A 72,089-nucleotide genomic window follows, 5' to 3' on the forward strand; every position below is an offset into this window, starting at 1 on the left:
CCTTCTAGGGTTCTTGTTGCTGACTGATTGACTGATTAAAACTTTAATTGCCACCGATTTAGGAGGCCCCTTATTCCCCGCTCCTGGCACGCAGGCCTGAGGAATGGGGGCTGGAACCTCAGTGATTAAGGACTGCGAATATATATTGGTTGTGCGCCTGCCAGGCGGGCGGCTTTTTGCTGGTCAGCGGGGAGTCGCTTCGCAGCAGGGTTACCCAGGCTTCTCTACTTTTCATGTTGTCCCTGCGCACGGAGACGTAGGGCATTCCCAAAGTATATGGTCGAGGGTCCCCCTCGCTTCGCAGGCTTTACATTTATCATCTTTTTCTCTCATCTATCTGGGTGTGAAACAACCAGACAGGGTTTAGGAAATTTCCGGCTTGTAATCGCCGCCGGGCCTCTTTATTATGTAAGCTAGGATCCGGTGGCGGCATCAGACGTCTTCCTAATCTATAATTTTCGATTATTTCTTTATAGGTTTGCAAACGTGCGTCCATCGCTTGACAGTCGGGGCAGCTCCGCGTTTGCCCGGAAGTAGAGATCTTGGGATAAATCATAGGCCGCCTTGTTGCCAGGGACGGACGTGTGTGCTGGGACCCAAATTAGGGTGATTTTGCGATCGATTTTAGCTACAGCTGTTAGAATTCGGGCGGCTTCTTGCGAGACCGTGCCTTGTCCGATATTCCAGAGAGCGGTTTTACTGTCGCTAAAGACCAATCTAGCCTTCGTTCCGACGCAAGCGAGCGCTATTTGCGACCTCTTCAGCGGTGTCTGTTTCTGCTTCGGATGGTGGCGGAGACGACTGGTGCGCCGTTACCATCGACTACCGCGGCGACTGTAGCCCCTGAACGGCTGCTTTCAGCGTCTACGTAGGCAATTTCCTTTACTCTGAATTCTTTTGCTCTTTTAACCAGTGCTTCTGATCTCTTCTTACGTCTCTCCTTGTGGTATTCTGGGTGCATGTTGCGGAGGAGATGACGGACAATGATATTCTCGCGACATTGTGGCGGTAGGGCAACGTTGTCGGCTGTGCCCCTATCTATATTTCGACCAACCTGTTCTAAGATGGTTCGACCCGTGCTCGACCTACTTAATCTCTTATGTTGGGCGATTCTCACCGCTTCAGCAAGTTTCGTCCAGCTATTATGCACTCCCATTTCTATCAGGCATTCCGTAGAAGAGGAGATGGGTAGACCCAGCGCCCTCTTGACGCAACGCCTGATGAGTGCGTCTATCTTACCTTTTTCATTAATCCTGATGTATAGGAATGATGTGGCATAGCATATTCGGCTTATTATGTACGCTTGCATCAGTCTCAAGACGCTTCTCTCTTTGAGGCCTCTGCCTTTGAATGCAATCCTAAATATCCCTGTTACTTGAGTCGCGTAGGTAGTTAGGTTTTTTTTATCGTTCCGTCGTTATACCCGTCCTCTTGAATAAAAAGTCCGAGGATTCTGATTTGCTGGACTTTTGGTACGGTTTTGCCATCGACCTTAATTTCTACGTTAAAGTCGCCTTTGCACATCATTCATTTTGGGTTATATATGAAAAGTTTGGATTTTTGCGGAGAGCACGCAAGGCCCCTTGCGGCCGCGTAGGACACAATGGTGTCCGCCGCCGCCTGTAGGCGTTGCTCTATGCTGCCATTGTTCATCCAGAGATTAACGTCGTCCGCGTAAATGCTGAACTTTAGATCTTTTATGACTTTAGGAGCGGTGGGAAGGCCTCTCATCACCACGTTAAAAAGGAAGGGGGAGAGCACCGAGCCTTGCGGCGTTCCTTTAATTCCCAGGTGGACAGTGCGGGATTCTAGGTCCTAAAACTACTTTCACTGTCCTGTTTGTCAGGGAATTCATTACGTAATTATATGTCCTCTCGCCGACTCCTAATTCCTGCAGTCCCGCGATAATTGCCTGGTGTTTTACGTTGTCAGATGCTTTTGTTAGATCTAGTGCTAGAATTACCTTCGCGTCTCTGGATTTCGAGTCAATTACGTCATGTTGTAATCGTAGCATTACGTCCTCTGTGCACAGGCCCGGTCGGAACCTGACCATCTCGTGTGACCACAGATGGTCAGGTTCATGAAATTAGTTAGCCTTGTTTGAATTACGCATTCTATAAGCTTTCCAATGCACGAGGTTAGAAAAATAGGTCTGAGGTTTTCCAATTTCGGTGGCTTGCCAGGTTTTGGAATAAGCACAACGTTTGCAGTTTTACACTGCTGGGGAATACAACAGCTACTCCATACTTCTTGCATGTAGTTGGTGAGTGCCGTTATGGAAGCGTCGTCTAGGTTTCGTAGCATTTTATTTGTTATTCTATCGGGGCCGGGAGCTGATCGCGTCTTTAAGCTCAGTATTTTGGCTCTGACTTCCGCTTCTGAGATGGCCGCGTCGAGGGCCTCGTTCAGAGGGCCCGCGTATTGCGTCAGAGGGAGGGATTATGTATTTCTGACATATGTGTCTACAAGTTTAGGTATTATAGTTCCGCGTCATTCCCTTCGAAGGCGTCTCTTGCCTTTGCTATTGTTGTGTTACCTTTGCTATTGTTGTGTTTGATTTTGTTTTCGAGCTGTCGGGATCAAGAAGATATCGTAGCAGGCTTCACGTCCTTAAAAGGCCCATGTTGCCCTCCATTTCATCGCACCTGTTACACCAGTTTTGTTCGCAGACTTTAATTGCAAAATCCTCAATTTCCTTATTGTGCCTGGCTATTTTTCACCTTAGGTTTCGGATCCATCCCTGACACCAGAGGCGTCTTTCCATACCTTTTTTTTGCTTCCCACATGTGTAGGAGTTTCCTGTCGACTGTTTTCGGTGCATCATCCCCATCTAGGGTAATGGTAGCGGATTTAACGTGGTGCATGAGGGTTTCTACCCATCGTCGATGTTTTGAATATTTTCGTCCATGTTTGCGGATTCCCTAATTTGTCTGAATTTCTCCTATTCGATTGCGCTGATTATCTTTTCTCGTCTTACTTTGACTCCTCGTTTAAGCGTTATTTCGAGGACGTAACGATCGTTTCCAAAGTTGAGCTCTGTGTTCTTTCACCTAAGCTCCTCTATGTTCTTGATGAATGTTAAGTCTGGAGTTGTGTTTTTGCTCACACTGTTTCCCACCCTTGTCGGGCAGCCAGAGTCTGTCTGCAGGGTGAGGTTTAATTCTTGAAAATCTTCCCATAACTGCCGGCTTCGGATCTTGCCTATTATATCCCCACTCTTGGTGGCAGGCGTTGAAGTCTCCTACAATCAGCAGGTGGTTGGCTCCGGCTGCCTTCATTGCTTTGTAAAATAATGTCTTGAGCCTAACTTGGCGCTGCTCGGGAGAGCTATATATGTTTAGGACAAAAATACTGGGTTCCTTCTTTTTGCCAGTGATGATTTTAACGAAAAAGCGCCTCAATGTCGCGAGAACTAATTTCATGTCTGATCACCGCTAGGTTCCTTTTGACGAATGTAGTGACCCGGGATTTTTCTCCCCAGCCACTTGCAAACGCTTGATATTCTGATAATTTAATCACTCCTTTACCAGTTTCCTGTAGGGCTACGGCTAGAGGTTTTTCAACTGTTTGCTCGAGATGTTGTTGCACTAACGCTCGCTTGCGCCGGAATTCTCGGCAGTTCCAATGCCATACCGTCGAATTATTCTTTGGTTGCGTTTTGCCCATGTTGAAATTGGTCAAGTATCCCTTCTCTCACTGTTTGCCTTTCTGCCATAGCAGCAAGAGCCGCGTTTGTTTGTTTAGATTCTTACTGAATTCGGTTTAGGGCGCCTATGATGTTGGTCATGCCTGTCTTGAGCCGCTCGAGTCTCGCCCCGTATTTGGCGTCTAGTCTACGTTCTGTTGCCGCCAGCGGATCCATTTCTCCGCCTCTCCGGTTCTGCGGGGGAGGTGGTCTGCACTGTTCAGTGGTCATTGCCTCCTCCTCCGTGTCTGGCGCCGCGGATGGTGTTAGGACCTTTGGCGTCGCAGGTGGAGGTGTCAGTTTGGCTATTTGTTTTTCGGGGGGAGCCTGTGGAGGCGGGGGAGATCCGGAATTTTGCCGTGAGTTGGATTGGTGGAGGTCCTGGGTGAGTTTCCTAACTATCTCCCTCACTTCCTTGACTTCCTTTCTTAACTTTTCTATTTCGTTATCTTTTTCTTTGTTTTTCTCACCTTTAGCCTGGGGTACCCCACTGCTGAAACTCACGGTTTTACTGTCGCCGCTCGGGCTTCTTTTTTGGGTGGCCGACGGGTTCCTCGAGTCTCTGGAGTTGGTCGTGGCTCTGGATTTGGAGCCCGGCCTGGACTCGGATCCGGCCCCCTCCCTGATGCTGCGGGAGCTCGAACGGTGACGTCGGTTGGCGGCTTCCTGCAACTGCTTCAAATCCTCGCTGTGCGCCCGGAAGCCTCCTCCCCTGTCTTGAAAATATTCGCGTTGGTCACGGTGGTCTCTTCTGAATTTCGAGCGTCCTCTGTGGTCATTGTCAGGTGTGGTGTCGGGATATTGCTGCTGTTCGTTGTGCTGCTGCTGTTCGGCGGTTTTCTGATCCCATTGACGTTTTTTTGGTCTGATAGGGAGTCCTGTAGAGCTCTCTGCACTTCTTGTCGCCAAGCGGATAATCTTTACCGCACAGCTGACATTTTATTTTGCAGGTGTATCCCTGATTGGGGCTCTCTTCTCCGCATCCTCATCACTTGGCGTTATTGGGATCTGGGCAGACATCTTCGCCTCTCTAACGTGACGCATGAGGGCCTCCGTATATTTTTCTATGTTTGTATTCTTCCGTGCGGCAGCCTCCTCTCGCTTTTGCCTAAAAGTTCCCATCGCGTAACCCTCGGTTGACACACACGGTGCGTCTTTACTCCTTTTTTAAGGATCAAGGCCATAGTGAAATGGTCGCTGCCAAAATATTGCTTCGAATTTTGCCAGTTCAGATCTGTCACATTTTTGAGAAGGTCAAATCAGATGAAGTGTCTACGCAGACGCTGTTACCCACCCTGGATGTAAAACTAGGGTCCGTGTGCAAGGTGAGTCCTAGCTCTTGTGCGTCTTCCCATAACTGCCTGCCTTTGGGATCTTGTTTAGCGTTACCCCATTCCGGGTGCGCCGCATTGAAGTCACCGACTATTAGCAAGGGGTTACTCCCGGCTGTGATTATCGCTTTGCAAAAGGGCCCTGAATCTCACCTTTCTCTGCTGTGGAGTACAATACAAATTTAAGAGGAACACGCTTGGTTGTTCGTTTGGTCCCGTAAGAATTTCTAATATCACTGCCTCAATTTCTTTCGAGCTGATTTCGTGCATGATTGCAGCAATGTTCCTCATAACCAATGTTGTGACGCGAGATTTCTCACCTCTGTCACTTGAAAAAGATTGGTATCCCGAGAGTTTTGCTGCTTTACCCGTATCGTGCACAGCTATAGCTAATATTTTCTCATCTAATAGCGTCAAGTACTATTGCACTAACGCCCGCTTGCGTTAAAAGCCGCGACAGTTCCACTGCTAGAACAAAGACTCACTTGGTGCGCCTCTGGCCATTATGAAGGTGATGAAATTTTTTCTCAGCTTTTTGCTGCCATTCTCCGATTGCAACTAATTCTGCCTTTTGCAGTTGTGCTTCGCCCGTAAGGGTTTGGATCTGGCTTTGAATTTGATTTACTGCTTCCATAATTTGGGTCATGAAAGATTCGAATTTAGCTTTGATTTTGGCATCTAACCTTTTCTCTAGCGCCGCCAATGGATCAGCGTCTTCCCCTTTGCGTTTCATTGGGGGTGGTCTAGCCGATTCTACAATCATCTTTTCCTCCTCCGGTGCCGCAGGCGGCGTGGGAGTCGCAGCCTTAGGGGCCAGGGCAGCTGGTTTCGATACTAATTTAGGTTGCGCTCTATGAGGGGAGAGAAACCCAGTACGCGCTTGCCTTTTTGGTCTATGCAACACTTGAGTGAGCTCATTATTGATATGTGTAGGCTCCCCAACTTCTTTATTATATTTATAGATCTCCTCGTCCTTCTTATCATATGCCTGGGCAACCCCACTCCCAAAGCTTACATTTTTACGGTCCCTGCTCGGGTTTCGCTTCTTTGTGCACTGGTCCTCCGGGTCTCTGGAACTCGATCTGCAGCTGCGTCTGGATCCGAAACGCCTCCTGGAGCGGGAACACGACCGGCCGCGTTGCTGTCGCCCTTCGGTAATCTTCTCCAGCCTCGATAAGGAGTCGTTTCTGGCGCAAAAATTCTCGTTTCCACGCTTGACTTTGGAATGACCTCTGCAATTTTCCTCGACGGTCGCTTCGACTTGCTATTGCTGCTGCTGTTGCATGTAGGCCTTGCGTTCCCATTTCCTCTTCTTCACCTCGTATGAAACCCGGTAGAGTTCTCGACATTTTTTTGTCACCAAGCGGGTGTCCTTTCCCGCACCATTGACACTTCCACTCACAGATTTGGTCTTGTGGTGGTTGTTCCATGCCACAGACACGGCATTTCACATTTCCGGGGTCCTGGCAGACGCCTTCGCTGTGTCCGAGTCTGCCACAGGCGTTGCAAACTTCAAAATAATTCTTACGGTAAAGAACGCAGCGTTGCGCCACGGGCGTGAGTTTCACCCACCGCGGCACCACTTTGTCTTCAAACAGAATTAAAACTGTTCTCGAGTTTCTTCCCAGCCTTCGTACTCCCAGGACCGGAGGATTCCCTAAGATTTGCAGCCTTTTCAAAATATGTTCTTCCGAGAAGGACAAAGGGACTTCATGTATGACGCCTATCTCGCAGTCCTCCGGCATAGCGATGTATGTAGTCAGTTCGATTTTTTCCCCTTCAAACACGAGGAGCTTCAAGTCGGCGTACTTTCTTTTCCTTTCCGCGCTGACGGTGGCGACAAGAATGAAATGTTGCTTCACATTCAATGAGATGACATCTTCCCCGGGCGCGTCTGGGCTCAAGCCAGCCGCCTTAACTATTACGTCACCCAAATACGCGCTTCCGTATTTCATCATACGTACGAGACCGCTGCACGGCCTTATGACTATTTTCTCGGCACCGTCTGGAATATGGGCAAATTGCCTTTCAACCGACTTTACCGCCATCTTCCTGCCTGCGTGCTTCTTGGCGGCTCGCTGGCGTTCCACATTGCATACCTCGTCGTTCACTGGGGCGACCGCTTTCCCTTTCTTCTTACTAACGTACCATTGTCCCGGCACGTTCAATTATACTGGATCTATCTCCGTACCTTCTACGGTCTCTTTCAAGGATAAGGCAGTCTCCGAGCGGAGCCTCCGCCACCGGTGGCTTGTCACTGCCGTGCCTAAAGTCAGACTTAGCTCACCACGTAACTCGTCGAGCACATCAAAGTCCCAAAAATTGTAACAAGACGTGAAAGGCCCACCTTAGAAGAATTGATATCCTCGGCGTCCGCTCGTCCAATATTCACAATTCGTCGGATCCAACTTGTGGTCGAGCGGCCGTAGTCAATGGAGACCATCGAGCGCACCTCCGCTCAGCTCAAAGTCGGCGGAGTGAATTTTGATGACATGTTCGTGGGGGAGAACGCTATCGCTTTGTTTGCTTCACTTTTTTTTTACTCGACCCGGTGTACATGTTGAGATCGAAAGCGAGAGAGCTGCTTTTAATCCTCCATAACTTTGATGCTAGATATACAACGGCTAACGTTATTGTGAGACGATGATAATAGATCAAATAGTACGAGTATCACCGCCTTTTTTTCAAGCTTGGTTTGCACTCTTGCACTACTGAATAGCAAAATGCACTGCGCGAATAAGCATCGGCAAGGCCACCCGCAGAACGGGAACCATTAGCTTGGTACATTTAAAGCCCGAACCTAAGACACCCTTAATTTTTGGCAGGTTTTTTGTCTGCCTGTGGAATTCTGTGTATGAAACGCGTTATGTCTGCAGGAAGACGTGCCGTACTGCGACTGTTGCAAGTTCCGCAACACTCTTGGACACGAATGGGGCTTATCTGGTGTTCTAACCAGAGTTTCGCAGAAGCGTCCTTCCGCGAAATATTGATTGGATGACATGTTGCTATCTACGGTGACGCTACACGAAGTAATTCTTTTTTGTAAATTTCATACGCGTTTCAAGGCGCCTGGTTTATGTTTAACTTGCGCTCAGTGATCATTCTTCCGAAAAAATAAGATCTCATTAGTCGATGGCGCCACCTTACAATAAATGAGGACCAATGGACAAGAACGAGACCTTACCAGAATGGACAGTAAAATACGTGCGCAAAAAGACGAGACAAAGAGGAGAAGTGGACAACGACGGCGCAGTTAATACGTGCGCCGTCGTTGTCCACTTCTCCCCTTTGTCTCGTCTTTTTGCGCACGTATTTTACTGTCCATCATGGTTCACCAACTCGCCCAATCAGCCGTTCTTCTTACCAGAATGTAGGCTTCATTTGCACAGCATGTTTTGGCACACATGAGAATTCTCTGCCTTATACTTTTGCTGATTAGGCACACGAAAAGGGCTGTATAAGACAAATCAACAATCTTGTGGGCTACCGCAAGACATGGTAAGGGCATGCCTTCCTGGATATCACGGGCTGAAGACAGTGTTTGGTTCGTTTTTTTTTTTTTTGTTAAATCTTCTATCACCTCTGTGTTATATTCGGAGCACTAAATATAGTTACGTGGCTTCATTGTGACAGAGAATAAGTTTTTGGCCATATCATGTTTTATTGCGCATGCTGACAACGTCTTTGTTTCTTAGTATACGTAGGGTTGGCTACCTTCGCGGAGGCAACAGTGTGCATAACGCACAGATGCTGCTTATTCCTTGTTTTTGTTTTTAGAAGGCGTATAAACTTATATAGTATTTATTTGATGATCAAGCATTAATAGATGTCTTCATGGGCTCCATTTCTGAAGTATAAGGGAAGTCATGTGGTTGTTCTCTAACCTTAGTTCGTTTTCGTTTGTCCCACCACGCAATAAATGCCAGCTGCACGCCAGTAAGGACGCTTAGCGCCGCCAGCATTAAATACAGTTGGTCATACGATCCCTTTGCGTCACGGAAAAAGCCTGCAGAGAAACAAAAGAACTCCAAGTTAGTACTTCAGTCAAACAATGTTTTAGCTGCGTAGGGCCCCTCTTGAAATACTCACCAATTATACGTGGTCCGGACAACCACAACGGAACCGATAGCAGACCTCCTAGCCCGGCGCAGAAACTGAGACCGTTCGCACCCATGTAGTCGGAGATGATCACGGACTTGATGCACAGGATGTAGCCTTGTGCCATCCCCATCAGGGATGCTAGAGTGGCGAGGCCGATGAAAGTCGGTACATGTGTCATGGACAGAAGACAGGCAGAAGCAGCCAAAAAGCTCGCAACAACCATCGGACAGCGACTATGACGAATCTTATCGCAAGCAAAAGGCACGACGGCTCGACCAACCAACAGACCAACGGCATTGTATATCACGATCTCCTTGGCGATGTCCAGCTTGCATCCCTTGTCTCTAGCGTAGGCAACCACAGTGGCCGTAAAAGTGACAAATATGTAGTCCGATGCAATGCTATAGAATACTAGAGGGTAGAAACAAATGTTTTTAAAACTAGCAAGCGCATCGACCACTGCGTTCTTTGCTATCTTCTCTGAGTACAGGGAAGGCGAAGGCTTGACCGAATGCGCCAATTGCTGGAACGAATTGAAGGAAGGTCCACTTCTGGTGTTTTGAAAAATTTTGAATGGCAGGTAGAGAGGCTGAGGTGACTTGATAAGCATTACGAATGGCAACACGTGCAACATCAGACCACCTGTTATGAGCAGGCATCCTTCAAGCACGTAGGTGGCTGTCAAGTGCGATAGAAAAGGCATTCCAGCCATTCCCACCGTCGCCCTCAATGTCCACATGAAGGCGAACGCTGTGCCGCTGTACTTGTCGAAGTAAGTAAGGATGTACAAGGAAAGTCCAAGAAGGGCGGTTCCTATTCCTGCTCCTGAAATATAAAAGGAAGAACTGAGTATGGCAGGCATTTCGTAAGACTAAGATTTTTGGTTTTACAACTAAGCCCGTTATACGCAGTGGCACGGGCAGAGGCACATATTTTTATTTACTTTTGGCCTGCCTCACCATAGTATATGCAGCTGTATCCGTAGCAGTCCAAATTAATGTGTGTTTGTCTTTCAGCGCCGCCTTGTAATGGCGTATTTGATGCAGCCGAGGAAATCATTCAACGCTGCCACTGAGCAGGGGACAGTAACCAAAGTAACGGTTAGCGAAGCAAGAAGCAAAAGATGCGAAGAGGCCGAATATTTACTGGATTGCTGTTAAGACTGCTTAAGAGCTGAAAATTTGAAAACCTTCCTTGCTTTATTGCAGGGATGAACCTAATTCTGCGTGGGTGCCGTAATGGGCTACCATTTCTCTTACTGTTGCCGATTACATAGCGGCATGGTCTTTTGTTTATCACTTTGCCATTTCTGACAACCATTTCTCGCTACAAATTACGGCTAATGTGAGGATCCAGGCTCATCTATTGCGCCATGCCCCACGATATGTTGGGCTGTGGCGTTTTGCGCCAATCTCGCTAGATGGAGCAAAGCGTCTGTCTAACAAAAAAATAATAATATTAATATTCATAGGAGGGGGAAAGGTGCAGTATTTGCCATACTTGCTCTGTGGACACTGAACCGCGCCGTGAGGGTAGGGAGGAAGGTGGGAGCGAAAGTAAAAAGCGAGAAAGGAGAGCCGTAGAGGAATGCTGCGGAATAATTTCGACCACCTGGGGATCTTTAACGTGCGCAGAACAATAAATATGCTATGAGAAATTTGAGTAAACCGAGATGAGGAGGAAGGTGCAGCGATGGCGTAGAGGTAGAACATCCGCCTCGCATGCAAGAGGACCGGGGTTCAAATCCCGGTGCCGCGCAATTCTCCACCGGATGAAAAAAAAACAAAAAAAAAAATCCGCGTGTCGAAGGAATTGCATACACAGGTTTGGGGTGCGACCTGATGCCGGTGAACACCTCCGGCAACGCACTCCCTCACCAGAACAGGAGTTGGCCACCCTGGTGCAGTAATTGGCCGCAACCTCCTATGATAAGCTCCATTAAAACCCCGGCCCTCAGTCACCAGCGGCTGCGGAACAACTGACCACGGTGGCGGTTAGACCTGTGACGAAGCAGGAGGTGCTAAGAAAGCCAGGCTCCGCTGGACAGGCCGCCATTTTAAACTGACCCTGGCAACGTTTAATGCTAGAACCCTAGCTAGTTTAGCAGTGCTGTTAGAGGAACTAGAGGGCATGAAATGGGGTGTCATAGGGCTTAGTGAGGTTAGGAGGCTGAGTGAGGCATATACTGTACGGAAGGTTGGCATGTACTGTGTTATCGAGGTTTACCAGAGAGGCGACAACTAGGAGTAGGTTTCCTTGTCAATAAGTATATAGCGGGTAATATAGATGAATTCTATAGTATTATTGAGAGGGTTGCAGGCATCGTAATTAGGCTTAATAAGCGCTATAAACTGAAGGTTGTACAGGCCTATGCACCTACATGTAGTTATGATGACCAGGCAGTTGAAAGCTTCTATGAAGATGTAGAATCGGCAATGCGAAAAGTAAAGACGCAGTATACTGTACTAATGGGCGACTTCAATGCCAAGGTAGGGAAAAAGCAGGCAGGAGACAAGGCAGTAGGTGACTATGGCATTGGCTCTAGGAATAGCAGGGGGAGTTACTAGTTGAGTTTGCAGAACGCTATAACTTACGAATCATGAATACCTTCTTCAGCAAACGGAAGAACCGGAAATCGACATAAAAGTCCTAACGGAGAGACTAAAAATGAAATCGACTTCATAATGTGTTCTACCCCCGCCATTATGCAAGATGTAGAGGTAATCGGGAAAGTGCGATGCAGTGACCACAGGATGGTGAGGTCCCGAATTAGCCTAAATCTGAAGAAGGAACGCAACAGATTAGTAAGAAAGAAACCCATCAACGAATTAGCGGTGAGAGGGAGGGCAGAAGAGTTCAGGATCTCGCTACAGAATTAATATTCAGCTCTAACCGAGGATGGCGACATTACCCTAGAAGCAATGAACAATAATTTCAGAGATATCATTACTGAGTGCGCTGCAGAAGTAGGCGGTAGGATAGTTAGAGAGGATACCGATAAGCTATCCAAGGAGAGGAAAGATATGATTAAGAAACGCCAGTGTATGAAAGCTTCTAATCGAACAGACCAGATCGAATTGGCCGAGATATCAAAGCTAATCAATAAGCGCAAGGTGGCCGATATAAGGAAGTATAACATGGAGAAAATTGAGCATGCTGTAAAGAACGGGGGAAGCCTTAAAGCGGTAAAGAAGAAATTGGGCATAGGCAAAAACCAGATGTATGCGATAAGGGACAAGGCGGACAACGTCATCATTAATATGGACAAGATAGTCAAATTAGCCGAGGAGTTCTATACAGATCTCTACAGTACCCAAAGTAGTCAGGACCGTAATGAGATTGGCGGTAGGGAAAAACAGCCAGACGTTCCACCAGTGACGAAGGACGCGGTCAAGAAAGCACTAGAAACAATGAAAAGGGGGAAATCAGCTGGGGAGAATCAGATAACTACAGATTTGCTGAAGGACGGGGGGGGATATGGTGCTATGGCCACCCTGTATACGCAGTGCCTGGTGTCATCGACGGTACCAGAACCATGGAAGAATGCAAACATTATCCTCATTCACAAGAGAGGAGACTCTAAGGATCTTAAAAATTACAGACCAATCAGCTTACTGTATGTTACGTATAAGGTATTTACTAAGGTAATCGCTAATAGAATCAGGACAACCTTCGACTGAAATCAAGCAAAGGATCAAGCAGGGGTTCGGAAACGGTCCTCTACTATCGATCATATCCATACCATCAATCAGGTGATAGAAAAACGCTCGGAACATAACCAGCCCTTATACATAGCATTCATTGATTATGAAAAAGCATTTGACTCAGTTGAAACCTCGGCGGTGATGCAGGCATTGCGAAATCAGGGGGTAGACGAGCCGTACGTGAAAGTGCTGGAAGATATATATATATAGTGGCTGCACAGCAACCATAGTTCTGCAGAAAGAAAGTAACAAAATTCCCATAAAGAAAGGTGTTAGGCAAGGAGACACAATCTCCCCAGTACTATTCACAGCTTGTTTAGAGGAAGTATTCAGAGACTTGGAATGGGAGCAGTTAGGGATAAGGGTAGATGGACAATACCTCAGTAATTTGCAATTTGCTGATGACATTGCCTTGCTAAGCAACTCGGGGGATGAACTGCAAATAATAATTAATGACCTAGACAGGAAAAGTAGAAAGGTAGGCTTGAAAATCAATATGCAGAACACTAAGGTAATGTTCAACAGCCTTGGGAAGGAACAGCAGTTTACATTAGGTAGCGAACTACTGGTAGTAGTAGGCGAATATGTCTACTTAGGACAGGTAGTAACCGCAGATCCGGACCATGAAAAGGAAATAACAAGAAGAATAAGATTGGGGTGGAGCACATTTGGCAAGCACTCGCAGATTATGACTAGCAGCTAACCATTATCGCTCAAGAGGAAAGTATACAACAGATGCATCTTGCCTGTACTCACCTATGGGGCAAAAACGTGAAGGCTAACCAAGAGAGTACTACTTAAGTTGAGGACAACCCAGAGGGCTATGGAACGAAAAATGGTAGGGGTAACATTAAGAGATAGGAAACGGGCAGAGTGGGTCAGAGAAATAACCCAAGTTACCGACATTCTAGTGCAAATTAAGAAGAAGAAATGGGCATGGGCAGGACATGTAGTGCGAAGAGAGGATAACAAACTGGATTCCAAGGGAAGGAAAGCGTAGCAGGGGGCGGCAGAAAGTTAGGGGGGCGGATGAAATTAAGAAGTTCGCAGGGGTCAGGTGGATGCAGCTAGCACAGAACCGGGTTCAATGGAGAAATATGGGAGAGGCCTTCGCCCTGCAGTGGGTATAATCAGGCTGATGATGATGATGATGAGATGAGGAGGATGGTTTCATAGGGTCAGCTTTTGTGATTTAGGTGCTAAAGCAATGTCTTAGTTTATCTTAAACATGAATATGTAGGTCAGTACCAGCCATAAACAATGACATTGAACGCAAACTATTTTGCTGTACGCTATCTAATTAAAAGCAGTTGTAGCCTGACTTGGCAGCGAAGGTGACTTTAACCGTACATTGCTGCCCTTACCGTGGAGTACGCCAAACGTGACTGTCATCCAGATGATGCTTGGCGCAAAGGCAGAGGCTACGAGTCCAATAGAAGCCAGGAAGCCTCCTGCCAGAGTGATGTGGTACACGGACACCTTGTACTGGATCTGACTGACGACCAGTCCTGCAACGCAGTGGAAAATGTAAACGCTTTTTTTTCTGTTAGCTGACGGCGCATAGACAAGAAAGAGCCATGGACAGGGCATGTAATGCAATGGAAAGATGACTGATACAGGTTAACGTCACGGGAAGGTCACCGTATAGCGGAGGATAGCAGAATTAGATTACAGGGTTGACGCAACATGAGAGAGGTCTCTACGCTGCGCAGCACCTAGGCTGATTTTAATGAGGAGGATGATAGAAAGGTTCAGGACCTTAACCTACACCCAACGCATTATTATTTAAGCACTGAACACGCTTTACTCCAGCCATGTGTATATTCGCCACTATCGATTATTGCAGCTTTTCTTGCGGAGCGTGAACGGCCGCATGAGTGCGACAGTGATACAAGAAAATATTGAATATTTGAAGCCTATATCATTGGAGCAGAGATATATCAACGTTTCAGCGGGTGATTGTCATAAAAACACAATTTAAGTTAGGGCAAAAATGCGGGTACAACATTTTAGACCCCACATTCCTTCATTCAATCAGTTTCCGTGCACAGGAATTGCTGTTGATAATACGTTGTCTACTGTACACATAATCTGCAAATGGTAACTGCGGCTGTTGTCCTGGAAGGCAGGATCTTGTTTATTAGGAAGACAGCGCAGCTACATATCAGGGCCATTTATGCGATACAAAGGAAACATAGCCCTTGCCGCATAGTGCACTGTATATGATGCAGTAAATTTTCCTTTTAGCCATAATTGTTCACAGCAAAAAAAAAATGTCTTTAGTACCACAGTGAGTGAGCTCTACAATCTATTTGTGCAGTAACTTAATATTCAGAATTATTGAGTGATTTGTTTAATTGCAAACGTGCAGGCAGGTAGAAATGTTTTTGTTGTTGCTGAAATTCGAAAGGTAGAGGGTACATTTTTTTTATTCTGAATGGAAGCAGCACTTTGAACAAATTGATATGACGTCACTGAGATATATTTTGTCTTTTTACAACATCATTTGCGCAATACTCTTTCAGAATACAGAATGATAACGGTAACTACTCATGTATGGACTATGATGCACAATACAATTAAGCCGGAACCGCATGGAGCATTTTTCGCCTGCGAAAAACTCGACGAGCGTCGAACGGCCGCGTTGCCGCCGACGCTAGCACCCGCACGAGAAAAGGGGAGCGGCGCTCTATTGCTGCGTTTTTAGGGTTATGTTGTTCTTAGTAGCTTCGTTCGCATACGTCCTACAAGACTCGATGCTTTTCCACTTCGGTGATTAGGGCCTCGTTAAAGGTTGTCTTGTCCATTTTGGCCGAACACTATGCGCGAACTAACACGATGCGTGAATGCACGTGTCTCGTTGGACGCGCGCACCAGCTTTGCTGAGGAAACAACAAAGTTCTGCCAGAAAGGTTCCGCCAAGATGCGCGAGGAACACAGCCCCATCTGTTGGCAAACAAAAAACAAGCCAAAATTACACGTGCCTGCACGCTGATCGGTGGACGCCGGCCGTGACGTCAGTGGAGGCGCCATAGACAAAGAGATTGGTAAAGAGCGGACACTCCCATAGGGCCCAGCGGCACATTTGACTGTAGCGCACCAAGCGGCCGGCGGCAACCACTTCTGGTCTTGGTGAAAAGCACGCGATTTCAATGCTAGCATGCGCTCCACCCTGCTCTTTTCGCGCATTATTTTAGTTTTACATGCTCTGCTAGTGTTTGTATTTATTTTCAGCATGCATAACAACATGAAAAATAGATTCGCAGTGCTCTAAACTGGCCATCAACGCAGCTGCGCCACAGCCTTTGCAAAACAGTATTGCAGAAGAAATACCAAGTGCTTTGTGAAATGAACATTTATTTTGCCACACAAAAAACACATAAGAGATGCAACAGATGTAGACGGAGGCACTGACAAAACCAGGCACACATTTGGTGATGTGCACAGAAGAGGAAGATAAGAATACAGAAGACGAGAAACAACGCTTAAGTAGAGACGAAAAAGAGCATGATGTTGATTGCCGAATAATTGGCAAATGATATGTAACAAAACAGGCATTATGCATAGACTACAAAGTCACAGTCACGGCTACCTTAGAAAGGGTAACTTGTATTGGTCAGGGCAGAGAGCAGCCCTGACGCTTGGGGGAAGGCCACACCGTTCACTCGTCGCATCTGCCGTTCATCGACTTCTGTTCCGTGGGTTCATGCAGCGCTGTTGAAAAAGGAATGAACATGATGCAGAAGGTTGCAATGAAATGTAATGCCACTGCACTGCGCGCACATCTGTGCATATGGGTGCATACTGAAGCTTGGAGAGCAGTAGTTATGGTCCAGAACAGGAAAGCTGTCATTCGTAAAACTGGTACAAAAGCTACTCTTGCAACGTACAAGTCAGGAAACGCAGGCTAACCGAACCTATCTGAAAATTATTTTCCACAGCAGCCACTAAACTAACAATGTTCCTCAAAAGCACTGAACAGCTGAAGCAATGAAGCTTGCTGCATAATAAAGCATTTCTGACGAACTTTGGGCCGTTAAATACAACGCGACACCACGCAAAACTAGCCGTTCGCAAAACCACGTCAGGCTGGCCTCACGCCATGTCACTGTCACCGCCCCAGGTAGCACAAAGTGGGCTATGACGTGGGAGCCTGTGTTGGGCCCTTGGGGGCAGCCCATACGGGCCCCATGCGGGATTTGCAATACGTACCCAGAGAGGCCCCGCGTAGGCTGCCCAATTTTGCCGCAATTGGCCTCAATCTGTCCCCGTGTGGGCAGCCCAAATAGGACTGCCCGCATTCAGCCCAGATAGCCGAATGCGGGCAGCATACCGGAATCATTAAAGGGTCCTACATTTATGAAGGCAGTGCCGCCCCATTGATCACGGTTTTAATTTTTAAGTCGATTAATCCTTCCAATACCTGCATTGTACCGGCGCGGGCTTTGCTGAGGCCAGTTCGTTTCGGACTGGCCCAAGTGGTGACATCTTGGGTTGAATCTGGCATTTTCGGGGCTGCCCAAACTACAGCGATCTTCAAGTGTGAAACATTGAGCACTATTTCATTACCTTGCATTTGACACTCAGTAACAAAAAAAAAATATTCCCAACACTACAATAGTGTGGGCTGGCCCACATAACGCCTCAAATCTTGATCTGAATATTTATTTTAGTGGTGTGTGTAGAATAATAATGGCGCCGGAAACATTTTGAGGTAGGTCAGAACATACTGGTAAAGCGGAACAGTTACTGCTGCATATTTTCTGCCACTACTGCATAATTACCGTAGATTTTAGAGTGAGCTAGATAGTATTTATTCATGGCATGAATATGCATAAAATAGTTATGTAAAAAATCCAGAAGATGCAATTAGCGGCCGGTATGAGATGAATTACATGAATAAAATGGTGCCGGAAAGATAGGGTGAGGGCGTTTCAGAGCGGTAAGCCCGCATACGCCCAATTTGGGGCCCAATGCGGCTTTTCATGGGCAGCTTCTCTTCTCTTATTTTTAACGCATGGAGTACGAATATGTACGAAATCAACCCAAGAAATACAAATTTGGGCAGCATGGAGGCATGACCGCTTTTCAGCCCGGATGCAAACCATTCGGGACCTATTCAGTTTTTGAGTGGGCAGTCTCATTTAGGCTAGCCTTTCTACTATTCGCTTTAGGCCCACATTTGCATCGGATGTGCCCTGAAGTGCCCAAAAGGAGACCGATGCGGGCAGAAGGGGGAAGGAGCACTTTCCTGCCCCACTACAGGCCATGCGGAAATTGTCTATGTTTTTGGTGGGCAGCCCAATTTGGGGCAGCCCAGGAATTTTCTGCATGAAGCCTACATTCCGTTTGATCTTCCCTCGAGAACCCCTCAAGGGTTCTTTAGCCATTTAGCCCCACCGCGGCCCATGCGAGACCTGTTGCGCTTTTGAGTGGGCAGCCCCAATTAGATTAGCCCAGGCTTTTCTACACAAAGCCCAAATTTTCTTTCAATCGGCCCTAAAATTCCCCAAGCGGGACCGTTAAGGGCCAGATGTGGGAATATGTACTCAGCCCTTTCCACGCCTATTTGATGCTCAGATGACAAAAGCAGGGGCAAGCCCAATTTGGGCTTCCCCGCTTGATCCCTAAAGGGAGCCCTCATGGGTGTCATCGTGGTTGCCTAAGCCCAACTTGCCCGTACGGGCCCCAGGTGGGCCACACAATGTGTGCTACTTGGGGCGGCCGGCAAGTACGTCATGTTGGCTTGACCTTTATACGCGACTTTGTGAAGCGCAGACCACCGTGCTGAGCTAAAGTGCCTGAAATGCCGCTCAGTTTGACAAGGATGAATATTTCTCACCTTACGGTTGCCCTGTTAAACGCAACCCTAAGCAAAACGCCCTTCGGCAAATGGCGTCCGCCCTGGCGAACCACGTCAGGCCTGGCCGCACCGCCCGGCTAATACGCCATGTTGGCGCAACGGCGTGCCTTGGTGCCTTCACATGCCACTTTGTCCAGCGTGCTGAGATAAAGTGTTCGAAATGCAGCTCAGTTTCGCAGGAACACAACATATTAAACCTCGCCGCGGTTGGAAACTGCCGGAGCGTCACGAATTGCGCCTCAACAGACGGCGCGCCTGTTCACGAGCTGCGAAATTAATTGGCACCGGCCGGCGTGGTCATGGTAAACTGCTTCAAATGCAGCGTAGTTCAGCAAAAAACGTTGCTCACCTTGACGTCGTTCGAAACCGCAGTCGTTGCGCGTAGCAGCACACGAGAGATAAAAATATGCGGTCTCTGCCGCACAGGCGAGGCACGCGCAGATAACTAGCCCCTTCGACAACTTTGTTGTCTGCTCTGGCGGGCTACCGCTGCAGCCAGATCCGTCGCGCTGGTGCCGCGATCCATCAATCGGCGGCAGCGCAACAAGTGGCGCTTCATATCCTGGGGCCAGTTTTCGCCGAGTGTCCCCTCTTTACCAATCTCTTTCTCTATGGACGCGCTGCGCGAAGCGTTTTTTGTTTTTACTTCGTGTAGAACAACCCGGTGGAGCGATATCGTGCTGGGCACGCGTCAGACTGACGCGCGGGTCCCACCATCCGCGCATCAGTCGCGCCTTAAATCGCGCCATACGGTTCCAGCTTTAGAGGGGGTTCTTGTCTCGTTATGGCGTTTATAATTTCATTAGCTGGTAATAAACTCAGTGCACTTGAATGATTTTACATACATTTGCGCGTTCAGATCACTCCCTCTTCCTTTTTTGTTACTGATGCTAATCAATGTAGGAATATTACTTTATATCACAGACACGAAAGTTGTGCTCTGCGCTCTTTTGACATTCTTTGGTGGCCACAGCGAAAGTGTACTAGATACCACTATGCAGTGCACTGACTGCCAAGAAAAAAGACGACATTCTCTGGTTGCTATGAGGAAGCAAAATCGTGAAGGGCTTGCATTGAGAAAGTGTTGCATGAAATACCACACTTCGAGATGGGCGCCAAGTGTTAAAGTCATGATTTCTTTATATCCGGTCTGTATGTATCTCTAAAAATGTTTCTGCTGTTAGATTGCCATTGAGCAATCCATAATTTAATTCTCGGTTATTTAGAGCTGCTTATGGGCAATTTTATATTTTCAGAAAATTACTACTGCATGGTGTATCATATATGCCATTTTATTTGTATTGTGTATCATATATGGTACACAAAAATATTTTGCAAAATTGTTGCCAATGTATAATTTATCAAAACAAATGTTGATATAGACATTCGTTCCATCAAAAAAGCACACTGAAATTTTTGGCCAGAAAAAGAAAATTCACGGAGCACGAGGCTACGCAATGCTGTCGATACAACTCGTTCAGAAAAGGGCTAAAATTGCACTCTAGGAAGGTCCACAGATGCTGCCGACTGCGTTGTGTAGGGCGATATGTCGTTTAGGCTTTTAGAGGTGCCCTGCACGTTCCCGACAGTCGAGTCCTACCTAAAATGTCTGCTGTTGCCAAGCAGCCGATTGTTTCTAGCACCGGCTTCACAAGCACGACACCGAAGTAGGGGTTCTAGGCGTTCACCAATATCATAAACTCCCAGAGATCCTCCCCGCAGTTCGCAGGGGTGAGTCCAACTTAACTGTTCGGAGCGTCAACTAAACAGCTAACAGGGGACAGCAAATAGCTGCATGGGGCAGATATTATCGCTCTAACTATATAGCAGTTGTAACCACCACTGCTATAAAATAGGTTTTTCATTGTTATATTGAAGGTGGGAAGGTGTGCAGCACGCACAGAAGAAAGCTTGTCAACCAAAGACTGTGACATCACAACAACTGTCTGCTGTCACCTTTTGTTCGCTCAGAAGGGATCAAGACGAAAAAGGCGCATCTGTAAAGCTTAGGCTGATCACATTCGTAAGATTGTTAGAGGCGTACCGAAAGCGCGTCCTCCACAGCACTACGTCACGGAAATTTTAGTACTCTGCCGCCCGGAAGCACCCGCCTCGCATTTGAGAGGTACTAGGTTCAATCGCCGGTACCATCGGGTTGCCACGGTGTTTTCAACGGTACGATTTCCCCCAGCGTGGCTCTTGGCTCTTATGGGGCGAAATGCTTGGGAAAGAGGTCATCGACCAATCAGTTTGCTCCGATGGGTGAGTGTATCCTACCCCTATCGGATAATCAGTAACCATACGTTCGCCTCGTGCGGCTGAAAACCGCAATCGTGTCCTAGCGGTTTGGGCGCCCGTCCTGCCTTGGCAGTACGTTCCCCCGGTGCCCTACCGGTGGTCACAGCCGTACACCTACTGGTAAAATCGGGTCAAATGCATTCCTGCCCGGAGCCCGGCTTTCCCCGTGGTGTGCGCTTGGAATAGGCTTCACAAACCTCACTGAGCCCTCTCGGGAGCAAAAGCCAGTTTCGAACCCTGATGCCTGGCTAGGTTGTCCTTGATTAAAAGCTTCCTGCACGATAACTGTGCAGCGAGAGCGTGCCAGACGCAAAGGGGCACTGTGAAATAGATTGTACTCTGCCTACGTAAGTGAAACAACTTAGCAGTGCTTCATATATGGGAAAAATAAATGTATAGCCTGTCTCGCTAGTTGTCATTTTATCGGCATGTACCTTGCTTACAGGCCTTCGAAAAGCTTTTTAATGCACTGGCATTGCAAGCCCGGTGTTGAATAAAACTCCTTCCCTATGAAGCCTTGGATTGTAGGTGGCCAAGAGGGAGGGGAATAGATAAACCCGGCAGTAGGATTTATGTCGTTGGTTCCTTTTCGGAAGGTTCATGACATATATATATATATATATATATATATATATATATATATATATATATATATATATATATATATATATATATATATATATATATATAGGTTGCGAGAACATAACGTACTGGACTGCTAAAAGGGTATATAGCGAAGTATACGCTTCATTAAAGGAAACATTTTTTATTTGACTCGACGTTTCGATCGGAGACCGATCTTCTTGAGAAAGATCGGTCTCCGATCGAAACGTCGAGTCAAATAAAAAATGTTTCCTTTAATGAAGCGTATACTTCGCTATACATATATATATATATATATATACAGAGTAAAACTGGAGCATGAAATGAATTTACAAAAACAACACTCTGCGCTACTTTACTCTTCGACCTAATTGGTTAGAGCCTAAGCAGAACTGCCGCGTTACATGCTACGCATGGAGCCCCAGCTCAGACTGGACTCAACTCTCTTGGATCACGTCTCATTTTACATATTCACGAAACAAAGAAATAGGGGCGGTCATTTTCAGAGGCCAGCCCCACACATCAACTGTCCAATAGGAAATATGCTATATGGGAGGCTCGGGAGGCTTTCTTCCCACTTGTATACCGCACACCGCCGCCCCATCCACGCTGCCGCTGCTGGCTGAATCCTTTCCACAGTACATTGCCCGCGCCACCCGTGTTTACCACTACGAGAAACGACATGGAAAGGGAAAGATACACCAGCCGCCATTCTGCAGGCCTGGCGCCGGATTAAAGGGGAGCTTCTGGCTTGCCCGCTCTGAGTACAATACCCGAGTCAACTCCTGAATGCTTCTTCGGGCTCTCTTTTGTCGCATCTGCAGGCAGGCTAAAATTCCTTTCGCACTGCTCAAAGTCGCAGTGTAAAAAAAAAGGCCGAAGGGTCATTTGGGTGCTGGTTACCGGCCAGTACGAAGGGTACCATACATGCGAGCACCTGGCAGCACGTTCCGCTACGCATGACCTTTCTCTATAGATTACCTGTATAGCCTCTCGAGAAAGCAGATGACCCAGGTTCTCACTGAGTGTTTGTTCCCTGCACCGTTGTATCGGCAGCCTTATCTGGGGTTTTTGGACACCAATGTTCTAAAAACGTGTTAAGCAAAGGTGCATTTAGGCGGCCGCAAAAACGTTTTTGTTTTTCAAACTACGCACAGCGACTTTGCCTGTCAAGACATTTCTTCCTGATAAGGAGATGCTTGTGCCCTGGACGGTGAATTGCCGTCTCTGCAACGTGCCAGAGATAATTGATCATTGCGTTATTGTGTGACTTGATTTTAAGTTCTTTTGGGACGTACTACAAAGAACTCTTAAAAAGGACATTGAAATTGCACCATATACTATTAGATTTTGCCTCTAGACAAAAACTGTGTCGTGCCCTATGATATGTTTGTGTTTATGGTATTGTTCAGCCTTTGGAAGAGCCGTATGATAGATAGGCATGCCGAGTCACCGAGAGCGTCCAAATCCGTGTTTCGGTGCTTTGGTGCTTTGGTGAGGAGTGTATATGCTGCACGCGAAGAACCTCCAAACTGGTTGCCGTACCTAGATGCATGTGTGTGCCTCCCAGATTTTGATATTTTGATTATGGTGAATTGTCGGGCTAGGGATATGGCTTGCTCGTATTAAGCAGCCCGGTAACCAGACATGGACAAGTTTAAGTAAGTGGAGTTCTTCCTTTTTTAATGGAAGTTTTCCCATGCAATAAAAGAGAAAGAAAAGATCCGTGGCGTGGCATGCGACGAAGCGCTCGGCTGGGGATCTAAGAGATGGAGGTTTGATTCCCGATGGAGAGGAGGAGTGGCACACCTCTTAGGTGTTGCTAGGAAACGCTGGCAGAGGTTGGCAAGGTGGCTGCGCAGCTGGCTTTGGCTGTTACGTCACGCACATGCGCAGAATTAGGCTATCTGGAGTCACGCGAAGCTGCGGTCTGATACGGGTAGGGAAGCTTTCGCTTCAAAACAAGACATAAATTTCTATTCCTTAGCTGAGTCATGTCGAAAAAAGTAGCGCAGAGTTTGTGCTGTGAAAATAGGGGTTTTGTTTTTTGCAGCGTGGGAATTGGTTTCTTTGGAAACATGCCTTACCTGTGCAGCTGCCTGCAATCACCAACGCACTCGATGGCCAGGCCGCTTGCTCGTGATTGACCGCGTATGTTTCCATGAAGAGCACGTAGAAGTATCCATAACACGAGCTAGCCATTACCAGCAGAAACGCCGAGGCTGCTGCGGCAATGGGCACGCCCCAGCAAGTGTCCATTTCTACTTGTTGACGAGAGGGTGACGCCGCGGCAAGCTGTTCGTCAAGTCGTTTCATATCGGCTGATTGGCTGAATATAGAAGATTGGGAAAGTGAACAAGCAGAGCAATATATAAAAAGAAGTGCTGTTACGTTTTTTGGCGGACTGTTTTACTGACTACGTGGTGGAAAAAAGTTCGTTGCGATCTTACGTATTTATTTATTTATTTATTAATTTATTACAGGGTCCTGCAGCGCCCGGAAACATTACTGCGCAGGTAGGGGGCATGACAAATAATATCAATATAAAATATAAAATAAAATATAAACAAACATAAAATAAAAAAAATATCACAAAAGATATTGAAGTATGAGAAACATGCTCTGAAGGGGGCAACTTCGCGCCGCATATAGAGATGGACACACGCAACGAAAAAATTAGAAAGGAAACTAGAGCAAGAGAACTACGCGCCATGCCACATATCTGATAAGAAATCCGGAAATAAACTTTCCGTGCAGTGCTAAGTGGTGGCAGCTGGCAGCCTGTTTTAGTCATTGATCGTCAGTGGAATGAATTAGGTTTTATAGACATCTCTCCGGTATTTTATTTCTCAAATCTTCCAATGATCAAGTAGCCTAGAAAAAGTGAGGTTGAAGCAGGTACCGGTCTTTGTTAATGCTCAGCTTTCCAGAATAGGTGCCATACATGGTCTGTATTCTGAAACATTTTCTGCGGTGAGCTAAAGATTCCACACCGAGATGGTGTTTAAGAAACGTGACGCTAGATGAAAATTTATAATTGCTAGACGCAAACCTGGCCGCATTATTTTGGATGCCTTCAGGCATAATTATTTATTTATTTATTTCAGATACCTCAGGGGCCTTACGTGAGGCCTTTACATGAGGTGTGCGCAAACACAACCTGGTGTTAATGAAACAATGTCTCTGTGACTCTTGAAATGGTCCGGGATTGTATGAGTGATAGCACTTGTGGGAAGGGTGTTCCAGTCATGAGCTGTTTAGACAAAGAAGGAGTGAAGATGGGTGGCGGTGCAAAAAGGAGGTGGGTAAACGGACTTATGGCGGCTTGTGCGGACTGAAGAACGATAAACAGGATGAATAGGGCAGTTATAAGGAAAATTATGAAACTTTTTATACTACTAACATAGTCTTGCAAAAAGACGGCGTTGGTGGAGGTTAGGTAGGCACGCACGATGTTTTAGACGAGTAGCATTGGTGGATTACAAGTAATTTGAGTAGATAAATCGAACGCCGCGGTTTTGAGCAGATTAAATCGATTTAGTTAGGTTAAGTTGAGCAGATGCGTACTCTAACAGGCCGAATTAATGTTTTATAAGCTAGTACTTTAACCGCTGGAGAAGGCAAGCGTAAATTACGACGAATATAGCCGAAAGTTCTGTTAGGATTGGTAATTATGTGGGTAATGCGTGTGGACTAATTAAGGGTATCCGAGATATCAACCCCATGATACTTAATGCAGTTGCAGAATGAGACACTAGAATCGTTCGGAATATAATTTGGGCAGGGTAATTTTGCCGTCTGTGGAAATAAAAAAGCGCACTGTTTTTAGTGTTTAAGACCGTCAGCCATCTATGGCACCACTCTTCGAAACTTTGTAGATCAGACTGAAGAATATCGTTATCTGCACCGCTATAAATAGATAGGTAAATCATGCAATCGTTAGCGTTTGATGAAATATTATTAGGTTAAGCATTGATGTAAATCAAGAAAAGGAGAGGGCCAAGGGCTGTGCCTTTCAGCACACCAGAGAGTACGTTAGAGAAAGTAGAAGATGTATGATTGGCCTCTACAGATTGCTGACGGTTAGTGAGAAAATCCTGATACCAGTTGAAGACGAGCGGGTTGAGGCTTAGTTGCGAAAGTTTAGGTAGTAGCTGTTTGCGAGGGACTTCATGAAAAACCTTCTCAAAGTCGATGAGGAGGGCGTCAACCGGTATGTTAAGGACTACATTAATACTTATGTCGTGAATAAATAGTGCAAGTTGGGTGTCGCATGAAAGTTGGTTTTGAAATCCGTGCTGGTTAGGATGCAATAACTTGACACATGTAAGAAAAGTTGTGAAGTGCGAATAAATAATGTGTTACATGATTTTTGAACAGACGCTGGTTAGCGATATAGGCCGATAGTTAGTGGGACCTGTCTTAGGACCTGAGATATATCACATAGCAACATGGAATGTGAGATCTATGATGCAAGGTAAACTGGATGTCGTCAAACGAGAAATGGACAGATTGAACATTGATATCTTAGGTATCAGCGAGCTCAATTGGACCGGAATGGGAAAATTTAACTCCGGCGACCATTATGTCTTTTATTGTGGGCACGAATCCAAGAGAAGGAATGGGATCGCTCTCATAGTAAACAGAAGAATGGGGAACGCAGTGCTAGGGTACAACGCCAAAAGGACCCAATGATTTCACTTCGGATCCAATGTCAACCTTTTAACATAACAGTTATCCAAGTCTATGCACCGACCACTACTGCTGAAGAAGCTGACGTTGAGATATTTCATGCGGACCTAATATGCCTTTAGGCCACACCTCATCATTAGACGTCGTTTTTCTCATAGGAGACTGGAATGGTAAGGTAGGGAGTGAAGAAATATCCGGAATTATAGGCAAGTTCGGTCTTGGCGAGCCAAATGAAGCTGGGCAGAGGCTAGTAGAGTTTTGTAAAGAAAGCAACCTGACCATAGCGAATACTCATTTTCAACAGCACAAGAGGCGCCTGTACACATGGACTTCACCGGATGGTCTGTACAGGAATCAGATCGATTATATTCTTTGCCGGCAGAGATGGAGAAGCGCTATACAAGCAGTAAAAACAAGGCCTGGGGCCGAGTATGGCACCGATTATCAGCTTCTTGTTGCCGAAATTCAGCTTCGATTGAGGAAAACGCAGAAAACTAGAAGGCCTTTCAGGTATGATCTGGATCAAATTCCATTAGAATATGCTGTGGAAGTGAGGAATCGATTTCAAGAATTAGATCTAGAAGAGAGAGAGCCCGAAGAGATGTGGACTGATGTTCGTGATATAATACAGGAAGTTGCTAGTAAGGTTCAGTTAATTTCAGTCGTTCAGTCGTGTCCGACTCTTCGTGACCCTATGGACCATGTCACGCCACGCTTTCCGGTCTCTTACTATCTTCCTAACATCACATAACTTCATCTGCAGTGCCTCGAGGATGCCATCTAACCACCGCGTTCGCTGCCTATCCCTTCTCCGGCAACCCTCAACCTTTCCCAACATCAAATCTTTCTCCAGCGACTCCTCTCTTCTCATCAGATGACCAAAGTAGCTGAGCTTTAACTTTAGAATTTGACCCTCTAATGACCACTAGGGTTTATGGTCGACAATAACGACTGATTTGATCTTCTGGCAGTCCAAAGAAATCTCAAGAGTCTTCGCCAGCACCACAATTCAAACGCGTCAATTCTTCGGTGGTCAGCCTTTTTCACAGTCCAACTCTCGCATCCATACATCACAACTGGAAAGACCATAGCACGAGTTATACGGATCTTGGTTGGCAGACTAATGTCTGCTCTTTACTAGGCGGTCAAGGCTAACCATTGCTTTCTTTCCCAGAAGCAGGCGTCTCCTAATTTCATGGCTGCAGTCTCCTTCTGAGGTAATCTTGGAGCCCAAGAAGAGAAAATCTGTCACAGCTTCCACTTCTTGTCCATTGATGCTCCAGGACTTGATAGGGCAAGACGCCATGATCTTTGTCTTTTTAATGTTCAGTTTAAGCCCAAACTTCTCACTCTCTTCCTGTACGCGCATCAGAAGTCTCTCGAGTTCCACTTCACTTTCTGCCATTAAAGTGGTATCATCCGCATATCTAAGGTTGGTGATACGTTTTCCAGCAATCTTCACTCCAGCTGAAGACTCGTCTAGACCGGCCTTCCTCATGATGCACTCTGCATATAGGTTAAATAGGCAGGGTGACAGTACGCAGCGTTGCCTCACTCCTTTCTCAATCGGAAACCAACCAAACTAAGGTAGTCCAAAGCAAAAGAAATGCAAGAAAGCAAACTGGTTATCTGAAGAGGCTTTGCAAATAGCTGATGAAAGGAGGATGGCAAAAGTTATGGCGGAAAGAGAAAGATACAAGATTCTCAATGCGGATTTTCAGAAAATAGCAAGGAGAGATAAGAATGCCTTCGTGAACATACAGTGCCAAGCAGTTGAGGACAGCAGCCAATTAAGGAACACTAGAGCTCTGTTTAAGACAATCAAAGATAGTAAAGGAAGCTTCTGTTCTAAGCTGGGCGTGATAAAGGACAAACGAGGCAAGGACCTCACTGAAGCCTCAGAGATAAAGAAGAGGTGGCAGGAATGCACAGAAGAACTGTACAAGATGTACCCGAATGTGAAAATTGAACATAAGACGGTTGTGATTACTGATATCGAGCCGGGCATCCTGAAGAGTGAAGTTGAATGGGCCTTAGCCAGCCTTGCTAAGAACAAAGCTAGCGGAATTGATGGCATTCCAGCTGCGTTGCTTCAACACCTCAACCTTGACGCTGTTAAAATTCTGCATACATTATCTCAGAAGATTTGGACAACCCTGCAGTTGCCACAGGATTAGAGGAGGTCAGTTTACATCCCCATTCCAAAGAAAGGCAGTGCCAAAGATTGTTCCAACCACCGCACGATCGCGCTTATTTCGCATGCTAGCAAGGTGATGTTGAAAATCCTCCAAGATAGGCTACAGCAGTATGTGGATCGAGAGCTTCCGGACGTGCAAGCTGGGTTTCGCAAGGGCAGAGGAACTAGAGACCAAATTGCCAACCTTCGCTGGATCATGGAAAAAGCAAAAGAGTTCCAGAAACCCATCTACTTCTGCTGTATTGATTATGCGAAAGCGTTTTACTGCGTAGATCAGAGGAGATTGTGGCAAGCTCTCCAAGAGATGGGAGTTCCAAATCACCTCATCTGTCTCCTCAGGAAACTGCATGAAGGGCAAGAGGCCACAGTCAGAACTGGGCATGGTCTTTCTGATTGGTTTCCGATTGAGAAAGGAGTGAGGCAAGGCTGCATACTGTCGCCCTGCCTAATTAACCTTTATACAGAGTGCATCATGAGGAAGGCCGGTCTGGAAGAGGTTTCAGCTGGAGTGAAGATTGCTGGAAAACGTATCAACAACCTTATATATGCGGATGATACCACTTTAATGGCAGAAAGTGAAGTGGAACTCAAGAGACTTCTGATGCGCGTACAAGAAGAGAGTGACAAGTTTAGGCTTAAACTGAACATTAAAAAGACAAAGATCATGGCGTCTTGCCCTATCAAGTCCTGGAGCATGAATGGACAAGAAGTGGAAGCTGTCACAGACTTTCTCTTGTTGGGCTCCAAGATTACCTCGGAAGGCGACTGCAGCCATGAAATTATGAGAGGCCTGCTTCTGGGAAAGAGAGCAAAGGTTAGCCTTGACCGCCTAGTAAAGAGCAAAGACATTAGTCTGCCAACCAAGATCCTTATAACTCGTGCTATGGTCTTTCCAGTTGTGATGTATGGATGCGAGAGTTGGACTGTGAAAAAGGCTGACCGCCGCAGAATTGACGCGTTTGAATTGTGGTGCTGCGAAGACTCTTGAAAGTTCATTGGACTGCCAGAAGATCAAATCAGTAAACCCTGACTGCTCATTGGAGGGTCAAATTCTAAAGTTAAAGCTCAGCTACTTTGGTCATCTGATGAGAAGAGAGGAGTCGCTAGAGAAAGATTTGATGTTGGGAAAGGTTGAGGGTCGCCGGAGAAGGGGTACGCAGCGAATGAGATGGTTAGATGGCATCCTCGAGGCACTGCAGATGAAGTTATATGATGTTAGGAAGATAGCGAGAGACCGGAAAGCGTGGCGTGACATGGTCCATAGGGTCACGAAGAGTCGGACACGACTGAACGACTGAACTGAACTGAACTGTCTGAGGAACTTAGTAATCTTATCCACTTTCCAATCATGAGGAACGATGCTGATTACAATGACTGCTGAAATATTTGGGACATAATAACACTGGTGATTTTCTTTCTGCTTTTGAGGACTTTAGCACTGATGCCGTCGATGCCAGCTGATTACGTCAATTTTAAAGATTTGTTTGGTTTCAAGATTCTTTTGGATGCAAATGGGATATCTGGCATGATGTGATGATTAGATGTGGAAACAAGCGGGATTTTATCGTCTGACTCTCTTGGGAAAACGGGAGAAAAGGTTAGGTTGATTGGGTTGTGGGGTTTGACGTCCCAGGGCGACACAGGCTATGAGAGACGCCGTAGGAGAGGACTCCAAAAATTTCGACCACCTGGGGTTCTTTAACGTGCACTGACATCGCACAGCACACGGACGCCACTCCGTTTCACCTCCATCGAAACGCAACCGCCGAGGCCAGGATTCGATCCCGCTTCCTTGGACACAGGAGAAGAAAAGGTTAGATTGAGTATTTCCGCTACCTTGTCAATGGGGACAGGCTTGCTTTCCTTATCCAATAAGGATAAAGGCTTACCTTTCTTTTTGGCGTTAATGACATCCCAGAATTGCTTTTGATTTTTACGAAGTATACGTTAGGCAGGGTGAATTCATAAAAAGAACGTTTAGATTAAGTAACCTCTGATTTATATAGTTTGGATGTATCTCAGTCTTTCTGCTATGCTTATGGACTGTTAGTGTGTTTGGCTGCACGGAATTTTCGATTATTCTTATTTTTAAGACGCCTAAGCGTAAAATTAAACCAACGAGAGGAACTACGCTCGCTAATGCTTATGGTTGGTATAGATCATGTCAGGTAAGTAAGCAAACTGTGGATCCTATAGAGGGCTTGCATATTGAAGACTTGGTTTATGTAATTTACATAGAGGAGCTGCTTTATAGTTGATTGTACGTTGTTGAAATTACGCTTTAAAAATTAACCATTCTGCAGGCTTTTATGTGAAAAAATTCTTGAGGGCACTTTGGGCCACTAAATTGCGATGAGGCGAAAGCCACAATAGTGCGGTGGATCATAGCCCGCCACTAAGGCACTTCTATCTCCCTCTCTTCTTTCACTTCCACCTTCTTCCCTTCCGTTACGGTGTGGTACATGTCTCCACGGAGAATTTTGACAGATACGCGCCTTTTCTATCCTATAAATCAATTCGAAACGCCACTGACGCCTTCTGTATTAACATCTTGACATCTGGGTCTGCTTCTGCTTGCTGTGTGGTGCGGCTTTCAAAGAAGCGGCAAATGAAAGGCGCCGCACTGACGCCTGAATCGGACGCCCAGCGAAGACAGCTTCGTATATGCATGTTGTTGTTGTTAAGAACGTACTTTTTCCACCCATGTAGGACCCTCCTACTCTCTGCCCCCGGCACGAAGACCTATGGGACGGAGGCCGGGCCTCCGCGACTAAAGACAGGCGAAGCGACAGTGTTTCTTCGCGGCTTCAGCCGTCAGGCGGATAGCTTGCTGCTGGTTGGCCGGTGACACGCTCCGCAGTAACAGTTCCGAGACCTTCTACTATTTATGTTTTCCTTGGCGCTAGAGGAATCAAGGCGTTTCCAGATTATATGATCCAGAGTACCCCTTTCTTCGAAGGTTTTACATTTATCGTCCACCTTTTCCTCCAGTTGCGTATGGAAAAGCAAGACGGGACTTGGATAATTCCCAGCTTGCAGGCGCCGCCAAGCAACGGCCTCCTTGTTATTTAGCGTTCGGTCCGGTGGCGACAAGGACCTTCTGTTAAGTCTGCAGTGTTCTAAGATTTGCTTATACGTTTGCAACCTCTCGTCCATCCCATCGCAATCAGGCGGCTCTACGACTGCCCGGATGTAGAGAGCTCGGTCTAGCTCATGCGCTGCTTCTTTGCCGGGGACGGATTCGTGCACAGGGGTCCTTTTCCTTTCTCTAAAATTTTGGCTGCCTCCTTCGAGACTCTCCCTTTTCGAAAGTTCCAGACAGCTGTTATGCCCTACTTCCAAAGCCAGGCAAAAAAAACTGCGCTTCAAAACCTCCGCCCAGTTTCTTTAACATCATGCCTGGGAAAAACCATGGAGCTCAATCGGCTCGAGAGTCATCTTGAATCCATAGATTTCTTTCCCCCTCAACAAATTGGCTTCCGAAAAGGTGTGTCTACTCAGGACCTATTTTTTCTCCTCATGCACGAATTTGACCCTCCGCCCACTTCCCAGATCCAAGCCATAGTGGCCCTTGATGTGCGAAAAGCTTTTGATAACCTCGCCCACGATCCTCTATTAAACATCTTTGCCTCTACTGGCTGTGGTCCAAAGATGTATGGCTACCTCACAGCAATTCTCCGCGACCGTACGGCCAAGTTCCGTCTCCCCGATTCGATATCTGATCCTTTCCCCCTCACACGTGGTACTCGTCAGGGCGCTATTCTGCCACCCACCCTTTTTAACTTTGGAATGGCTCTCCTATCTCGTACTTTAGCGTCTATCCCAAACCTAAAACACACATTCTATGCAGACGACCTTACTCTTTGGTGCACTTCTGGGTCTCCTGGAGCAGTAGAGGAGACCCTACAGCAAGGTATCGATGCAGTCGTTAGTTACCTTGATAAAGCAGGGCTATCTCCCGCACCTGAAAAATCCGAATTGCTGCTCATTGCAAAAACTCGCTATCAACCCCAACATAACCAGCTGATCAATCTCACAATGGCAGGTCACCCCATCCCTCGTGTATCATCCTGCCGGATCCTCGGACTTCATATCCATGAGTCAACCAATCAGGCCAATGTATCTACAACCGTTAAAGTTTGCAGTCAGCTTACGCATCTAGTTCGCCGCATAGTCAATAAGCACGCCGGGCTACGCGAGGGTCAAGTCAGGCAGCTTGTCCACGCATTAGCACTTAGCAAAATTTTATATACGATTCCTTACCTTACACTAACTTGTCGCCAAAGACATCAGATTGAGGTTGCGCTTCACATATTGTACAAGGCCGCCCTTAACGTCCCTGTACATACGTCCACGGAGCGCCTATACTCTACGAGGCTGTTCTTGCCCCTGGCAGACCTCATACAACACCATCGCGACCGGCAAATGGCACGTCTTTCTAGCACCAAACAAGGACATTGGATACTACAGCAGGTTGCACTCAAACCTATAGACCTCCCTATAATTACCCTTCCTTTTTTGCTCCTGGATAACCTCAGAATAATCCCCATTCCAAAAAAACGTTGCACCCGACACTAACACAGGCAGACGTTCCGCTCGCGTTTCCAACCATGTTCACCCAACAGATTCCACGATCATCTACACAGATGCACCATGAACTAATGTCGGAGCGGCTGCTTACTCAATTCAGAGCTGTAGCGATGTAGTGACGCATACCCTCGGTCCTTACATAGATCCTCCTCCTACAGCGACTCTCGAGACCCTACCAATAGTTACCAGTATTCAAGACCTCGCACAAGCACCCCCTAACCCTTTAGGATATACCATATACACTGATTCAATACAAGCTATACGCGCCATTCACACGGGTCGCATTCCTGAAGAACTACACGATGATCTACACAGAGCTCTTACCAAACTACGTCCCCACACTGTAACACTGAGGTGGATTCCTGGTCACGCTGGAATACCAGGCAATGAGGTAGTGCATCGCCTCGCCCGCGAACTTCAACACCGGGAGCCTGGGATTCCCTGGCCTTATCCACCAACGTGGGACACTACTCTTCACTACAAAAAAGAAATCAACCTTCACTATGACAACATTAGAGAAACTCTCCGTACACTTCCTCTTCCTGATAAATCTCTCACTACCACGCAAATCCGCATTCTTAGACGCATACCACTAAATACGCAGCCTACTCCTGCCCGATCTTTTCTATGCAGACTCATACATTCCCCTGGATGCCCAAATTGCCCAGAACACTATGCAAACTTGGAGCATTGCATCTTTCCATGCCCTGTCGCCCTCCGATCTCCTCACTTTCCACACCCTCCTCCCCCAACGTGGCGGGCTTGGTTAGCCTCTGACCAGCTGCAAGATCAGTTGGCCTTGGTGACCCTGGCCTAGGACATTCTTAACGCTTAATGGAATGCGTTAAATAAAGTTGTTTCCTCCTCCTCCCCCTCCTCTCATTAGAACTACAGCTTCAGTCAGGTGAGCCGCTGAACTCCTGGAGCTTCAGACTCGGAAACTATTCAAAATTTCACCGATCTCTAAAAGTATGCACCCGATTCATGACAAGGAACGAAGACAGCATAAAGCAAAATTTATTCAAAGCAAACTAATCAAAAACGCGCCTGAGGAATCAGCCTATTGCGATGCTGCCTGCGGGCTAGAAGAGCCCGCGGTCATAACAGTGTCAGATGGGAACCACTCCCAGAAAGTAATTGGATCTATTAATACTCGTAACGCTTTATTGCTGAAAAGGCTGCGATAGTGCTAGCATGTACATGCGCTAAAGCCAGAACTATCATTTCAGATAATAAGGCGGCTGTTAGGAACTCCGGCAAAGGCCTAATTTTCAAGCAGGCGGCCAGTCTACTGAGAAAGCACCCGCTAAACCGGGAGGTTTCAGTCATCTGGGTTCCAGCTCACGAGAGTCTACCAGGCAATGAGGCTGCCCATCGCCTCGCTCGAGATGTATACACCCGAGCAGCCATAGAGACCCCGCTACCCGGAGACAAAGACCGCTTATCACCTACAAGGAGATATCTGAGACTCCCAGACTAAACAGAAGGATCTATCCACCACCAGATAGGTCCCTAATACCCTCAAAATGCAGGGCCTGGAGAAATATTCTGACCAATCGTTTCTTTCCTCATGTTACTCTGCATAATGAGTTGACGGGGGACCCAGAGGCTTGCAATCTCTGCAACCTACCTCTGAGTCAAAATCACATAATCTGGCAATGCCCCGATTCTCCGGGAGCTAAAGAAACTGATCCCCTTGATCAAATTACCTGGGAGTCCTACATCCACAGCCAAAATGTGGATGAATAAAAGATGTCGTACGCCGGGCGGTGGAGGCTTACTCTAAGACCTTCGCTGCGGCCATGGCGCAGGAGAGCTGGCAAGGAGACCTTCCCCTGGCTGAGCCCCTGCCCCGAGGTCCATGTCGGTGTAAATAAAGTCTTCTCACTCACTCACTCTCTCACTCTCATTTATAACTATGTTGACTTCCGTTCCAACGCAAGCGAGTGCTACCGCAACTTCTTCAGTCGTGTCTACATTTCGGCTTCTAACGGATGCGGCGGCGGTGGGTACGCTGCGGCCGTTGACGACCGCAGCCACCACCGCCCTGGCCTGCCACTAGCCGCATCCACGTAGGCGACCTCCCTCGGCTTCATTATTCCCACTTTCTTTGCGAGTGTCTCGGCCTTCTTTTGTCTCCTCTCCTTGTTGTACGTAGGGTGCATGTTTTTAGGTAGAGGGGGGAGGCACTATTATATATTCGCGGCGTATTATATATTCGCGGCGTTTTCTTGGCATGTCCACTTTGTCGCCTGGTCCTTTATCTGACTGCAGTACCACCTAGCCGAGGATGGCTCTGCCTGTGATGATTCTGCTCAATCTTTCTAGATACACCATGCGCACAGCCTCCGCTAGCTCCGTCCAATTGTTGTGCACTCCCATTTTGAGGAGGCGTTCAGTCGAGGTCCAGATGGGTAGTTCCAAAGCCCTCTTCCCACATCATCTGATGAGTGCGTCTATTCTCTGCTTTTCGTCTGATCTGATGTATAGGAATAGTATGGCGTAACATATTCGGCTAGTGATGTAAGCCTGCATTAGTTTCAGGAGGCTTCTAAGGCCCCGACCCTTGAGCGTGACTCTCCTGAACAGACCCTTGGCTTGCGTGGCGTACTCGTTCAGTTTTTTTTACCGCTGTATTGCTGTACACATCTGCTTGTAGAAACAGACCCAGGATCCTAATTTGTTCGACTTTCGGCACTGTTTGGCCGTCTACTGTTAAGTTGATGTTTATCTGGCGTTTGCACCTGAGCAACTCCGGGTTGTAGATAAACAGTTCCGATTTTTGCACGAGGGGCCCCTTTCGGCCGCGTAGGACACCACGGTGTCCGCCGCCGCCTACAAGCGCTCCTCGATGCTTGTGTCACTTTCCTGGGTGGCCCAGAGGTTGACGTCGTCCGCGTACATGCTGAATTTCAAGTTTTTTGCCTTCCCCTGTTCTGCCGAGAGATTTCGCATGGCAACATTAAAGAGTAACGGGGACAGCACCGAACCTTGCGTTGTACCCCTCCTTCCTAGTTTGAAGGTGGAGGTTTCAATGTCTTGAAACTTTATCTTTATCGTTGTACCCCACAGGAAGTCTTTTACGTAGTCGTATGTGTTTTTTTCGACCAGCAATTCTTGGAGGCCAGAAAGGACCGCCGCGTGTTTTACGTTATCGAATGCTTTTGTCAGGTCCAGACCTAGTAGTACCCTCGCATCCCTGGGTTCGCTTTTTATGATGTCGTGTCTCAAGCGGAGCGTGACGTCCTGTGTGCACAGGCCGGGTCGGAACCCAACAATTTCGTGCGGCCACAGGTCGTTAAGCTTCATGAAACGCGTTAGTCGCGTTTGGACAACATGTTTCATCAATTTCCCTATATATGAAGTTAGAGAGATTGCGTAAGTTCTCTAGTTTTGGGGGTTTGTCTGGTTTCGGTATCAAAATTACGTTTGCCGTCTTCCACTGCGTTGGGAGGTGGTCTCTGTCCCATACGACGCGCATGTATTTCGTGAGCGTGCGGATGGAGTTATCATCCAAATACCTGAGAATCGTGTTTGTGATTCCGTCTGGGCCTGGAGCCGATTTTCTTTTTGGGCCTAATATTTCGGCGCAAACCTCCGCCTTCGTGATAGGCGCGTCTAGGGCCTCGTTTGAGGGCCCTTCCTAATTCGGTAGGGGGAAGGTGTTTGTGTCGCCTACGTACATGTTAACTGGTTTCACCATGAGTTCCTCGGCCGTGCCCTCGAACGCGTGTCTGGATTTCGTCAGTCTTATGCCGGATTTGGTTTTCGAATTGTCAGGATTAAGTAGGTGTCTGAGTAGGCTCCACGTATTGGCAAGGCTCATGCTCCCTTCCATCTCATCGCACCTATTACATCAGTTTTGTTCGCAAAGTGTTACTTCGTAACCTTCAGTATCTTTTTATATCTTGCTATCCTTCGCCTAAGGTTCCTGTTCCATATTTGCGACCAGAGACGCCTCTCCATGCCGCAATTCACTTCCCACATATGAAGGATTTTGCTGTCAACCGTCACCGGCGCATTGTCCTCTCGTAGGGTAGGGGTTGCTTTCTCAACTTCTTTCTTAAGTGTCTCCGCCATTTGTCTATGTTTTGGATTTCGTCTCCCGATTCGCTGCTTTCCTTGATTTTCCCAAACCTGTCCCAATGAGGGATTTCGGGATTTTTGAAGCGACGCGTTTTGACTTCCTTGCTGAGGGTGAGAGCCAGAACAAAGTGGTCGCTGCCGAAAAGTTGAACTGTGTTTTTCCAGACCGCGTGCGGCCAGGAAATGCTAGCTCTCTTCCAAGACAAGAATGGCGCGGCCGGTGGCTGGGCCAACACAGTCATAAATGGCAAACAGGTGAGCGGTCCGGACAAGGTTGCCTCCTCCTGCCACTCCTTCTCACCTCCCCCTCGCTCGGCGGCTGACGCTGAGTTCCACAACCTTGTAGCTTCTCTCCGGGCACAAAACGAGATGCTACTAGCGAAAATTGAAGCCTTAGAGGCTAAGACAACTCTCCCTACCCCTAGTACCTCTACCGCGGAGGCTATGGAGAGTGAGACGGCAGCGGCACCGGAACCTTCCCTAGCCGAAATCGAATCCCGTCTCAATGCCAGATTTGATGCCCTGCTTGGGACAACGATGGAACGCCTCATCGCTCAAATCATGGAGGCTATCCCCTCTATGATCGCTCAAGACGTCGCGAATAACCCTCGTCGTTCTCGTAAAGCCGGTCCCCTGAAGGCTGTATCTGGTCACCTTTCCAAATTTTTCCGCCGAGGCACTGACATCGACGATGAAGACGACAGCTGCCCTCATCCAGCCGCTGAGCTTCTGGCCCTGGACACTGGCTCGGAGGGAGCCGCACTTGCACCTGTCACCTCTAAGTGTGAGCATGGCGGGACACCCTCGGTGTAGGCGCTCCCCCCTTCCAGGTCGGCTTTCCCCATTATGATTACTCAATATAACTGTCGGAGGCTTTGGTCCCGTTTGAAGTGGGCACACCCCCGGCTTCTCCTTTCAACTTTCGAGCATTTGCCAGCTGTGGTCGCCCTCCAAGAGGCAGGGAGAGGCGCCACGCTAACAAATTATACCACGTTGCAGCAGGACCTCTCGACTTGTTTATGAGCCCATATAAATTTTACAGCCAACCAGGTCGACTTAGACCTGTAACTTGAATACTCCGTATTGGTGACTCTCCTCCCGCTCCGCAGGCAGCACCCGCCGTTACGCATACCTAATGTGTACTGCATTCCAAAATTGCCGAACGTTTCATTCGCAGACCTTTTTAGCCACGCGCTGAGAGTTGCGGGTGGCGACTCCCTCCTGATTGTGGGCGATTGCAACGCTCCCAGTCGGGTGTGGGGCTACCGTCGGGATGGGAAGCGGAGACGAAAGTTGGCGGAGCTTGCGTCAACGCTGGGCCTCACTCTACACAGTGACCCAGTCCACCTAACTCGTATAGGCCACTCCGTGACTCGGGATACGTGTGCGAACTTGACCTTCACCCGCAACATTCCGTATGCAGACTGGGTCAACACCGAGGAAACCCTCAGCAGCGACCACTGCCTCCTCAACACCACGATTAGAACCCGTCTTTGCGCGCAACCCACAACACAAGCCCGACTCCCAGTTTGGACCAAATTCAGGCAAAAATGTAAGACTGAGGCACCCATACATGAGCAAGGCTACCAATCTTGGTCCGAGCAGTTAGTCTCCAGCCTTCGCTCCTCCGAAACTCAAATTCAGTTCTCATAGGCGGCCTCACATGTGGAAAATCACCTCCTCCACCTGTGGGAGGTTGGCCTTATCCGTCGGTGGCGCCGGCAAAAGCAGAACCGGAAGCTTAAAGCTCGCATCGCCGAGCTTACCCAACGAGCAGCCGACTATGCGGCCCAACTCGCCGACTCCAGCTGGGTGGGCCGATACAATACGGCCGCGCGGCATATGTCTAGTCGCAACACCTGGCGACTCATCCGCGCCCTACGCAAACACGAACGGAAACTCAAACACACTTCCAAAGAGCAATACACAGCTTTCAGGGCAACGTAACTGAGTTGGCGCACAAGCTCCGAGACCAGTACTTGTGCACCAGCCAAAACCCCAGCGTGCCGGCGTACTCTTATGCAGGTTCTCAGAATGTTGAGCTGGATCAACCGTTCCGGCTCCACGACCTGAGGGCAGCCCTGGCGAAAATGAAACATGGCACTGCTCCGGGTCGCGATAAAATTAGTGATATTGTTAGCCAACCTTCCCGATCCTGCATACGTATCTTTATTGGATTACATTAATTCAATATGGCTTGGAGAATTGCCACTTCCCATCGAATGGAGGACCGTCCTGGTCACCTTCATTCCTAAAGCTGGCAAGGCCATCAACACGGACAACCTTCGTCCCATCTCTCTGACTTCCTGTATGGGCAAACTTATTGGAGACGATGGTACGCGATAGGTTGTCCGAGTTCATGGAATCCCAACATACCTTCACGTACACCATGTACGGATTTCGCCCACACAGATCTGCACAGGATGTCTTGCTTCAACTCCATCGCACTGTCCTCGATCCCGTCGAATGCCCCCATAATGACGAGGTTGTACTCGCCTTGGATTTGAAGGGAGCATTCGACAACATTACCTACGAAATCATTCTCACACACCTCGCTCAAGCTAACTGCGGCAAAAAGGTCTCTAGCAAAAATATAGCCCCCTGACAGTGTTCATATTGAAATAAGAACAAGAACTAATTATACAACTTCCTTTGAACAGCCACGTTAGCTGCATGGCTAAGAAGGCATTACTAGGTATGCACATGCTTTGATATGGCAAGGAACCACTAAACGATGATAATAAAGTACTCTTAAAGACAATAGGCTCTGTTATACTTTGTCAGTCTGAATTGTCATCCAAATAAGTGAGTTGTTTTTACTGATATGAATGGTTTTGCTGTACGCTAATGCATGAAATATACATGAAGGCAACGAATGTTTAAACTTTTTATGGAACATGCGTGATAGCATAATGAAAACGCTTCCTGCGAACTATTGGGGGCGTGAACTTCGCAGAAGTGTAGGTTCGGGCTAGACGTCGAAAATAACCCAGCAGTGTGTCGGCTTTCATTCCTGATTTATGAACGAGGTCACTCGCTTCTTGTTCAGTGCAGTCCACTTAGCACATAAGCTCATGTGTTCAGTCAGCCTTTGTCTATATTTGGTTGGCAATTTACAATAATTTAGTTAGAACTTTCCTTCAGACTTGTAGTCACAAGACTGTACTTTTTAATGCGTAGTGCTTGGATGATGTGGTGTCTGAAGCTATCTGCCACTGACATACGTTGCTATGGTGGTTTCTGCCAAATCAAGTTCCGTGCTTACGTTTTCCTACTGATAGTTTTTAAGCAATCCTGAATAAGGCAAGACTGCTTATGACTTCTATTGTACCAGTTAACTGAGCAAGCTTGTATGCTGTATGTATTCCTCATTTTCGGTGCATACACCCACACTGTATACTATGGCTCCTACCATATGCCTGCAATGATTATTATATCGTGCCAGCTGCGGAACGGTGTTTAAGATGAGAGGCTCGTCCTGTAGAGCAAATTATTTTTTACTTATTTTTCGGCGTTAAACGTGCTGCAGCTCGCTTAGTACACAGGGCAGACAAAACAAATCACTCGATCCTGTCGTAATAAACATGCCTGTGGCGTTAGAGTTGATGTATGTCATGCGGTTTAAGCGTAGTAATTCGCAATATGAGGCGGGTGAATTATTTTGCTTTTAAACGGATTGCGATCCTGGTCTTTCTGGGCAGTTGTCGGAGACCGATATACGCCATTCCAAGCGAAGCGACTTGGACCGGAGGAAAAAGCAACATCGGGGTGAGGGGGGATACCAACATCTGTCCTTAACATCTGTCAAGATAAACTAGGCGAAACAAGTGTCGCTCTTTACACTAGGGTTAGTCACATCAGACAAGCGCAATTTTTTCGGCCCTGAGAAGGCAGCTCCAGCTATGCGGTACCCAGCTGGGGCCAATGGAGGCATAAAAATTATACTAATCGCATACTTTGCCAACGCCGCTATAATTGTGTTGTATGAGACAAAAACTACACTGTGGCACGACTGATATGCCAGCTCAAGAAGAGCTGTAATAAATATAAAAATACTGAAATTGAGTATAAAAAAAAAAACAAATAACAAGAAAGGATTCCCGCCATTGTGGTCTTACAGGCATCAATGGCCGTATGAAGAGGAGACCACAACAAAAGCGGGGCCAACAATGCGGTACTTGCACCAGATCAAGACGGCACGCACGATCAACGCATCAAGCAAAATGCGCCAGGAAACGAGAACACGAGGCCAAACGCAAATAAGAGACGGTCGGCTGTTTTTGCTTCAGTTTTCACCCTGCATCTTCTCGGCTGGTATTTGCGACGAGTTTGTAGGAAATCGCCAACTTGTCAATATGCCTCTAGCAACTGCGCGCCAAGCGTTACGAGGCAGGTAAGTATACACATCAGCCTATATATTGCGCTATCCTAAAGTCGACGGATTTCAAGTAGCCACTGGTTCTCATGAAATTTGACATGTCACTCCATTCAGATATGCAAGGGGCAACGCCAATACTTGCTTAAAACAAAGAATGCTTCGCTACGCTTCCCTAGGCTTATCGAACGAAATGCTTGAAACGAACCAACACTAGTTACTCCGTGTAAGGCATCGAACGACGGCTGCCACAAAGCGTGGCGGGACGCCACTGTCCAGGCACGGTCCGTGAATAACTCTGCGGCTGAACCTGGCCGCCACATCCACGACGTAGGCCGGCCGTGTTGCCACAGTGAACTCACTCAGCGCGCCACATGCTCGTCTCTTAACTGGACTCCGCGCGAGGACACGCCTGCGCTCTCCATTCTGTTCGCGAAGAACTTGTCGAATATGCGGAGTGCATATTGTAGTGTAGTTGGGGGTACCGGCTCGCTCGCTCTCTCCCGGGCAATGGTGATGATCTGAGCCGGTATTGTGCTGCCTTTATGCGTATGGCTACTGGGAGGTCATAAGCCCCAGGATATCTGCACTGCTGACGCCTATTTTAAATTCAGTGCCATTCTCTTTAGCTGTAATTTGGCTACAATTTCTCAAGTTCGACTGGTGCACAAAACGAAGCGGATCGAGCCCGAATTCGCTGTATGCGCTGCTCCAGGCTGGCTTTTTGCATACAAGAATTGCGGCTTTCCGCATGTGGCGTATGCTTGCTAGAGTCGTACTCTCAGCTGCACTAAACGCCGATAAGGAGCCAATGTATTTGCTCTGGTGGCTTCTTTCGGCTGCTCTTGCTCAAGTGAACTCTTTTGTTCTCGCCGACGTTATGTGCTACACATGCTGCTACACACGCCCAGTCACTACCTGGTCTCGGGACCGAGGGCAGTGCTTCTTTTTACGGCATTTCGATGCAGCCGTTTCCCATCTTTGCTGCACTTCAAGACTGCATTCGCTAAACCGGCCGTGCTAATAAAAAAGACCGATTGCTTGTCGCCGTCAGTTCTCTTCTCTAATTATGATTAGGGATTCATTTCTCCACTCCGCAACCTGCCAACTGAGAAAGGTGGCAGGCGGCCCTACGGCCTACCACCTGCAGACACGTGGCTGTGGTAACTGGTACACCAAATACTACGGCGGGAACTATAAAGCCGGCCACGTGGAATACGTATGCCTAAGACTTCCGCTCGAAATTGCATCAACAGCTCAATTTAAAATATAAGGCTGATTCCTGCATCGAAATGACTGCAGGCTTCCATAGAATTTAGAAAGGTTTACACTTCTTAGCTTGTGAAAAAGGTGTCTGACGGATCTCCTTCCAAGACAAGCCTCGTTTCAGTAAATTTGTTGAGAAAACTGCAAGTTTAGCCAGGTAGTATACGCTGCGTACGATTGCATTCTTCAGTGGTTTCCAGGCCTTAACGCTTGTACACGCTGTTTCAAAGTTGGGTGAAACTCAATACGTGACCACAGCGGTTTAGAAATCGGTAGTGCTGTCAGCAAGGAAAGCTCCAAGGAAGAGGCGCGAGCACAATAAGCGTAACGTTAAAATTTCTAATTGGGTTAGTTGGTCATGTCTCGATGGAACCATTTTCTTAGGGGTATAGAAGTTAAGGAAGTGTGACACAGTGACGAACCGCCCATTTGTGGATTTGCGAAAATCTTGCCGGCATAACAAGGAATTCTGTCTGCTAGAGCAAGCAAGCTGCTTAACCAAGGTGGACTACGGCCGCAAAACGATGACTTCAGTGGTCGAAGTATTGATAAGGGGATTCACTGACGGCCTTGATTCTGACAAAGCTAAGACATTTTGAATAAAGGTAGGAGCGGCGATCTCGACCCCGTATATTTACCGTTTATTTCACCGCCTCAGAAAAGTGGCACAAAAGGGGGGTATCGGGGTACGGTTCATAGCTCTTGACAAACTAGATCTGCTACGTCTCTCAATGGCGGAAGCGAAGAAAAGGAAGATGCGTCAATGACTGCACAAGAGAGCATCGTAAATGGCCGCTGCATTACTGACCGGGGGGAGGGGAGGGGGGACGGATTAAATGCTGCAAAAGTTGCAAATATTATTTCATAATATTACGCGTTGCACAATTACATGCACGCCGTAGAAAGCTGCTCTCCGCTAAATAGCTTAATCCTCACATCTTTAATTTCGCACTGCAATGGCATTAGATCGGCAGAATTTTTTAACACCAAATTTGTTTGAGGTACTTGCCTTATTCAGTCAGAAGAAGCTGTATATTTTTATCATATCTGGCGGCGGCGAAGCGAGAAAAACCGCTGCCCCTGCGCTGGCATATGTGGCGCCATCTAATGCCTTTTGCAACAACCTTCAGTAGCATGTCCTTTTTCGTTGACGGAGCTCGTGGAGATAACACAAGTTGGCTTATCCAGTGCCAACGCACACCGGCTTTTCTTGCTTCCCAGTCGCCGCATACGATAGGAGTATCAGATTTATTCGTCTTCTAATTGATTCAGACTAGCATCCCAAACAAATATAGTCATAAAAAAACTGCCTACTAAACGCAATTTTTATGCAAAATTTGAGCTGCAAGGATCCCACAGTTTAGCTGAAAAGAATTATTTTGTGGCGCTCCTGTAATTCTGCCAGGCGCTGTATATGATGCTACATCTCTGATGCACGGGCCAGCTAAAAAAAAGGAACATCAACTGATTGATACTAGCATTTCAAATTCACGAGGCGGAAGACGTGTGTTAGCACCATTTCCCTGGCATTGCAATGAAAGAAATCGGTCACGTGCGCAATCGCAACCCTCGCAGCAGAAGGGGGCAAGTGCGATTCTTCGGTGCCTGACTTTTAATTGCATGCTTTCAATGCTTCGGTCTTGGATTGTCTGGTTGGATGCCTTGGCCTTGGCGTACAATGCAGCAGTCGACTGAATAACCCTGAAATAGCCTACATCATTAGCTCGTTAGTAAAGGCAAGAAGGATGAGGTGGGCGTTGTGCCAGTCACTTTACTCGGTAACGCCTCAGTAGCAAAAGTGGAGGCATTGTTGCAGCACTCTCCCAAGTACAGCTTGTAACCGTCGGTGGAAATCGTTAATTTTCTAGGGTTTGTGAATAGAGCGGGCTCCGGCAACAAGGCTCCGGCAGAAGAGAGAGCATCTTGCCTGTTTTAAAGCATAAAAATTGCGAACAAATTTCACAAAGAAATCTGGTAGCTCAAACGTTTCACGTGCTGCCCTGTGTCGTCACTCCCCTCTTTTCTGTGTCTGCTGCGGTTTTTAATTTTCCACTTCGGTACCAGACGCGACTATTTGGAAGCTGTTCGCGATAAACGCTGCCAGCTGTTCAGTTCGCCCCAGTCGATTAGAAAGAAAGTGGCTGCTTACACCTGGCTTTCCGTAAACCACATATCAATAATGAAACGGGTGCGTTCTGGTAAGTATAGTACTGGACGTCCCATGATTATATTTTTGTTTTCCATAGCAATTTTATACACACTGGGCACTAGATATGCTCAAATAAGCAATCCAAGGTCAACCCTTACTTAAAACAAAGAACCTTCCCTATGCTTATCGAAGCGCGATGCTTTGAAAAGAACCAAAACCGCTTACCCTGTGTATGCCATCGAACGACCGTCGTCGCAAAGCGCGGAGAGACGTCACTCTCCAGGCACGGTCCGTGAATAACTCTGCAGCTGCACCACGACGTAGGCCGGCCGAGCTTCCACGTTGAACTCACTAAGCTCGCTGCTTCCTCGCCCCTTATCTGGACGGCGTCGAGGACACGCGTGCGCGCTGCACTCTGCTGGGGGAGAACTTCGAATATGCGGAGTGCACATTGTAATGCGGCTGTGTGTAAATGTTTTTTCGCTCGCTCCTGGACAATGCTAATTACGTGAGTTGGTTATGTATTGAGTTACAAAGAGATTCCAGGATGTTCCTGCTCTGCTGATGCCTCTCTTAAAACAGCTTATTTGATTTCAGCATTATATTTTGAAAGTAAAAGTGGAGGTTTATTAGTTCGAACATAATTATGGAATACATAAATATACCGACGAGGGTCCCATAGTCAGAAGACAGTACGGGACCCTCGATACATTATTACAGTTAAAAGGAAGTCAGAAGACTTGAGCGGAACCTTCGATAGATTACTACATTTAAAAAGAATAATGACAGGATAGCTAGCGAAACGTTATAAAATGCAAAACATGGAAAATCAGTACTTTACACACAAGAAAGAATGCAACACTGATAAAATTTGTATAAAGACGTTAACAAATGAGCAATTCAACAAATACATGTAGGCAAGGACATTGATGCTCTCAGTGTGAAATGAAATGAGTTCCATAGTATGACTGCAAAATATGGCGTCATTTTTCCATAGCTAGTACGAACTTTCGTAAGTATAAAATTATTATTCGCTGCAAATCCTGTGGAGTTGCAGTTCGAAAGCACTAGAGGGTCAACAAACTGAAAATGCAGGGTATCGGTTTAAAGCTACAGAACATGAATACTTGGCGATACTGAAAGAGCTGGTGGACTGATAAGAGAGAGAGAGAGGGAAGAAAATTTTATTTGGTCGGATAGTTATAGGGGTGAGTTATATTGCCCTACTAGATGCCAGCAGGTCAAGCCTGCTGGCGACCTCATAGGCGCGCTTGAGTATCCGGTCTTGTAGGCCCGGTTGTCCCGATATGATTTTCACATAATAAGGAACGAACTCGGTAGAAAAGTTACTGTTGGTGATACTGCGGAGGGTCTGATATTATAAATGCTGGGAAGACAAGAAATGGCAGCGGTACTTTCCCAAGCGACAATCCCGTAAACGAAGCCACTATAAAAGAAAGCATATTACAAAGATAACAGAATGTAACATTGAGAATATGTATGTATTTTGTTCAGGGCTCTGAGTCCAAATAGTATCGACATTTTTTCATGTGAGTGATGTGGAATAATTTTCAAGTGTGGAATAAAGACTAACGCCAATAAATCTAACGTTATCGCAATTTGGAATAGTATAAAAGGAGAGGGTTAACATTCGAGTGTATGGAAGGAGTTTCTGGCTACTTTTCAAGACTTAAAGCGTCATTTTAGCAGTAATAATATTGAGCAGGTTATTGAGATATCCTTTTGTTATGTTATTCAGAACGGCATCAAAATAAATACAAAGACCGTCAATGAATCTGTTAGATAATGACAGAGTATCGTAAGAGTGTAAAACGAAGTGAGTTGGAATAATAGAATTACGAAGGTCATTAATATATAATATGAGCCATAAAGGTTCTAAAATAAATCTATGACGATAACATTGATTAACAGGTTTAGCTAGAGACTCGCTTCCATCGATAGTGATTACTTATTTACACTCTTGAAAGTAGCGTTTCAAAAGCAGGTATGTGGGACCTACTAAGCCGTAATGTTCTGTTGTCTGTAGGAATTTAGAGTGTTTATCGTAATTACAGCTTTTGTTAAATTTATTAAACATACAAAGCCAACAATTTTGCCATTGTCAAAGCCATGCCTAGTAAATTCAGAGACGAGAGCCACATTATTTGAACTGCCGGGCCTAAAACCAAACTAATAGGGGATAATTATAATAAATTTATTTAGATAATTATCTAAGCTACTGAGTATATATTTCTCGAGGATCTTACTCGGAGATCATGAATAGATATGGGACGACAGTTAGAGATTATTTGTCTGTAGCCTTTCTTGAAGACCGGAATGATTTTCTCTCTTTTAAGGCAAGGAGAAAAAATTGTATTCATTAAACTGAGGTTAGTGATATTGTCAGCAGGGATGACGATAGTTGCGGCTACCTGCGTGAGGCGGATCGGCGGTAAAGAGGAAGAAGAGGAAGATTGGCTGGAATGTGCGCGGAATCGGCCGTCGCTGCTTTGCCTGTACCCATCCTGTTTTCTGCCTCCTTCGTCTCAACACCCCGGCCTGTCTTTTGACCCTGTCCTGCTGAAGTACCGTGTCGGGTCACCGAAAAAACCCGTTACATTCTGGTGGATGTGCGGGCTGATGCAGCGCAGTCCGTCAAAGCCCCCTGCTCAGAGTCCGCTCCCAAGCCTTAGCCGCCGAGATACGTGCTGGCGGCCGAAAAGGGCTTAATTCCGAATTCAGGCTGTTGCCGAATTCGAGAAATAGCGGTTCGCCACGATTTACAATGGCCCGGTGTGCCACGACCCAATGCCAGCAGACGGCCTCTTCTCGCACCAGCCCACGGATGCCGCCGAAGAGGAGGATACAGCCTGGAGCAGTACGAACGTGTGACCCGCCGCAATAGCTGGACTGCCGAACACTGTCTGCCGAATTTGTATTTCTGCCAGGGCAGTACTGGACGTCACTGGCTTGAAAACCATGAGGCCTCCCTTACATCCTCGCATGTCTCTAAGGAAGAGCTCCGGAGTGCTTTCGTTAAACAATATCGGCGAAAGTGAGCAGAGGACCTTCTGCAAACTAGAGTCTAGCGACCTGATGATACAGTGACGAGCTTTGTTCAAGAAATCTTGGGTCTTGGTGCCCGTGACGACACCCGAGCCACCGAGCCAAAAGGTGTGTGCATTCATGTGGTGCGTCAAGGGTGACATTTTCAGTGGCATTATTTGAGGTCAACCGACAACAGTGGCAAACCTGGGACTGAGGCGACGAACTTCGAGCGAGCCTTGATTACACGGCCGAACCATTATCATCGCCTTGCCGGAGTTCCCATGATTTCGAACCTCTCAGCTGTCGTTTATTGGTAGTTTTTTTTTGACGCCACAACACTGGGCGCCAAAAGTTGTTCTCGGTACGAAGTTGTTCGAGACGAGCTTCAGCAGCTGCTTCCGGCTGCTGCTGGCACAGCACTCTGCGACCTCACGCAGGCTATTCGCAAAGAAGTACAAAGTGCCCTTTAGCCACAGTGCTCCGTTGCTTCTTCGCCTACTTATCCCATCGAGACATACGCGTCCGTCGCTTGTCGCTCGCCGCCGCAGCAGCCACCGCAGCCGCCTGCTCACCGTCAATACCTGCCTGCACAGTCCCGTACCCCTGCGTATGACCTTCGCCCACATTACCACTGGGTGAGCAAAGCCGACGTGTGGAGGATACCGATCAGTGCCCGCTGTGCTTCCACTGTTGAGCAGCAGGCCACGACTATCATCGCTGCCTTGCCTTTACCACGAGCTTGGTCTCCGCTGTTTCCAGCGGAATGCTACCCGTCCTGAGTACGGCGAGCCGCCCCGTCACATCGCGGAATATATGCGCCGTTCACCACCACCTGAGCGGTGTTCCCGTCGTGACCTACGTTCGCCACCGCCCCGCCGGTACGATTCCTCCCTTCACTGCAATCGGCGGGAAAGCCTTTCCCATCGTCAGCAACACTAAGCCTGGTGACGTCTGGAGATGCCGTTGCGAACCCGCTCCTGTTAAAGAACCTCCACGTGCCTCGCCAAGCGCCCCCACTCGAACCGACGACCTTCTCGATGAATTAATCAATGAAGCTTCCGATGGCCATCTCGGCGCAGTGTGCAATAATCTTGATTTTGTGATCGACGAATACGACGCGACGGCACTCGTTGACATCTTTGCAGGCTATTCTGTTGTGAGTAAGAAGCTCTGCCGCTGACTGCTAGGAAATGTCGTAGTGGGATGGCCCCGATATCAGAACCGCTGGAGGCCCCTCCGTGAAACCATTAGACAGATGCGCTGCTTGTGATAAGATTAACGACCTCACGTGCCTGGCTACCTTCGTTGTACTACCGAATCGCTCTATAGACATTATTCTCGGCATGTATTGTTTGAGCGATTATAGTTCGGTAATTGACCTTGCTGAGCAACGCCTGAAGCTTTGTCTACCCCACATTACCTAGGCGTAGCCAAAGCTCAAGGTGTACCCGGCGCGAGTCTTGGCGGAACATTTGCTTCTCCCTGTCCAGTCGACTAGGTTGCTTTTGAGGAAGTTCTGCTGGAAGGAAATGCTCAGCTGCTTCTTTATCGGGGCTCTGGAGTTGCTCGAGGACTCGCAGAGCTGCAGATACCGGCTGCTCACAAGTCATTGTCACTAACGTTCACAGCGCTCCACAGCACTTCACTAAAGGCACAGCTGTTGGTACCATCAAGCGCATTATCGCCTCTATACACGTAGTGACCCTGTCCAAAGGTGCTTCCTCTCCGTCCTCTTCGAAGCAGATGGGAGTGTATTTTGGTGTAGGCAAAGCGCCAAATCACACAGCGAGCGAGAGAACGAAGCTGATGGCGCTACTCGCAGAATTCAAAGACTGCTTCTCTATACCATGTGGAGTTTGCCAGATGACTATTGTCAAACATAGAAGCATTACCAATGGCGCTGCTCACCCTGTTAGTCAGTCGCCTTAACGGGGTCCTTTTCAGCAACGCGAAGTCATTCGGTATCAAGTGCGCGAAATGCTGGCCTACAATATAATTCAACTCTCGCCAAGCCTATGGAAGCTCCTGTGGTACTCGTAAAGAAAAGGATAGCGCTCTTCGGTTCCATCTTTACTATAGCCACCTCAACAACGTCACCAAGAATGACGTTTACCCTTTTCCGTGCATCGATGATGCACTTTGGCATCTACGACATGCTCTTATTTTTTCTCAATCAATCTGAAAAGTGGTTAATGGCAAATCGAGGTTGATGAGGGCGGCCAAGCGAAGACGGCCTTAATCACACCTGATGGTATATATTGTTTTAAAGTGATGCCCTTCGGCCTCTGTGCCGCCACAGCAACCTTTCAACGCCTTATAAGGACCGTCTCGGCCGGATTGAACTTGTAAACATGCTTGGTCTTATCTTGTCGATGGTATTTTCTTAAGCACGTTCACGTTCACGTACCTTGTCCACCTGAAAGCCGTACTTCAGGCTATAAGAAGCCCATGCCTCACCCTCAAGCCAAAAATATCAGTTTGCTCACGATGTACTGAAATGTCTTGCATACGTCGTCAGTAGTGTAGGTGTCCGTCCAAACCTCGATAAAACAGTCACGTTGCCTCTTTCCCCATGTCATCGGACAAGAATGCGGTGCTGAGGTTCTCGAGCCTTTGCGATCACTATAGGTGCTTTGTTTCCAATGTGTCTAATGTCGCAGCCCCACGTGGCGGGATGAACAGCAGCGTGCATTCGACCACCTTAAACAGAGCTTACAGACCATCCTGTTACTCGGGCACTTTGACCAGGACATCGACACTGACGTTCCTACAGACGCTATCCACGTGGACTTCGGAGCCATGCGCATCTAGAAAAAGAACGGTACTGAGCCCGCAATCACATACGCGAGTGAGACATTTTTGAAGGCATAGACTACACTGTAAACCACTTTGCACCCTTAAGGGTATATTAGTCATTTACCACCCTTACAACACCCATGTTTTTTCGTGAAATGGGTGTTCTTAATTGTTCGCACCTATTTTACCCCCACTTGGGATTTTTGGGCTGTTGAAAAGGTTCATTTAGTAAAATGCACCCCACCAATCTCGAAGGGTGTAAGGGTGTTTTGATTTTTGTTTCATTAATTACGAAAACTTCAGGATAAAGGAAGGGATCAGCGTGGATTTCGTTTGCAGAATGATGAAGTCTGTTATAGTAATTGTGAAAGCAGTACAAATGCTGTCACGGTGCTGATATGTGCTCTTTACTACACGTTCAGGCGCTCATTTTTTTTTTTGCAAACGGTTGCAAGAATGAAAAAAAAAATACAGTATGCGGGGTTCAGTGTCCATAATTATGCTATATACAACAGTTACAGCTAGGGAGCGTCGTGCGTAGTAGAGCAATCCGAGATTAACTTGTAATGCACTACACAGTGGCATTGTAAACATTACATGTTTTTAGTATCCATTCCGGCAGCCTTATGAAATCTGGGAACTGCACTACACTAAAAAAAACACCTTATTAGGTGTTTTCGCATGTCTATAACTAACACCCATGCACCCTTGAAAAAAAGTGGCTTTATAGTGCCAGTACACCCTCAAAGATGGTGCTTCGGTTGGTCATAACACCCTTCTATGGGGCAAATGCACTGGGGTGTTTCCATCACCTTTACACCCTATTGCAGGGTGGAAGCAGTGGCATTGCACCCTTACACCCCTTGATAAAAATCAGTGCCGATAACGTCCATATATTGCATTCCCTAATTAGGAATTACTTTTGCCACTACACGTTCCTTAATGCTTTTACTATGTGCACATTTGCAATCAAGCTTAATGGTATTCATTTTAACCACCTGTAATGCCAAATGAGCATGTAAAGAGATGCTGCATGCCAATATTTTGACATCTCGAATGGCCCATGCCAGTATGATTGTTTTTTTCACATTCACAGAGCATGTTACAAAAAAAATGTCGCACAGAAGGAAACTGGAAGTCTTTTATTCGGCATAGAAAGGTCAGGGTTTGGGCTAGTGGGTGCTCGGGTGCTGGTGGAGGGAGGGGGGGGGGCAGGGGGCACTTGTGTTCTGTTTCTTCATTGATGCGCGCTATGGAACCTCATTTATTTAACAATACTGCCACTCTCCACCGAGAGCCTAGCAGACGGGCAAAAACATACATGGTATGTACGTAAATACCTAAAAAATGAAAGAAGCAAAACAGTTCCAACAAATGCAGACAACAAAGTATACAATTTTTTTCAAAAACAGAACCGAACAATGAACGCAACAGCATGGTGACATTTCTGAAAAAACACCAACAAAACTTTTAGTCGTATGCAACAATAATCGCAGTACACAATATTAATCCTATGCTTTGTCAGTGTCAACGCGTGCGCTTGCATAAAATTCGGCCTTAAGCGATGAAATAAAGCGTCGTGCAGCGCATCATGGCTTCGACACGCAGACGCCCAAAAAGGGGTGCTCTATAAAGCAGCACAAATTGTCGGACCCCTTGTCATATGTCAGATTGAACAGCCAAAATCGACCCATTATTGGAACAATACCCTAAGTAGAGTCGATGACTCGAAGAAGCTTCCACTGCTGAATGAAGGAGAAATGCTCTTCAGCTTCTTTGATGCTGCTCCCAGTATATCCGACGCACGGCGTGGCAGGCTTTTCTTCCTGTTCCTTGATAAAATTGTGAAAGAAGTGCATAACAGAGCAGCTGTATAAATATGCACTGCACCTGGCAAAAAGCAAATTCGACATATTTTCTACTCTATATTTAGAATACGCCAATGCCCCTTTAGTGTACAGCAGTGTCCTGGAAAAGGGCCCTATCGGAAACCACTGGCGGTTATCTCACAATTAACAATGCAGAGTATACTGTTATGGTTGGTTCAGGAGGCACAAAGCCAGCAGTCTGATCAAGTCATAAATGAGAGCACATAAGGTCAACCCATTTTTATTCATGCAGCATGCTGTTGCATGGTAATTTTAGATTATGTAAGCTATTTTATCAACCAAAAAGGCTACACTCATCAAAAGCACCTGGATTAGAGAACTTCTATGCTGCCCCACGAACTTTTCATTTCACATGAACTGGAATGCTTATTATGATAGTTAAAAATGTAAATAAAGAATAAACAGCACTGGAGCACGGTGTTTACTACTAAAATATTAACAGCCGGCTCAATTGAAGGCTTCACACAAGGTCTACAAGATACCCTGCACTGGCCAAGTAGATACTGCAGAACCAAACAAAAAAAAACGTGAAAAGAGCATACTTAGTGATGGGTCACTACAAAAAAAATCAAAGTGCATGTAATACATAACACATAATGCATTTCTGAACTTTTGCACGTCTTCTTGTGCTAAGTATGAACCAGCCAAGCCCTAGGTCATCGCAATGCTTCCTGAAGTGCTTACATTTAAGGTTTAGTAACAAGGAAAAAGTGTTCTCGCTGCTCTATGTGGCAGTTCTGAAACTTCATCACACATTATTCATTGAAAGTGTACACTGGAGCTTTGAGTTGAGCGACAATTACATATGCAACAGCAGAGCATTACCAAACAACCAATTAGCAGAAGCTCTAAAAAATGTCAACACTGAAGCATGGTATGTTAACATTTTCCACGCATAGCACATTGTATGCATAGACATCCAGAACATCAGTGGTGAGCCTCAAGAGGCGGCAGGAAGCTCAAGTGTTCAAGAAGTTGTAATCGTTATAGCGGCAGGCAGTCTGAGCACTTTGAAATACTAAAGGTTCGAATACTAAAAATATGTTGACTAACTTGAAATGCGAAAATAACAATTTGGATTTATTGAGAATGTTTACTATAAATGAGAATGCCTATGACAGTGCCACATGGTTATGCGTGAAATGTTAGCATCTGTAGTTGAAGGCATTATATTTATACAGCATGAACCTTGAAACACAGCAGTATTTTCTCCCAACCAACGTGGTAAACCTAATCTCAGAAGAATTAAAATTATTACATCATTTCAAACTTGGCTAGCAAATTACAGCATTTTTTTAAAACAGCTATTAAACTGCATTACCCACCTTCAGAAGCCTGTAGGATAAGACAATGTGGAAATATTTCTTTTGAAGCAGTCTCAGATTATATATTCCAGACATTAGGAACATGTTAGGTACTAGCATGCATGAGCAGGTTGAGAGACCCCTTTCCAACAAATGCTAAACCCCACCAAGCTGCCTGCAAGAGCCATCTGATAAAGCACTGCTGGTCCACTGCAGCAGAGTGCTTAGTCAAATGGCACACTGCACCAATCTTGACATTACCAGTGCTTCATCAGGTGACTCTTGTATGCAATACGACGTGGTAAGCATGTGATGGCAGGAGTCTCTTAAAAGTGCTTTTGATTGTACTTACAGTGCAAATAATCCTTTCACAGCAAAGAATTCACAGTTGTGATAAAAACTTGTGTAGTATTTCTATTTGAATTATGAATCACTAATACATATAACAAGTTAGACTGTAAACCATTTTAGAAACAAAGAAAATTCGCTAATGTCGGTTTCAAGTAGGCTTCCTGAATATTCAAATGAGAAAGAGAAAACATACAAATGATACAAACAACATACAGAGCTCCCGGCTGGTTCCCAATGTTTGCCAAAAGTTGCAGAATGCATACTGTCTGTACATCTACAATAGAAATAAACAACACAACAATGGTGTACCTCCTTGTAGGTAAAAAGAGACAGCCGAGTTTTGAGGCGATAATTTATTGTCTAATTTAGAAAGGCAAATAAACAAAATTCAAAACATGTAGAGGCACGCAAATTGAAAGCCAAACATCTGACAGCAAAAATTAGCAAAGCTTGTGAAGATTTGAATCAGGTATCACATAATTCTCTGCTAATAGTTGAACAGATTCGAAAAGGCTGCACCATTACAATGGAGAAGAACAATAGGTAATTTAAATTTAGCTAATGCGAAAATTGTTACATATGAAGAAATGCACAGGCTAGTTATGGTTTTATTATTCTTTCTGATGCTCAGCCATGTTTTTAGTATATCTATAAGGCAATGCAAAATGCAAAAATGTAGGCATTTAGCGAAAAACTGCCAATTAGATAGCACATGCAGCAAACAGAAGAAAACAGCTTAATACATACGCTTCTTTCTCCTTTCACGCATTCCCTCAGAACATACTTCGAGCACCCGGGCAATGTCCTTTTTTCTTGCACGAATGGTGTCCTTCAAAACCAAGACAAGTGTCTTGTTAATGCCAATTTCAACTGCCTCTTTGCCGTCCTTCTTGATCAGCATGTCGACGTCATGTAAGAACTGCAAGTTTGTGTGAATGGTAGCCATAAAGAATTCATTTTACTCAATGTTTCAAGTAAATGAATATTAAAAATCATTGTACACAAGCTAAGGCAATTGATGCCTTTGTACATATCTGAAAAAAAAAAAAAAACTGGCATTAGCAAACAGCAAATACAAATATTTACTAAGGTTAGAAAACTGAAAAAACCATCAGTATTTTGCCACTCATCGCCAAACTGCAAGCAATATTAAGGAAAGTCTAATATAAAAAATAACAAAGCAAAAATTATGATCCTCCTTCCCTCAACTTGGCACACGGCTGAATGGCAATAAAATATGTAATATATCTCTAAACTAAGGGTCCCCGCTCAGCTTTAAAAAGTAGGCTTCAATTCTTAGAGACAATCTACAGACATGCAGTGTTAGCATATGAAAGACAAATTGTTTTCTGGGCCCTTTAAATCAGTAAACTGCTCTCAACACATACATTACAAATTTTTTAATAACAGTAAGTTCCAAATTTACCTGCAATATGCGCACTGTGATGAGCAAAGAAGGTAAACATATGTCACTAAGGCTATGATAACCGCTTCATATGTACATTTAAGCAAAAGACAAAAAAAAGCAAACATCTGGTCAGAATCAAACTCTGTAATAGCAACATCCGGTACAATATTTGGCCACATAATTCAAGCTGTCGACCTCTACTTAAATGCTGAGAAATCAGCATCGAATATACATTTATTCTAGTCTAAAGACACTACAAAAATCAAGTAATGCCGTCAAACAGTTATGTTGAAATGTGACCACAAAAATAATGAAAACTGGATGGTTTGAACCACATCAGCTGACTTAGCACGTGTACAAGTGCCTTAATTGAAGTCTTGCTGAAAATAAAATACGTACCTAAATGATTCTTCGAGAGCGAAAGTAAACGCCATAACAAAAGCAGCATTATAAAAATGCAACTTCACACTCCATGCAACCGCAAAATATGGTCCCCTTAAAATGAAAAATGCTCCCATTGTGATTAAAAAAGGGAAATCCAGACGCGGGGAAGTTAACATAGGCGGATGATAGCGGCATATAGTTTACGCAGTTTGGAATAAACTATTATGCAACCAGGCCGGCCGACCAGCGCACTTCGATGCCGAGAGCACCAGCGCAGAGGCGTGCCGCGCTGAACGGCCGCCGAGAACGAACATTGCCTCCTCGAACAAAAAGTTTAAACAGAAGGGCTGCGGGAGGACGCTCCCCGAGCAGCAGGACGGTGCGCGGCTATGCTCAGAGTAAATAAAAAAAAAGGAGGGGGGGGGGGGGGGTCGCAGCACTCTGAGTGAAAGATGACGACGAAGCATGAAAGAGGTTTCAGGAGAGTTAAGGTAGTACGCCAACATGACCTTGCCGCACGAACGGAAACGGTAGAACAAAACTGAGTCGTTGCGAACTGAGCGCAAGTATCAAACTGTCAAGAAACGAAAATCGTTTCGTGAACCTCCTGCGCGTACAAAATGCAAGGAAACGTGGCACATACATTATTTCTGTTCAAGAAAGTTGAGACTAATGTTCTTGCGCGAAATCTGCGTAACTCGCCGCGACATCTACCACATGTGCGATGTCATTTTGGCAGCCAGGTGAAAACAAGCGCGTGTCTCACGTTTTCATTCCAATTCTGGAGCGTTCCGGCACAAAAAGACACAGAATGCAGCAATCCGGTAGGACACTGTTCCCACAAAGCGCAATATGCGTGAGAATAGGCTTACCTTTACAGACGATTGCGTCAGCCCCAAAGTACGCTGTCCGCCTTCGTATCACCGACACCGAACCAACCAGTGCGATTTCAGCGCGAGTGCAATGTAGTCGGCGCATATACCTCTTAGTCACGCAGAAAAAAAAAATCGTCCATGCCTTCTTCTTTCGAACATCTCAAACATAAAGCGGTGCAGCAGTCATTCGGCCTGAGCAAAGCAAAAAGAAGCCCGGACACTTGCCGACACGATAAATGCCCGTTTGCGTTAAACACCACATGTAGAAGGCACTTCACAAGCGTACACACTTCTGAACACATATGCATGGGAAATGCAACACATTTCACGAGGGTACACAATCGAAGAAGCACATTCAGCATTCGCCGAAACGTGGTCGAAACGCACCCCACAATGCTAACGGCCATATTGTGAAATTTGAAAAGAGCGTTCGTAGCTACCGGCGGCCTCCTGGCGGTGAAATTTTCTTTCAGTTTCTGTTTCATTTTTAGAAAGCACTCGTGTGTAATTTTAATTTTAGCGTTACTTTTGGTCTTTTATTTAGGTGTTGGGTTATATTACCAGCGCCGCTTGTGTATAAAAGGCTACGAAGTTACGCAGCCATATACCCCCAGCATGTTAGGTGATATTGCTTGCCCGTAACACCCTAAGGCATATTCTCCAACCAAAGCACCCCTTTGGCATGCAAGAGGTGATTTCCAATGGCACGAACACCCTAGACTCAGGGTGTAAGTGTGTTTTGATTCAGACAAATGCCCAAAAAAGGTGTTTTTGTTTTTACAATGTACGCTGGCCAGAGTCCATGCATCGGATATCACATCAAGCCAACATTTTCATCCACCCCGTTACCATCGTATCGCGGGCTCAGAATGACGACGCCAAACGGAGCGTGCAATGTCGTTGCGGAATTAAAATTTGTCCAGCACTTCTTTTGCATCCTGACGATTTAGGAGAAAATTGCATATACTTCAGGCGCATTATTAACTACATGCGCAGCTCGTAACCGTTACTGCATGTTACTATTTTATTTGGCCACATAATTAACGCCTAGACCACCAACACTCTACCTCACTTTACGGCTTTCCTGCCTCGCATGACTTCACTACGAGTAGCCAGATGCGTACATCACTGCACCGGCACTTACACGTATTCAGCCACGACCTGCTGAAAAGACCTCGGACGAGAGCGTTACGAGGGGAGTGGCCGTCGGAAAATCGGTCTTCTTCCGCAACTTCGCAGGAAGCCCTGCTTGGATAGCAGGCACCGTACAAAAAAGACTAAGGCATCGATCTTGGCTGATCAGGTCCAAACCCGGAACGGTTTGTCGGCACCTTGATCACAAAAAGCCAGGTGCTGAATCCTACCCGACGGAAGATCCGCCATTGAACGATCAGACCAGCAGACCAGCAGCAAGCGAACAGTCCACACTGCCGGCTCCTTACATGATCGCGACACCACAAGCGGAAGCTTCGCCTGAGGCCAATCTGCCTACAGCGCCCCACTCCGAACATGGAGAAGCTGAGGCCCGACAAAATGACTGCGCAACACAACCCTGCGACGACCAACAAAACGAGTCCAGGCATGATCAAGCTTTGCCAAGGCCTCAACGTGAACGTCGTCCACCCAACCGATACGATGACCCAGTCTAAGGAGGAAGGGGTGTTGTGTACGCGAACCGACGCACTGCCACACCGCCTCCTAGCAAACGGACGCACGGCCGCTCCAGTTGCAATGCCTCCTTGCAGCTGCGAGCCGGCCGCTTCGGAGGGACCAGCGGGGATCCCCTATGCCTGCGCTGACGACGACGCGCGGATGTAATCGAGCCGTGCGTTGCCTCGGAACTGGACCGTCCTGGGACCATGTGCGCGACCCAGGGCACTAGAAGCAATGCCTTCTTTACAGGCGCTCGCGCTTCTCTCTCTCTCCGTCTCTTCCCCTCTCTCCTAAAGCACAATAAAGTAGTCTCTACCCAGCAACCGAATCGAGAGGTTCCTCGATCACGGGGCTCCGACGCCCCAAACATAACATGGGGCATCACATATGCAATTTCAGATTGGAAAATGAACATTCAGTTAAGCTCAATTTTCAGCTATCAGTAGTTTTTGCGCTCCATGTACCTATAAAACTGGAGGCCGACGGCCTTTCTTTAAAGCTCCTTGTTACCTCGTTATGGGCGCATATGAGAAAACGCTTTGCTTTGAAATGAACTATTCCATGTTTTGATGCGGGCTTGCCTCTCATTCTAGTGCATGCCGTGAGACTGACCTTCGTGGCGACAGAGCAGATTATACACGCAATTGTAGCAATTGTCAGTGCAGAAACAAGGGACTGCCTTCTCGAGAGTCAACGAGAATCAACCGCCCGATATAACGCAAGGCGACGGGCCACAGAATTTCATCCCGGAGATCTCGTCGTGCTCGAAGCCGGCGCACGGAACACACTTGACGCGCGCTACGAAGGACCCTTTGAAATTACAGAAGTGATGAGCCAAACCTAGTAGTCATAGAAAGACTACACCACGCACCTGGTAAAATCAACCGAAAAACAGTGAACGTTGAAAACTGCGGAGATACAAGGAGCGCGATCTCGTCGCTAATGAGCTTATGCCATCTCCCCGGAATGCTTGCACCTGAGGACAGGCGCATATTCGGGAGGGTCGTATCAGCGCTACGCCGACTACGCCGACCAAAGTGCCCGTTTAGGCATTGTCTACTTTGACCATCGAACGCCGCTATCCGACACCGCGCCCAGCCAAGGCTAAAACGAACTTTCTCACGGCCGTCGGCGCAGCACACGAAACCGCAGGGCAAGATCACATGAGGAGAGAGAGCGAGCCGTTTCTGACGTGTGTGTGACTGGTGTACGTGCCGGTACCAGGGATTCAACCGTGGGAAGAACGGATGTGAAGGTGTGAAATTTGAATACTGAGAGAGTCAGTCGAAGCTGGACCGAGCGATTGAACGGATACGCGTCACAACAGCGTAGTTCGCACAGGCGCGTTCTTCTTTCGGACTGACATCCACCTAATTTTTTAATTCGACCTCAATAAATTAGTTCCCTTAATTTCTTTGAGTGTCTGCTAACACAATCGTTCTGGCTGCTGCTGCTGCTGCTGTACAAAAAAATACACGTTTCGTCTCGCGATAAACCGAAACCGAAAGCGAGGCTGCATCGCTGCATGTCTGCCGCCAGGTGGCCATCGGTACAGTCGTGGTCACGTTTTCCCACCATTTTGTTTTTCAGCGTGTGGCATGGCGGCGGTGCGTCGTCCACGCCAACGGCATTTTCGGACATATTTTGCGACGTATTGAAGTGACCCGTAGTGTTTTGGTGTGCATATTTAACTGCAAATGCGAGTAGTTTCGTTCACTGTTGTCAGTGTGCCGTCTGACATACACACGGAACAGAAGTGGCCCTCGAAGTTCCCTATGAAGCTTTGCGTTCTTTGTTGTCTTCACGACGATGCTCGACCCCCCTCTAAAGGTAAGAGATCTTATGTATTGGCATATGGTGGGTGCAAATTTTAGAACGCATGTTTTACAGAATGTATGCCTGTCATACTGCTGAGCTCGACGTTCAGGAAATTGCAAGCGTTACAGGCTTGTTCGGAGCTCTCCGCCGAGAGCGGTTGCAACACTAACGGGGAGGGGAGAGGGAGGGGGGTGCGCTGAACAGTAAAGATAGAGAAATCATTCGATTTACACGATTATAACTGGAAGCCATGCATCCATGTTAGAGATTACTAGCGCATACTCTTTAGGACCTCTGCGTTCTGCCAGATTTAAAATGTAACAAGTTTGAAAGGCAAGGAGAATGCATTTAGTCGATTTTCATGTCGCCCAGAGGTTCCTTCGCGCATGTCAATTTTTACTGTCATAAGCGCTCATGGGCTGTATTTTAGCCCTATGTGATACATTGCGTAAGCACAATGTTTGAGAAAAAATTTTCTCAAATTTGATTTGAGAAAAATCTTCTGCACAGGCATTGGCCGCTGGTTTGTGCATCTGATCGCTTTGCATTTATTTCATTCTGTCTTCAGCTTAAGTGACAACTTATGCCGCACGTTCGGTCTAAAAGTCGTCGGCATAGTAGTAGTAGTAGTAGTAGTAGTAGTAGTAGTAGTAGTAGTAGTAATACTAGCAGTAGTTGTAGTAGTGTTGGCACAGCATGCTGAAGAGTACATAAAAATTTTGATCATGGTAATTTATGCTTCTAGTGATAGATGATTGATTGGCGTGTGATAGGTGATGAAGTGTTGATGCAATTATTTTAATTCATCATTGATGAATTAAAAAATAAATTTGAAATAGAGGGTTTAAAAGCAAGAGAATGCTCAGACAAAACGCTTGATGTTGCTAATTAAGAAAATATAGTGTATTAATGACCAATTTGTTAATTGAAACAAAAAATGAAAATGCATTCAAAGTTGTCAGACTGCTTAGAACGGAAAGCGAATGTTTTGTGGTGCTAAGTATAGGTGTATAAAAGAAAACAATGGGTAGTGAAAAATATTGTCCGTGTGTGAAAAACTGCTGCGTGATAACCTCTACAGAGCTTCTTCTATTTATTCTCCCTTCTGCCACATTTTTGTTCTGGCCGCATTGCTGAGTTGTATTTATGACGGCATTGCATTATGTCTGCAGGACATACCACATGGGAGCTCACAGCACTGAATTTGTGGCAACTGGAAAATATTCAGGAGCGGCATGTGAACCAATGGTGCGTGTTCTGCCTGTAGTACCTCCTTTTAAGTTGGATTATGTGTTCTCCATCCTACATAAATAATGCAATATGTATGTAAGCACTCTAGTAGAACTTTTTGCTGTGTTGGTGCATGTTATGAAATAAAGAAGCGTCAACAATGAACAAGTTCAAATAAGTGTCACGGACAACTTGTATGAAAAAGCACTGAACAAGGGTAGAGGGAGATGCCTTAGTTCGCAGGTCAACGTTTTGACCAGTTGGCTTGTCTTCATCTGGGCGGAGAAATCATCACTGGCAGAGGTTTAAGTACGCTGAAGAAAAGCTGAGGAGGAGGAGGGTGCATGAGAAGAAAGTAGGTCAAGAACTGAAAGAAAAATAGAGGAAAAATTTCTTCAGTATGGAATTTTCAGCCTGGAATCTCTTGCTGTGGCCTGAAAAAGAAATAAAAGTGGCAGCAGCAGGAAAAACTACAATGCAGGGTAGATGATTAGTCAGCATAGTCCAGGGTTTCACGGACTACCGTCTGGCAAAAGGCGAACAATGCAGAAACATACATACACTCGCCAAAATGTTCTAAAAAAGGGAAACATGAAATTTCGGGGCCCGTGCGGGTCTCTTGATCACATGGAGCGCTGCGTGGAACTAGGGCAGCTTAAATGCGATAAAATTGGGTAGTGTCCGATTGTAGATCTCTGGAAGATTTCCACGTGTCCTATTAATAGCATAACACGAGGCATGCTCTTAGCAGGACACATGTAAATCTTCCAGATATCTACAATCGGTCACTATGCAATTTTAACCATATTCAAGCCGCTGTCGTTCCGTGCAGCGCTTCATGTTAACAAGGGACCCGTACCAGCCCCGAAACGTGGGTTTTCCTTCTCTCTCTTTTTTTTTTTTTTTTTCAGAAGGTTGGAGCGAGTGTACGCTGGTTTCTGCAGTGATTAGTCGGCACCTAAAGCAGTTTTAGTGCAGACACACTTTTCTTGAAAAGCAACATGCATTCCAAAAGGTCCTGATAACTGATATCTGCAGGGGAACAATTCTCAAAAGCTTTTCCCAAAGGGGGAGAAAGAAAAAGAAACAAAATATTAACAGGACAGTGAACGATATACCTGCCACTGTGGTTAACTGTCCTGTTAATATTCTTTTTTTTATGTCCTTCTCCCCCATCTGGAGAAGGCTTTTGAGAATTTTTTTTTGTGTGTGTGCAGTCGGTGGCCGAGCGGTTAAGGCGATGGACTAGATATCTATGCAGGGTGTTTTGCTGGGCTACTTATTAGTTGTCAACATTATGATATCACAGTGCTGGCTGGCAGATGAGAACAAAATCAAAAGCTTATTTAAACTCTTGCCAGTGATGCCCGCTCTGCCCAAACGAAGGCAAGTCCACTTGTTGAAATGTTGGCTCAACCTGTGAACTGAGGCTTCACCCCTCTACTCTTTTCCAATGCTCTTTCATGCAGTGTAGCAATCTTCTTCCTCTAATTCTACATGGACAACTTGTAGTGGAACTTGTATTCGTTCGTCATTGGCGCTTCGTTATTTCATAGCAATATGTATAACTGTGTACTAAATACCTCATTCATTCTTTGTAGTTGGATTTCAGCAGAGACTTGTTTCAGTCCACTGAATATTATATTAAGCATCAGTGTTCCTTAAGACCCTGCATTAGGTGAATGAAAGGCAAAATATGAGGAGAGGTTATCTTTGATGTATATGTCAGCAGACAGAAATGGAGCTTCTCATGGCTTCTTTATTCATGTGTCATTAAATTGGGAATTCTTTAGCACTCTCATAATAGCCATTTACTAATGAATGACTACGGCTGTTGCAAAAGCTGATTGGTATTGAAATCGTGCTAAAACAAAACGCTAACGCACTATATGCTTACTTTGAGGCCTGTATTTGAAACCAAATATATTGTGAGATATGCAAGGGCCTCAATATGACCAAAATAATTCAGGCTCAATCGTTTACATAATTCATTCAAAAAGGCCAAATGCTGAGGCAAATATAAAGTCCTCATTTATCAGAGGACGAAAGATTTGATTAAGAAACGCCAGAGTATGAAAGCTTTCAATCCAACAGACCAGATCAAATTGGCCGAGATATCAAAGCTAATCAATAAGTGCAAGGTGGCCGATATAAGGAAGTATAACATGGACAAAATTGAGCATGCTGTAAAAAACGGGGGAAGCCTTAAAGCGGTAAAGAAGAAATTGGGCATAGGCAAAAACCAGATGTATGCGATAAGGGACAAGGCGGGCAACGTCATCACTAATATGGACAAGATAGTCAAAGTAGCCGAGGAGTTCTATACGGATCTCTACAGTAGCCAAAGTAGTCAGGACCGTAATGAGATCGGCGGTAGGGAAAAAGTCAGACGTTCCACCAGTGACGAAGGACGCGGTCAAGAAAGCACTAGAAACAATGAAAAGGGGGAAATCAGCTGGGGAGAATCAGATAACTACAGATTTGCTGAAGGACGGGGGGGGGGGGATATGGTGCTATGGCCACCCTGTATACGCAGTGCCTGGTGTCATCAACGGTACCGGAACCATGGAAGAACGCAAACATTATCCTCATTCACAAGAGAGGGGACTCTAAGGACCTTAAAAATTACAGACCAATCAGCTTACTGTCTGTTACGTATAAGGTATTTACTAAGGTAATCACTAATAGAATCAGGACAACCTTAGACTGCAATCAAGCAAAGGATCAAGCAGGGTTTCGGAAACGGTACTCTACTATCGATCATATCCATACCATCAATCAGGTTAGAGAAAAATTCTCGGAATATAACCAGCCCTTATACATAGCATTCATTGATTACGAAAAAGCATTTGACTCAGTTGAAACCTCGGCGGTGATGCAGGCATTGCGAAATCAGGGGGTAGACGAGTCGTACGTGAAAGTGCTGGAAGATATATATAGTGGCTGCACAGCAACCATAGTTCTGCATAAAGAAAGTAGCAAAATTCCCATAAAGAAAGGTGTTAGGCAAGGAGACACAATCTCCCCAGTACTATTCACAGCTTGTTTAGAGGAAGTATTCAGAGACTTGGAATGGGAGCAGTTAGGGATAAGGGTAGATGGAGAATACCTCAGTAATCTGCGATTTGCTGATGACATTGCCTTGCTAAGCAACTCGGGGGATGAACTGCAAATAATGATTGATGACCTAGACAGAAAAAGTAGAAAGGTAGGCTTGAAAATCAATATGCAGAAGACTAAGGTAATGTTCAACAGCCTCGGGAAGGAACAGCAGTTTATATTAGGTAGCGAAATACTGGAAGTAGTAGGCGAATATGTCTACTTAGGACAGGTAGTAACCGCAGATCCGGACCATGAAAAGGAAATAACAAGAAGAATAAGATTGGGATGGAGCGCATTTGGCAAGCACTCGCAGATTATGACTAGCAGCTTACCGGTATCGCTCAAGAGGAAAGTATACAACAGTTGCATCTTGCCTGTACTCACCTATGGGGCTGAAACGTGGAAGCTAACCAAGCGAGTTCTACTTAAGTTGAGGACAACCCACAGGGCTATGGAACGAAAAATGGTAGGGGTAACATTAAGAGATAGAAAGCGTGCAGAGTGGGTCAGAAAAATGACTCAAGTTACCGACATTCTAGTGGAAATTAAGAAGAAGAAATGGACATGGGCAGGACATGTAGTGCGAAGACAGGATAACCGATGGTCGCTGAGGGTAACAAACTGGATTCCAAGGGAAGGAAAGCGTAGCAGGGGGCGGCAGAAAGTTAGGTGGGCGGATGAGATTAAGAAGTTCGCAGGGGCCAAGTGGATGCAGCTAGCACAGAGCCGGGTTAAGGGGAGAAATATGGGAGAAGCCTTCGCCCTGCAGTGGGTATAATCAGGCTGATGATGATGATGGTGATGATGATGATGATGATGATGATGAATTTATGAGAGGTGAGAGTTGGAAGAAAAAAAAAACCTTTACTGCAACTATAGATGAAGCCACAGCTGGACTCAATTGCTGTATGAAGCTGCTATAACATTCCTAGCGAGCTAATTTGTATGGCACCAAGAGTCTGCATACTAATATGGCCTGAATATCAGTATTATATCATTAAAATAGATAGAACGAAATGAAGGCAATAAGCTACATAAAGTCAAAGGAGACTGAAGAAGGATTGAGGTGCAGCTGCAGTCTGCCAGTGGATGTTTTGACAAGTGAACTTGTCAATGTCTGGGCAGTGGTGTAGTTTGTTTTTGCTTCCCAAGGACTAAGGCGAGCAGGGAAGGAACAAAAAGGTGCTGCCTTGGATATGGCCTTATATTAGCATGTAACTTGAGATCCCATAACCTGAAGAAAATAAAAATTTGGCAGCAGGAGTTAAAGAGCAGTGCATTGTACAAGACAGATAGATGATCTCTTAACCTGAAGAAAATAAACAAATGTTGCTGCAGCACTTAAAGAGCAGTGCATTGTACACAATGAATAGGCGTAAGAAGCAGGTTGGATGTTTGCATGTGTTTGTAGGAGAAAATTGATGATTTTGTAGGTGAATTGCATAGGCCAACTTAGCTGCGAATAGCAGTAGGTACTGTGAGAAACAGATCGCACCGAAGGCAGGGAAGAAAAAGATGGAGGTTCTAGGAAGGCATTGCTGAGGAGTCTGGAGGGTGACATTAAGAAAGGAATAAATAAAGCAGAAAGGAGAGATTTTAACAGAATGAATTATGTTACGCCGCACATGCAAGGAATGAAATGCCAAAAGAAAAGAGACAAATGCAAGACAAAGTGACAAGCACCAACAAACGTTTCAAAAAGCAATGCAGCTCATACTGTAGAGGGGGAACAGTTTTGAAAAAACAGTTGATGAATAGAATAGAGGAATAGAAGATTGTTTGTAGCGCAGGTCATCCTTTAACGCATAAAAAAAATGCATATTGACATATTAACGTTATTTACAGGGAAACTTGGTAGACTTGGTAGTTTCTGAACAATATTCCCCTCTAGATACCTTCACCACAACTGCAAGGTATGCAAGGACCAATATATGTATCGTGTGGCTTGGTAATACACCTTTCCTCTCATGCACACACATATTGGGTTTCCTGAAGAATGTATTTCATTAATCTTAGTTGCCATTTTTCTTGTGATATTTGGCAATTGCAGCATCCACAGCAGTGTTAAGACTGCCATTCAGTGGAGAACATGAAGGCATGCTGAAAAAAATTGGATTGCTCAAAATATGTGGCAGCCACTTAGCAGCGGATGCAAAAGAGCAAGGTGTCTATGTGTTTGCAATGTCAGTGCGTGAAAACTATAAGTGGTTAGAATTTTGAGAGCCCTCCACTATTGTGTGTCTCATAGCCTGAGTCGCTTTGGGGTATTAAATGCCCTAAACCATAAAGAAAAGAAATGTTTGACATCAGTGTGAAGTGGCTGAACTGAAAATCATTATACCATTCATAAACTCTGACTACAAGGCCACTTCTTGCCTGGAACATCATTACGACTTGTAAGTGTACAAAATTAATGCAAAGCAATTCGGGAGAAATGGCAGTCTAGATCACGCCGTGCACTGATGCAGTGAGGTTTCATTGTCACTGCACTATCATGCTTTACTCATGAAGTGCTTCCTTGGCAACGGTTTACTTAACAATTTGATATTATTCAGAGAAATATAGGAGCAGATGCCTACTGCGGTCCTAGTTTCTAACATATGGCTGTGATTTGGAGCACTTCCTGAGTGGATATTGTAATCATGCAAGTCTGCTGCTGCATGCAGTAACTGTTGCAAGTTAACATCTCTCCTTTATTTTGCCTTTTTTTTATACTGGTCTCTTTGCAGTTCCTGTATGACTCAACCTTATTGAGAACGATGGGCTTATGGCAGTGCAACAGGGACATGAAAGTGGTTCTCCAGGCTGATGCATTGGTATTGTCCCAAGACACAAGAAATGTGAGTAGTTGCAATATCGAATAAATTGCAAGATTGAGTCATGCACTTTACATTGTTCATAGAAGTAGCAATAGTGGACCGAGCAAGATGGGCTCATAGGCAGCAAGTGGGAGTGAAAGGTGCTTTATGAGAATGATGAGTGTGAATAAAAGCTTATATTGGCCATAGTTGTTTTAGGCATTGGTTTTATGATAACTGAGCTGATATTGGATATGTCTAACCTATTCGAGCATATCCGATTGGGGATGGGGAACATCCAGAATTTGGCCCCCTGGGCCCCCAAATTTCACTTCATCAGTTGCGACCAAAGTCGATTTTGATATTCAGCTTTAACCGAGAATGACAACTTTTGTGTATAAATGATGAGTGATACCTTCAGTGATATCACTACTGGGTGCACGGTAGAAGTAGGTGGTAGAATAGAGAAGATACCGGTAAGCTGTCTAATGAGACTAAATATTTGACTAAGAAATGCCAAAGTATAAAAGCTTCCAAACCAATCGACAATAAAACTGGCAGAGCTATCAAAGGTAATCAACACGTACAAAGTGTCCGACGTAAGCAAGTATTACATAAAGAAAATTGAGCATGTTTTAAAGAACGGGCAGCCTTAAAACGGTGAATCTATGTATCATCCGAAGTAGTCAGGACAGCAAGATTGGCTGTTGTAAAAATCAATCAGACGTTCCACCAGTGACGAAGAACGAGATTGAGAAAGCTTTAGAAACTATGAAAAGGGGGAAAGGAGCTGGGAAGGATCAGGTAACCACAGATTTGTTGTAGACTGGAGGGATACCATGCTAGGAAAGCTAGCCATCCTTTAAGTGTAAGGCCTGAGTCATCAACAGAACTGGAATCATGGAAGATTGTTAACACTATCTTAATTCATAAAAAGGGGAAGTCAAGGACTTGAAAATTATAGACCAATCAGCTTACTATCTGGTAAATATAAGGTTTTACTAAGGCAATGGCTAACAAAATTAGGTCAACCTTAGACATTTGTCAAGCAAAAGATCAAGCAGGTTTTCGGAAAGGGTACTACACTTTACTATCGATCATATCCATACCATAGCAAAACATACATTTCAGTTAGTTGGTACATCTTCGAAAACTTTACCAGTGCTGCGATAGGGGACAGAGAGCAGGAACAACAAACGCTACTAAGTGAAGATTATTTGAAAAATACACAGCTATTATACCGACAAGACAACCAGAAGTGCATGTGCTACTCCTCCCCCCCCAAAAAAAAAATATATATTAGGAATCCAGGTAAGAACTTTTAGCCGTCTATATTTACTTAAGGGATGGTTATGTACGTGTTGCTGTTCTTGTACACCTAATAGGCATCATGCAGTTCCCATGTCAGTTGATCTTGACGTCTGAATAACTTTCGCTCTTTAAAAAAAGAGGTGTGCATGCTTTTTTATTTGACACATTAGGCACACTTGGTTTGTTCAGGTGAGTTTCAGTAATGTAGGGCTAAATTTGACGAAGGAGCACTATTCAAAGGCGTTTTATGTTGGCGTAAGTGCGTGTTCATGAATTTCCCGGTTTGGTCTATATAGTTCTTGCCAAACCTAAAAGGTATGTCAGTGACCACTCCCGCTTCATACGGCACAAACTGCAACTCATGTTCCACTTGGCAGGCATTTTTCCTTTTGCTTCATTTTTGTTTTCATTCTCTGGCTCTTCAGTCAACAACAGCAGAAATTCTTGCTAGCTTATTAGGAGCTGGAAACAGCAATATAATGCCAACTTGTTTACGCCTATGGGATAACTGTTTGATGTATGATGTCACTGCATACTTCTTTTTCTTTTTGCTGGAAGGCCCCTGTGGATCATGTTTACCAAACGACTATCTTTTTCAGGATTTTATTGCAAGCATTTCAAGTGATTCGGAAAGCCGGCTAACCTGAGCCTATGGACCTGCTGCTTGAAACTTGTGTCTAGCATGGACGCATGATTTATTAATAGCTGATCCTAAGCATGCCATTGCTATGCCGCACTTGATTATCTTCAAATGTCCTGAATAATAAATAAAGGCTTTTCTGACCACTGTAGGAAGGAACAACAAACATGATCTTCGTTCCCTTCCATTCAAACATTCAGGAATTGGGGCTAATTTCTGGTATTTTGACTTTTTTCCAAATTTTGATGTTTACTTCCAAAATACGAAATAAAATCAGCTCCAATCTTGGCTGTTGGAAAAGAAGGAAGATCAAATTTGTTGGTTCTTTCTACATATGTCTGAAAAGCCTTTACTTAGTTATCATTTAGAGCATTCGAAGATAGTTAAGTGCGGCATAGCAATGCCATGCTTATCAGCGATTACTAAATCATGCATCCACGATACAAACAGAAGTTTCAAGCAGCAGGTCCAAAGGCTAAAGTTAGCCGGCTTCCCAGATGACACGATAACACTTGCTTGCAATAAAATCCTGAAAAAGATTGTCGTTTGGTAAACATGATCCACAGGGGCCTTCCAGTAGAGATAAAAAGAGTTATGCAGTGATACCACGCATCCATCATTTATCCCATAGGCTTAAACAAGTTGGCACTAGATATGCGGTTGAGGTATTATTTTCGGCTCCTAATAAGGTAGGAAAATTTTGTGCTTTTTTTGACAGAAGAGCCAGAGAATGAAAGCAAAAAAGAACAAAAAATAGCCGGCCAAGTGGAATATGAGTGGCGTTTTGTGCCATGTGAAGAGGGCGTGGTCTATGACATACCTTTTAGATGCGTCAAGAACTGTAATATGGGCCAGACCGAGAAATTTATTAAAACGCAAAATGTCTTTGAATGGTGCTCCTTCACCAAATTTAGCACAGCATTACTGAGACTCACCTGAACAAGCCAAGTGTGTCTAATGTGTCAAAAAAAGCATGTGCTCCTCTTTTTAACCGGGCAAAAGTTATATTCAGATATCAAGATGAATTGACATTGTATGAAGCCTATTGACAAGAACAGCAACACGTGCATAAGCATCTGTTCAGTAAATACACATGAATTAAATTTCGTATTCGGATATATAACTAATGTCTCTTCTTTTTTTTTCTTTTTTTTACGGGGTAAGGAGCAAGCGCTTGCACTTTTGGTTGTCTTTCGTGAGTATATTGTGTATTTATCACATAAACTGCAGTTGTTAGTAGCGCTTCTCCTTCCTTCGCATCTTTGTCCCCTGTCGCAGCACTGGTATTAGAACAGAATAGCTGATAGAAAAATGCTCGGTATACAACCAGACCTTACACATAGCATTCTTTGATAGAGAATAAGCATTTGACCCAATAGAAACCTCTGCAATCGTGCAGGCATTGCTCACTGCAGAATCTTGGTGTAGACAAACTGTATGTGAAAGTACTGAAATATATCTGTAGTGGCTGTATAGCAACCATTATTCTGCATGAAAGAGGTAGCAAAATTGCAATACAAAAGAGGTGTTAGGGAGGAGACACGACTTCGTTAGTACTATTCACAGCTTGCTTCGAGGAAGTATTCAGACTTGTAATGGGAGCATTTAGGGATAACAGTTGATGGGAACCACCGAAGTGATCTACAATTTGCTGATGACGTTGCATTGTTAAGTAATTCAGGGGATGAACTACAAAAGAAGTTTGGTGACCTAGGCAGGGAAAGCAGAAAGAAAAGTAGGCCTGGAAATCAATATGCAGAAGACTAAAGTACTGTCTAGCAGCCTCGAGAAGGAACAGCTGTTTACAATGGGCAATGAAGCACTGGAAATGGTAGGCGAATATGTCTACTTAGGACAGGTAATAACTGCAGATCCGGACCATGAAAGGGAATTACCTAGGAGAACAAGACTGTAATGGAGTGTATTTGGCAAGTACTAGCAGATTTGACTCGCAGCTTACCGAAGAGTCAGAAAAATAGCTAAAGTTAATGACATTCGAGTAAAAATCAAGAAGAAATGGACATGTGCCGGGCATGTATTGTGGAAATAGGATAACTGATTGTTGCTTAGGGTAACAAACGATTTCAACTACTGGAAAGCATAGCAGGGGATGGTAGAAAGTTAGGTGGGTGGATGAGGTGTACTTTGCGGGGGTCAAATGAATGCAGCTGGTACAGGAAAGAGCTAATTGGAAAAATATGGAGATATGCCTTTGCCCTTCAGTTGGTATAGGCTGGCTGATGGTGCTGTCTAATGTAATTTGAGTATGACCAATTTAGATGACCACATGGTGATTGGGAACCTCCACAATTCGGCCACCTGGACCTCCAAAATTTGATGAAAATCAATGTATGACCTAATTCGAGTATGCCGAATTCTGGGCATAGCTTCAAACAAACTCAGGTCCCATCTGAAATTTAAATTCTATCAATTTTGTCAAAATTGGTGCCTAATGTTATTTGAGTGTGACCAATTCTGTGATGACTTTAAAATTTAGGTAGGCCATGTCGAAAACTTGGCCAACCTCTGGATTCCTGAAATT

The 72,089-nt window shown here is 45.8% G+C and overlaps 1 protein-coding gene and 1 long non-coding RNA gene across 2 annotated transcripts in view; one reads left to right on the forward strand and one right to left on the reverse strand.

Moving 5' to 3' along the window:
- Window positions 1-8,667: 8,667 nt before the first annotated feature.
- LOC146194754 (monocarboxylate transporter 12-like) lies at window positions 8,668-23,868 on the reverse strand. Its single transcript, XM_084596112.1, has 4 exons — window positions 23,673-23,868; window positions 14,186-14,329; window positions 9,106-9,942; window positions 8,668-9,022 (listed from the first exon to the last, which is right to left on the reverse strand). Exons 1-4 carry the CDS (start codon window positions 23,842-23,844, stop codon window positions 8,829-8,831), a joined length of 1,347 nt encoding a protein of 448 aa, XP_084452238.1. The 5' UTR covers window positions 23,845-23,868; the 3' UTR covers window positions 8,668-8,828.
- Window positions 23,869-65,970: 42,102 nt separating this feature from the next.
- Window positions 65,971-72,089, forward strand: part of LOC146194755 (uncharacterized) — a 6,805-nt gene continuing 686 nt past the window's right edge. The window contains exons 1-2 of the long non-coding RNA XR_014705475.1: window positions 65,971-65,980; window positions 67,528-67,638. This is a non-coding gene — a long non-coding RNA (uncharacterized LOC146194755). The remainder of the gene's footprint in view (window positions 65,981-67,527; window positions 67,639-72,089) is intronic.

The sequence above is a fragment of the Amblyomma maculatum genome, chromosome 3 (genome assembly GCF_055883805.1).
Source record: "Amblyomma maculatum isolate TAMU_Amacu chromosome 3, ASM5588380v1, whole genome shotgun sequence".
Lineage (NCBI taxonomy): Eukaryota > Metazoa > Arthropoda > Arachnida > Ixodida > Ixodidae > Amblyomma > Amblyomma maculatum.

Bases quoted from the DNA above. Each gene is read 5' to 3' on its own strand.
- LOC146194754 (XM_084596112.1), bottom strand. From the start codon at position 23,844: ATGGACACTTGCTGGGGCGTGCCCATTGCCGCAGCAGCCTCGGCGTTT. The intron at 9,943-14,185 runs GTAAGGGCAGCA...TTTATATTTCAG, and splicing joins CACGTTTGGCGTACTCCACG to GAGCAGGAATAGGAACCGCC. The intron at 9,023-9,105 runs GTGAGTATTTCA...GTTTCTCTGCAG, and splicing joins GTCCGGACCACGTATAATTG to GCTTTTTCCGTGACGCAAAG.